This window comes from Vombatus ursinus, unplaced genomic scaffold, assembly GCF_900497805.2.
Source record: "Vombatus ursinus unplaced genomic scaffold, bare-nosed wombat genome assembly UNPS02014181.1, whole genome shotgun sequence".
In the NCBI taxonomy this organism is placed as follows: Eukaryota; Metazoa; Chordata; class Mammalia; order Diprotodontia; family Vombatidae; genus Vombatus; species Vombatus ursinus.
In genome coordinates, this window is record NW_020953959.1 from 112054 (window position 1) to 165275 (window position 53222).

Below are 53222 nucleotides of genomic sequence, written 5' to 3' on the forward strand. Positions count from 1 at the left end.
GGGTACTGTCCAGCTTACTAAAATTTATTTGTAGCTTGCAGTGTTTTTGCAGAGTGATGAAAACTTTGAGTTGTCCAACCTGTTTCCAGCTGAGGTCGAATGAAGTGATGCTCTGCTTTCTTCTTTCAACTCTATAAACAAGTTTCCTTTTCCCACTCTATTTAATGTCATATTGTTCCACATTTTTCCTTGGTGATTTTGTCATTTAAAACAGCCCCCAGATACAGTGCGTTAGTGCTGTCTAGTGTTCCTAAGTGGAAGAAGGCTGGGAAGTACCTTATGCAGAAAGTATGTGTGTTAGACATGGAGTACAGTGCTCTTGGCCCTGAGTTCAGTGTTCCCAATATGGTACAACTAGAAAAAGGAAAAGAAAATTCACCAATGTGTCTGTGAGGCTGCTCTGAAAAGTGCTTCAATAAATGTGACCAGAGGCTCATGGAAACCTAATCCTGTATTTCCCTCAGGAGCAGTGTTTTCATATTTGCTAATTCATTGTTCACCACAACTTTATAGAACATAACTACCATGAGTGACAAAAATCAACTATACTGGGATTTTGATTGTATAATAGAGATGAATAGAACCTGGAAGTGGCAGTGGTGAGCAAGTAGACTTCCAACTCCCCTGCCTTGACCAGTGAGCTGAGGGGAATGAGTGGAGGTGCAGCCAGTACTGGAAAGGGTGGCCCAAGAGTCTGTGTCTTTAGGGAAAGCCAGGTTTCAGTGACAGCTAGAAGGTGGAAGGAGTGGGAGAGGAACCGATTTAGGATGAAGGGAAGTTTATTGCTTATAGAACCAGCATTCCAGAGGGCACAGTGGAAGGTGGGTGGTATTTGATTGGAATTTTTCAGGGAGAGTTGAAGGGGTTGGGAATGAGGAATCAAGTGATGGGGGATGGACAGTGAGATTTGGATGATGACCCTCAGGGTGTTCAGAATGATTGGGATGTGCAGGGTGTGCTGGGTGAGAAAATGTTCATCACTGAATGGAGGCTACCACCTGTTAGGTATGTTACATGGGGAATTACTTCTCAAGTATGGTTTGGATTAGATAGCCTCCAAGGTATTTTCTAAATTTTCTAAATCTCCAAGCAGTCCAGTTGGGGAAGCAAGATAACATGTAACCAATTGCCCGGTTGTGCAGTACAGACTGTAAATGCTTTCAGAAGTTCAAAGCGTCTAGAGGGGTAGGGTTGGGAGGGTTCCTGGTAGCATCAGACCTTGAAGGAGGCTTGTTTGGAGGCAAGTGTGTGGGACGTGGAAGAGAGCCCCGAACTGAGGGCCCTGCTCAAGGCTCAGCTCTGCTACTCGCTATCTTTGTGGCCTCCAGGCTTCCGTTTCCCTGTTTGTAAAAGGATGTGAGGCAGTCAGTAGTTTTCTATTCCCCTTTTTTTAAGTTTCCTTCTCAGACATTAATCCATTTTCAGGAACATTGGAGTCAAGATGCATTGGGACACTTGCAGTCATTAAGCTTTTGAATCATTTAAATTAGGGATCCTATCTGGGAAGTGGACATGTGCCTAGTCAACTGATTCCTCTCTTTATTTCCTTTAGGTTCTGAGGACTTTTGTTGAGTCCTCTCTACAAATTGATGAGCAAGGCAGCTTCCTTCCAGCCATCAGATGTGTACCTGTATGTATCTCTCCACCTGTGCCAGTTCTGACTTTTAGAAGTGCCCATAGATCAGTCATTCAGCAAGCATTTTTATATCCATGTATGTCCTCTAGCTCTCCGTACTGCCACCTTATTACTTGTGATTGTGTAGGCTTTCAAGTTCCAGTTAGCCTTATTTCAGGGTCTGGCTTTACCCCTCGGGAGTTGGACTTCTGTCCCAAAAATCAAGGGGCACTTTGGGAAAAATATACTCTAATTATTAACATTTACCATCTCTGCTGTATTGTTGACTCTGGAACTTTTGAGAGGGAAGCAAAGTCCCCACCCTATAGATATTGTCATTAAGGTATGTCCACACCCACAATTAGCAACCCTGGGGTAACTGGGGGTTAGGGGAAAGAGCAGTGTCTTTAAAGAGAGCTGGCCTGTATTTAAATCCTCACTCCTACCTACTAGCTGCGTGATCAAGGAGGAAGTTACATAGGCTTTCTAAGCTTCAGTTTGCATATCTATAAAATGAGAATTAGACTTGCACTGCCAACCCTGTAAGGTTCTTGTGAGGAAGGCACCTTGTCAACCTCCAAGTGCTCTATAAGAATGAAGTATTAGAACACTAGTTAAGACGCTTCATTGTGTTGGCATAACACAATTAGAAACAGAGACCATGAAAGGAGGAAGGGCCAGACCATTTAAAAAAGGATTCATCTGGAATGATGTGGGATTAATGTTTCTCAGTCTGCCTGGAACGCCTGGGATTGGGATTGTCATCACTGTAGTTTGGGCTCAGTACAGGGCAAAAAAAGACACCGTGGGGCTACTCTGAACTCTGAGCTTGTGGTTTTCTGGTAATTTCATATTGTCTCTGAATCTTTCCTCCTGAGGCCCCAGGAGTTAATCAATTCCAGGGCTTGGAACCCTGATGGCAATGGAGCATTTTAACGAATGAAGCTTCATAGAGGCATCACTGGAGGAAAGTGTGTTTGATCCATCCTGACACTAATGGTCTCTGGTTCCTGCAGATCTCCGCCCTGAAGTACCAGACAGTCCTCCAGGCTCTGACCCAGGAAGGCAGTGGAGTAGAGCCAGCCGGTGAGCCTTCTTGCTAACCCCAGGCACGCTTAGAACTTTGAGTCTCTGTCAGTGTGAGGATGACCTGACTCAGGCCTTAGTCAATCACGCTTCTCTTGTGCTCCCTTCAAAGGATTCTAGAGGCTTAACTGTGTGATCACAGGCACTGGGCTCATACATCAGAAGCCCCAGGCCCTGCTTCCAGCTCTGCTGCTGATTTCTTAGGTTATTTTGAGCAAGTTATTTAGTCTCTGTTTCTATTTTTCAGTCTCTGAAGTTTGAATAATAATATCTACCTTACCTAGCTTGAAGATTGTTGTGTGGAGCAGATAGAATATCCCTGAAAGCACTTTGAAAGAAAGCCAATGTCAATTGTTATTCTCAGTTCTTTTCCTACTTTACTGGGTTGTTTTTTCAGTCATCTTCCCTGGGTCTCTGTTTCCTATGCTGTAAAAAGGGAAGAATATTTACCTTTTGATCTCCTAGAGAGAAAGAGAGGGAGATCAGAAAAAGTAGTTTACGGAGTACTAAGAGAAGAAGAAAGACACCGGTTTGGGCTCATCTCCCCGTGCTTAAAGTGCTCGATTGACATTTCAGGTGGGGTTTTCTTTATTCTGGCCAATCTGCCATGACACCAAGTCAGAATATTCAACAACAGCCCCTCCCCCTTGTCCTGAGATCTTGGAGTGAGGACCCTTTCTCTTCCAAACCTCCAAGATCAACCATGGTCCCAGAGGAGCCTGAATCCTCATGTCTCTCCACACTTTTAAACTGGTGCTCATTCCTACCCCAGAGACCAGTGCAAAAAATTTTGAGAAGCCTGTAAGAACAAAATGTCATGGAATTTGTGGAAAGAATCACAGAATTTCAAAGGCGGAAAAGTCCTCAATGGCCATCTAGTCCAAGCCATACCTGAAAGTGAAGCTTCTCTACAACACATTCAGCTTTTCTTGACGGCCTCCCATTAGAGAGTATCCATAACCTTCCAAGGCAGCCCTTTCCATCTTCTAGAGTGCCAGTTGTTAGGAGGTTTTCTGGACATCAAGCCCACAGTGGCTTCTTTGCAACTTTCATGCATGCTCCTCAGTTCCGCGATCTGGAGAACAAGTTGAATCGTCTTCCATGAGATACTGGAAGACAGTTATCACGTCTCCCTTGCCCTCAGCAGGTCTTCCTTTCTACAGGCTAAACACCTCCAATTTCTTTATCTGGTATAAATTTAAAGTCTTTCTCATTATTATCCTTGGACACCCTTCCCTTATGTCTATCCTTTTTTTGGGGGGGGGAGGGCAGGGAAGAGGGAATTGGGGTTATGTGACTTACGCAGGGTCACACAGCTAGTAAGTGGCTGAAGCCAGATTTGAACTCAGGTCCTTCTGACTCCAGGGCCAGTGCTCTGTCCACTGAACCATCGAGCTGCCCCATCTCTATCCTTAATTCACACCCAGAATAGAACTCTCCACTCCAGAGGCTGCATGGCTGGGCCCAAGAACCACTGTATCATCCCTTTCCTAGCACTGGATATTATGCCTCTTAATAAATAGAGCCCAAGATGGCATTCATTTTCTTGGCTGCTCTGTCACCCTGTTGACTCTAAGGGATCTTGCAGTCCCTGAACGCCCAGATGTCTTGTAGATAGACTGCTGTCTAGTCATTTCTCATCTTTTACTTGTACAGTTGAATTTTCAGATCTGTTCATCCTTACATCTTTTTTGACTAAGCCCAGTGTTCTGACTTATCAAGTTCTTTTTGAATCCTGACATGATCGTCAAATATATTATCTATCCCTCCCAGCTTTGTGTCACCTGCAGCTTTGATAATGGTGCCACTTACTTATTTATTGGACAGACCAATGAAATCACTACAGTGCAGAGCCAATTACAGATCTGTGGGACAGACCACTGAAAACCCGGATTATATTAAACCATTAATGCCTGAGTTCAGCCGTTACACTAGTTCTGAATCTGCCTTACTGTTGTATAGGCAACATCTCTCCATCTTGTTTGTAAGCTTAGCATGAGAGAATTTATCAAGTGCTTTGTTAAGATCTAGGTAAACTGTATAACATGCCCCTGCACCCTCTCTTAGTAATCCTGTCCAAAAGGAAATAAAGTTAGTCTGACATGACCTGTTTTTGATGAAGCCATGATAGCTCTTTGTCATTACTGCTTTCTTTTCAAGATGTTCACTAACCATCCCTTTAATAACATGTTGTAGCATTTTCTCAGAAATTAAAAATAAAGCTCATTGGCCTACAGGCAGACTCCCTTCTCTTTTTTAAAAAATTCGGGCTGTTTACCTTCTCTACTCCTATTTTTTTTCCACAATCTTTCTTTTTTAAAAATATTTTTGGTGCTTTTGCTTCTTTTATCATTTTCTAGTAACCCTATCTCTACCCTGGAGCCTTCCTTTGTGGCAAAGAGAAGCCCCCACGAGGCAGCATTTGCAGCTTTCCGGGTCTGTGGTACAGACTCTGTAAGTGTGTCTCATCAGTCCTCTGGAAGTGAGATTCCCGTTCCCTCTTGCTGCCTTCCTAAGTCTCTTGGTGGTGTTTTTCTTTACATGATTGCTCTGTGGCCCTCCAGAGATGCCCGATAGAGGCTCAGCAGTCACACATGCTAGTTTTTTCAGCCCCCAAGGATATAGTTCTGCTGGGCCAAGTCCCTTGAATTTGTCGGGGGCACCCCGGAGCTCTTTAACTTTCTCCTTATTGAGTTTGGGAATCACTTCTCTGTTAGCTGTGTTTGTCCTGTCCCTCTCCGTCCAAAGAGCGTTCTTGCCAAAAACACAATAAAAATTCAGTCATTGCCTTCTCTCTGTTGTCTTCTCTGATCAGTGATCCTTCTGCTGCTTTGACCCACCTTTATTTCTCAGTATATATTTTTTTCAGAACCACCTTTGAGTTGTCCTTCACTTTTGTGAAGGACTTGTGGGTGTGTCAGGCTTCTTTTTCCTTGATTTGGCCATCCTCTGTGGTGAGGTCTCTTGGCCTTTTTGTGTCATGGGCTTCTCTGAATAACATGGTCTTTTGAAAATTCACCATTGAAGGGAAGGAAATGCTAAGTTTCAGTCAGAGGTTAGTGAAAAACAAGGTTGTAATTTTTTCTCATCATAGGTCACAGACCTCCTGAAAATCCCTGTCCAGACCCTTCTGGGCCGGTTAAAAGCCCTGCTGTGTGTTGCACAGTACACATGTGTACCCAGTTTATCCCTTCCCCTCCTTTTCTCTCTCAAACCCTTTTGACTAGAGGTACAAGACTCCAAGTAAATCCATCCCTGCCAACCTTTCCTGAGGTGCGGTCGCTCTCGGCCCAGAGCTTGTCATTTCTGTATTTTAAGTTGTGGCCTAAAATCCAAGTCCCTCTCTCAGATACCATCTTTTTGACTTCTTCACTTTTCGAATTGTTCTCCTTTTTATTAGGAACTTAACAATCATCAGCAACCATAAACATTTGAATATACACAGAAGAACCCAGAAAGATGGAAGAGATACCTTCTATTCTTCCTTCTCAGAGCTTCTGCTCAGCGAAGGTAATATCTTGCAGGGGAATAGAGTCAGGACCTGAGTTCGAATCCTGAATCTTAGACATCCTACCTGTGTGATCTTGGGCAAATCATAGAACTTCCCTGAACCTCAGTCTCCTCATTGGAGAAAGGAGGTGGTTTGTGCTGGAGTGCCTGAGGTCCTTTCCACTTTGACATCTGTGATCCTACTTCAGTTCAGTTCCCTTTCTGTGTTTGAATCTAGCCCTTAGGGTCTCCACACATGAGCCAGCAGCCTTCCGGACAATTCCAATGCCACACATCCCTTTCCCAGCTCCTCTTGCTTCTTTCCCACCTCTTCTCCTTCCAGAGGAGAAGCACAAGTTTCTGCTCCTTGAGTGTCTTTGGGCTCTCTTTTTGGTTCTAACTTGCTACTGAGTGACCACTCGTGCAAATTGGGAGGGGGCTCAGTTCCTTTCAGCCTCAGCCTCAGCATTTATTCCTGCCTCTCTCTTCTTTCCTTGAAATCAGCCAGCATTTTCCTTTAGCTGTTTCACCTACACACGTCATAAGCCTCAGACGTCAGCATCAGCTACATAAAAACTACACCCAAAACTGGTGATTGGACTTCCTAGGAATTGAATGTTTAGGAATTTCCCACCATATTCCCTTCTGCTCTCTACTGAGCCAGAGCTAATGGGCTGTGACCTCTGACATTTCTCTTTGCTTTTCTCAGTGGGTCAGGATTGGGGCTATTCCTGTCCTCTAATGACTCTGACCACAGTGGAGAAGGGCTGCACACCTCAGGAACTGCTGAGTTCTCCAGTCACTGTAGGCAGGATTGTTTGATTTTATCTCCTGACTTTGAGGAGCAGGGGACCATAATTATTCACTGACAATGGGAAAATACATCCTTTAAAAAAAAAAGTCAGTTATTGTGCAATCCTCTCCTCTGGACGCAGAAGGGAAATAATTGTTTTAGCCTGCATCAGACCATTGTTGTGGGGAGAAAATTCCTGTCAGCATTGAGCTAGATCTTGGCTTTTTGGGGGCTCCCTCCATAGACATGGCTGGGGAAAAGGCAGAACAAATTCCTGTCTAATTCAGGGATAGGGAGAGTCAGCTCAACAAGTTGGACCCCAAACTAGCGGTGTAAATTACTGTTGTTGTTGTTCATCCTTTGTTCTCAAAGAAGACCAGGACATCAGGAAGGTGATGCCATGCCTTGCAAGTGAATTGGATTTACATGAGAGAGGGCTGTGCACATCACCAACCTCACGCTCTCCTCCAGAGCCATCTGGGTCCAGTGGCCAGATTTCGATTGGGATGACCAGAGATGGCCCTGGATGCACTGGGAGGGTCTGAATTAAAGAGGTCCTTGCAGCCCCCCAAGAGCCCTTGCTCCTTTTAAAATACAGCGATGGTGTTGACTTAGTAATTTAGATTTTAAACTATAGGCTTGTTCTAGTATTGATAGGTCTCTTTTTCTCTCGGTTGCAGGTGATAGTCTGGAGGTGCTCAGAGCCCAAGAGGAATGGGAAGCCGTGGAAAATATTCAGCCAGGAGCAGGTAAGTGCAGGAAGTTCGGGCCCTGTGTGCCTTAACTACAGGAAGCAGTGAGATGGGGCCAAGGCTGCTTCCATCTTCTCATCTTTCCTCTACAACTTGACGCCTCAGAGCAGAGGTTCCCAAGCTTTTGGCAAGATATCTGTTCTTCCACATGCCAACGGAGCATTGTGCTTCTGATTTAGTCTATGCCATCTGAGATGCCACACAAAATTGTTCTTCAATTCAGAAAGGTTGGAAGTCACTAAATCAGAAGAGATTCTCTTCCCGAGTCTCAGTCTCCTCACCTGTCCAAAGGGGAGAACGAATACTCTTCAATTCCTGCCTCAGGGTTGTGAGGATGAGCCAGTAAATGAGCAGCTCTGGCATCCTCCTGGCGTGCCTCTGGGGAATAGTTGTAGGCAGCCCTTTGAAGGTCTGGGAGGTGGGAGGGTAAACTGGGGAGCCAGGGCTTTCCTGGGGGGAGAGAACAGCTCCAGCCCTGCCCTGTAGACTCCATCTTGAAAGGGATATAACTTAAGTAAGTCCTCATCAGTTAAGACTTACTTGTCAGCTAACAGCTTGCTTAGCTGAAATGAACAGGATGGGGGGCGGGGGGACAGGACACACCAAAGTCAAATTTCCCCCTTCTTTGACTCCCTCTTCCCTAGCCTAAGGTCTGGGCTGCTGTGGTAAGTCAGACAAGGAAATCAGAAGGGTCCCTACGTCTGGTGAACAGGCTGAGGGAGGCCCAGCAGTGCCTGCATGTTTTCAGTCCTCCGGGGTTTTTCCACATGGGTTGTTAAGCAGAGGTCGGGTGGATAAGACTCTGGGCTGTGAGTCAGGACCACAGGTAGCTATACAAGCGTGCTTTGAGACAGGCTGTGCACCCTGGAGCTGGATCTTCTTTGTGTGCAGGCCGCTGGCAGAGCCCAGACAGACCCGGGCAGCTGATTTCCTTCAACGAGGCCCTCCAGCACTTCCAGGCAGCTGACCTCTCCATTTGCAGGGTACGGCCATGTTGTGGTTTAAGACTAAAGCAAGCCAGCTTCTCTTCAGGCTCCACATTTACATCACAGGACCAAGAGAAAGCAGCCAAGCAGAGGGAAGGGCCTCCTGTGTGTGGTTGCTGCAGAATTGGTCTCTGGGCCCAGAGTGAGCAAGAACTCAGCTGAGTCATTATTATGTAATCTGTGGGGATGGGAAAAGAATCAGAAAGTACCAGCTGAGGCTCCCAGGAGTCTCCTGAGTGGCCAGGGGTCACCTTTAGAGCGATGAGGACTTCAGAAACCCTTGTCTCGTCTAGGACAAAGGGAGTGAAGGGAGTCCTTGAGAACAGGAGTGGGGCTGTGCTGGAGGAGCGCCGGCCGGCCACCGAGAAGAGCCAGCAGCAGCTGTGAAAGGGTGGCATTCTTGGGCAGTGGAAGGCTGTGCCATGGATACACTTGACCCTGGGTTTCTTAGCTTAGGAAGTGCATCATGATGTGGGTCCTGTGGTTGTGTGTGTGTGTGTGTGTATAAAACTATATTTTAGTAAAACCGGTTTCATCTGTAATTCTGTTATGTGTTTCTTGCATTTAAAAACATGATTGTGAGATAGAGGTTTCACCAGACTGCCAAAAGGGACCATGACACAAAAGATTAAGAGGTCCCCGGGCTAGCGTGAGCGTGCTACAGAGCCTGGTCATACTTGTCTATGTGGAAAGGAGAGAAACCCATGGAGCAGACTACCAGGAAAGCATGCACTAACACATACCTGGCCACATGGGGTCTTTCCCACAGATGCTTCTCAACAGCCACAGTACGGTATGAAGAGTCAAGATAGTCGTTACTCCTGTTTCCAGAAAAGTCTAAAAAGAGTACCAAAAGCTGAGCAGTATGTGGTGGGGCCTGAGCTTGAGGGGAATTTTTGGCAGCAAAGTGCTTAGGACTTAGCTGGGTTCATGCCCCAAGATCCAGCAAGGGCCTTCGAAGTCCTTTTCCAGTTCTCTGGCCCAGGATCCAGTCCTTTGCGGGGCTCTCGGGACCCCACTGAGCCCCTGCTTGCTGGTAAATGGATTTGATTCCTTCTTTCCTTTCCTCAGGAGAAGGTCCAGTCAGCAGTTTCCCGGAGAGGGCTCTCTGCTCTCTTTCGCTGCCTCTTTGGGCCCCCCCAGCTGCGCGATGGCCTGCAGGAAGAACGAGATTTAATCCTGGCCATCGCCCAGTGTAAGTGACCGCTCCATAGAGCCAGGACCCAGGGTGGCATAGCTGTCCTCTCCCGGGGGGTGGGAAGGGACCTGTTCTCTACTCCACTTTGTCTGCCCTCAGATGCCTGTAAAGATGTGGTGCAGGTGGGGGGAGAGGTCCACTCGCCTCCTTATCTCCTGTCAGGTATAAGCATGGAGGCCTTTTTGGGTAGTTAGGAAGGTGGGCAGCTGCTAAAGGTTTGGGCAGAAGATGGGCCTTGAGCCTGCCTCTGGCCTGGCCTGGCTTCAGATCGGGGATGTCTCAGCTTACCACCTTGGAGCTCTTCTCCCTCTTGGGGAGCTGGCATGGGGGAAGCATGCAGGAAAGAAAAGGGACTTCTGTGTTTTATGAGCTAGGCGGCCTAGATCACGAAGACCCTGTGCACAGCCGTGTCCTTCAGACCATCTATAAGAAGCTCACGGGTTCCAGATTTGACTGTGCCCTCTATGGAGCCCACTGGGAAGAGCTGGGCTTTCAAGGTAAGAAGAGCAGAGAGTGGAGCTGAAAGGGCCCTTGTCCCCCACTCCACATCCAGCTGGAGGCCTGCAGTGGCAGAGCCCACCCTGAGGCACAGCCAGAGAGGGGTTGCTGGGCCTTGGTGGGGTAGAAGGAGAGATGGGGCTCATCTCTATAAGTGGAGTAGTGAGTGTGGGGCCTGGAGGGCAGCAGTCACGTGACTGTCTGAGCCAAGGGGGAGGGGGAGGCTAATGAAACAATTTGTTTCTTTCTTTTAACTGGTAAATAGAAAGGACTTGTACAGGACTTTGGACCTTTCCTTTGATTCCGAGTAGGAACACACCAAAATTATCTGCCCATTTTGTCTTGGTCTGTAAAAGTAGGGGAGCTGCTCCCAGATCATTGGGGTAACCAGATTTGACCCAGTGTTTGCTGCACCATGCCCATTACCTTCTTAGAACCATGCAAGATAATGGTCAAGGAATGGCACTGGGGAAGAGGGCCCTCCTTTGGGCATTGTCTAGGACCTTGCGGGGAGGGGAGGTATGAGGGATCAGTGAGTTCCTGAGTCTTCTACCCCCAGGTAAGACCCATCCTTCAGCTTCCTACTGCACTGGTCACTCTCCACTTCTCCAAAACTTGTATGTTGCAGGATCAAACCCAGCCACAGACCTTCGAGGGGCAGGCTTCCTGGCCCTCCTGCATCTGCTCTACCTTGTGATGGACTCAAAAACCCTTCTGCTAGCCCATGAAATTTTCCGGCTTTCCCAGCACCACATCCAGGTACGGCTGGCCTGGGTATCTGTGGATGTCCACCCGTGTCCTAACTGGCGCTGCGGCTAGTCCTGGGTCGAGTGAGGGGTTTGGGGGACGTTCACAGCAGGCCACAGGCCTGGGTAGCCTTACTGTAACCCCAGACGGGGGCCTCCTATAAGCCTGAATTAATGTTCCATGGTAGAATTCCTGTCCTTTCCACTTTTCAGTCGTTTGCGTGAATCTTTGTTCTCTGACCCTAAAAGGGGAAAGTGAGCATTTTATATAAAGTAAAAGCATTGCCCGAGGTCACACCCAGGAGCAGCATCTGAGAGCTCTAAGGCCCACTCTCTGCCCAAGCCGTCCCGTCGGGGCGTGTTAATGACAGGGGAAGGTCCCCATTATTCAGTGGGGTAGTCAGGGCCCTCTTTTGCTGTCATAGTCCAGCTTCAGACTTGGTGAGCCCAGATGAGTCACTGCCCCACTCGGGGACCCTAGCGTCTTCAATTCAGCAGGCCTTTATTAAGCACCGACTGCGTACGAGGCACGGTGCTAGTTGTCTTTGTCAAGAGTCGAGTTCTTGTTACCTCCAAGATAAAATAGAGCCCCCTTGTTGGCATTTAAATCCCTTCTCGCTGCCTCCCTTCTTAGAATCCATGGTAGATGTGAAGCCTTCCTGATTTCCTCCTCCTCCACCCTTCGCCCTCCCCACTGCCGGGGGGGGGGGCCCTTCTCCCGTTGTCCTGATCTCTCTCTGGCCACTGGACCCAGATGGCTCCAGAGGAGAAAGCGAGTCTGCTGACTTTGCACAGCCCTGCCTCACTTCAATCCAGTTCACTGGCGTCACCTCCCTGATGCCATGGTCCTCTTCAAGAACAAAGGACACACAACAACAAAGCCGCCTCCCACTTACTTTGCATTCACTCTCGTATTTTTGGGGTTTACATCCTTGTGTGCATGTTCTCTCCCCAACGGACTCCAAATCCTTGAGGTCAGGGAATGTTCTGCCCTTGCCTCTGGATTCCCGGTGCCTAGCACACGGACACAATGCTTCAATGCTCGGTTGATTGGTTCAGAGAGAACATGAAGGTTTATGTGATTTGGAGGAGTGTTTAGAGCCATCTGGAAGGAAGGGACAGAAAAAGAGGGATTACATTTTGTCAGAAACCCAAGGATTTAGCTCAGATCATTTGGTTCCAAAGGCATTCTCTGCTGTAAATAGCAAAGTGCACTTTTATTTCCATGAATAAAATTCTTCCTGCATTACCATTTATTTATTTTAAATAAGGATAATATCATTGGTAGGGTGGTTCACTTCTCCTGGAAATCAAATGGGAAGCCATTCTGAAAGCACATTTCTAGCTCGCTCAGCTTTGGAGACTTTTTTCTCTTATTGTTTTTCTCTGAGGCTTTAGGGGAAACCACATCTAGTTCTCTTGCCTCTGGTGTTTTCATCATGACCTTGGGTCTAGAGGTAGAGGCCTGGAGTTCAAATACTGCTTTTTTTTCCCCTTTTTATGTCATCTTGGATATCATTTTCCCTCTCTGGGCCTCAGCGTCCACAGGTGTAAAACGAAGGGGTTGGATTACATTCTCCTTCAGCCCATGACCCTGTTTCCTGCCGTGTGCATTGTTAGCTCCAGCATCCAGGGCGGAAGTGAAAATGCCTAAGTAGTTCTTACACAACTGTTTGCCCCCAAAACATCGACCTTTGTGGCATTTTTTCTTATTGCAACCCTCTGTTCAGAAAAGGGAAAGACCAGAATGTCTTGTCTTTGTGACTGTGCTGTCCCAGAACAAAGCTCTAAGCTGGTTTCTGAAGAATCGTGGTCTCCTAAGAAAAAAACTCTGACTCCTTGTATGTGGAATCCAGCCTGCTTTGTCTTCAGTGTCGATTATGGCCTGTGAACAAAATGATTCACAGTAGCTAGATGGCCTGTGTTCACTGAGGCTGCCTGTAGGCCCTTCAGGGCAGAGGAGACTGAGAGAGGACCTCACCGCTGCTATCGTGGATTCAGTGATGTTCATTGTCTTCAACAAAGGAGTCTGGGGAATGAGGACCACTTAATTTTCTATATCCAGGTGTCTGAGCCATCTAAATGGATTAGGGATAAATTTGGATAAGTTTGGGGCACCCAGCCTAAGGAATGACCCCAGGATCTCCTCTGGAGTTTGCTAAATGTGTTTGAAAGAGCACCTTCTCCTCAAGGGACTTGGGCCTCACCCCAGGCTCCTTTAGGCCCAGCTCTTTGGAGCAGTGTACCTGATCCAATTGGTCTTGAATAGCAGGCAGCCACTATCACATAATAAAGTTCTTCAGGGCAGAGAGGTTTTGGTTTTTTTTTTGGTTTTTTTTTTTTTTTGGTGAGGCAGTTGGGGTTAAGTGACTTGCCCAGGGTCACACAGCTAGAAAGTGTCAAGTATCTGAGGCCAGATTTGAACTCAGGTCCTCCTGACTCCAGGACCGGTTCTCTATCCACTGTGCCACCTAGCTGCCCCTCAGTTTTGCTTTTAAATTGGTTTTGGTCTTAAATTTTAGAAACTTGCTCCTAAGTTATTTTTTGCTCTTTAAAATGTATCTTATGATAATACCTTAAATTTGAATAGGACCTTACAGTTTTAGAAGTGTCGTCACATACTATCTCATTAGGTACTTACAACAACAACCCTGTGAATGAGATAGGTATGGTAGATATTATCCCCATTTCACAGATGAGGAAACAGGCTTAGAAACTTGACACGACTTGTCCAAGATCACAGAGTTGGTCAGTAATTGATTTTAGGTTAGATCCTAGGCGTCCTGATTCCTAGCCCAGTGTCCCATGGAATCCATTAGGCCACCTTGGTATCTTGCTTAACCCTATGCTTGTGACATATTTGAAAAGGAGTTCAGCCTGTTCTTGGTAGCTGGTAGTAACGGATGGTGCTAACCATAAGGAGAAATGATCCCCCATCTCTGCCCACCTTTGGGTGGAGGGACTACTTCACGGTGAAACAGCCAGAGACCAAGAGTGGAAAGGAGAGACTCTAAGGCCCTGAGCCGCCTCTTCAGAGTCCGTTGCTGAATATTTGGGAATTGACCCTTTCTTATATTGCCCCCTCATCTTTAGGGGCATGGGGTGACACATAGGGAGTGTGGCTGGACGTTGGGTTCAGATTCCACCCTAACGAAGTGGAGCTCATGGAAATGGTGGTGGCATGATGGCCCCAAAGCTGTTCTAGAATGTAGAAATTGGGGGGAAAGGCAGCAGAGAGCTAGTGCTGCCCCTGACTTGATGTCGTTTCTGTTCCAGCACTTTCCCTTCTGCGTGATGTCGGTAAACATCACTCGAATAGTGATCCAGGCCCTCCGGGAAGAGTGCCTCTCCAAGTGAGTCCCCAGGCAGCTCTCATGGAAGATTAGCTGGCTCGAGGAGGCTTGGCACGTTTGAGGACCGGTTGGCAAGACCATCCCTTATCCCCCTCCGGTGCCGTAACTAGCCACTTATGGGCATGGAGTCTGTGGTAAAGTCCATACTTACTGCTCTGCTCAGCACTGCTGCTGAGGGGAGCCTTTCTTTAGCGAGAGTAAGTTCATTTTAGGCACCCTGGGCTTTGCTGGAGAAAGTAAGTGGCATTAGCCCGTGCCACGCACAACCTGGGAACCATCAGAAAATGGCCTCTGTTTGTGGCTGTTTTGACTAACGAACGGGAGGTGAGATGCAGACGTAGGATGGGAAGAATGGCAGCTCTGGAGGTTTTCCCTTGCATTAACAGGTAGTAGAAGAATAACTTGCAGAGCTTTTAAAAGTCAGTGACTCCCATTCTCCTTCACTGTTGTGTAGGGAATGTAATCGGCAGCACACGGTGATCCCTGTAGTGAATAACCTGTATGCAGCCACCTTCCTCCGCCTTGCCTACGTCTGGAGGACACAGCAGAAAACCATTCTAGACTCCAGCTTTGTTCTTAAAGGTATGGACCAGACCAGGCGGGGCTTCCATCTCCCCCCAGGGGAACCTGAGAATCCTCAAGGCCAGTTCTTTCAGCTGTAGGGTCTATAAGATATCTGGTCTTTCTCTGCCTTTACACCAGTTCTATATCAGACTTCCTTTATGACTGGTGTGTCTCTTAGACCTGCTTCTTTTTCTTTTGCCACTGTTTCTGTCTTCTTCACTGTCTATACCCCACTTTTCTAGTTTCTCTTGGTTCCCAACGTGCCCCAGTACTGCTCTCATACCTAGTTCTGAATTTGGTACCTTTGAAAAGACCTTTCTGCTGTCTTCTCTTGAAGCTTCCTCATTTGGAACACCCAGAGCTTCCAGAGTCCAGGAATATTTTCCCAGGCTATTACCTTCAGGGTCCTGGGCTTTCTAGCTGCATGGGCCAGCCTAAAGGCTTATCTCAGATGAAAGAGCTGTCAGATCCTTTTATCTGGATTGGATAAAAGGGTCTCTCCACTGTTATCCATTCCAGACCTGGAAATACTGGCCAAAAAGAATCCAAAACAGCTGCTCCGGAACCTGGACGCCTACTTGACCAAAGGCACCGAAGGGCTGTCTCTGATGGAGTTGTCAGGAGCACAGAATGTCTCTGGGTCAGACGACAACTACCCCAAGAACCTCACCTTCACAGGAGTATGCGACCTACAGCTGGACACAACAGAGAGAGTGCAGGCTGTTTGACTCCAGAGGCCCCACGATTTAGATGCCAGAGCTTGGAGATCCTGAGGAGCCCATGCAGGCCATCACCTCGGAATAGCTTGGTTAGGCCTGCTCAACCCTTTTCTCTATTGGTGAGGTATAGCTTTTAGAGGGAGAATCCTGGCCTGGAGACCCCCCGGCTGTGGGTCAGATCCATGGGATGCACAGGCATCCAAACTTAGAAATGGCCCCACTCCATGGAGTTTATATGCCCAGTCCTGCTTCGAAATTCGGCAGAGACGATGGGTGGATTTAAGCTTTGCTTTGCAGAATATTTGTGTGAAGGATGGGGAGAATTGAGGTAAGAGACATGAACTTATGATCAAGAACAGACCAACAGAAGACTCATTCCCTGGGCATAAGAGCTTTCCAGGCTCTCATTGATTAGGAGCAAAATTAGTTTGAGCCTGAAGAGAAGCTGTCTAGAAGAAAAGAAAAAAGGTAGTAATAGCAGCCACCCCAGGAAACAGCAGCAGTCAGCAGAAGCCTGGCCCAAGGGAGGCTTGCCTGAGGGCACCTTCTGCTATTCTGTCTGTCAGGGCTGAGCGGCTCCTCCAGGCTGACGGCCCCTGCCCCTGTGTACCACCCCACGACTGCCACCTTTGGGGTTCGGTGATAGTGCTACAAATGGTCAGGCGGGGGAAGGACCAGCGTTCGCACGAGCAGTTTTCAAATAAAAAATGATTGTCAAAGTTTTAGGATCTCACAGAATTTTTATTTTCCTTGCATTAATTTTCTAAGTATATTAGAATTAGAAGCAGCAGCAGCAGCAGCACAGAAGGGGGGCTCAGTACTGAGGAAGCCGTCTTGTACATTGCTCTTTGTAGCTATGGTCTGTAAGGGTCTTGGGTAAGGGATGTGTTTGCCTTTTGCCCTGGTCAAACGTGAGTTATTGAGTCACATGGAACCCACACCCTCAAAGGCCCCAGAAACACCCTCGGTTAAAGTAGGGGAACCAGGAACTGTGTAGAGAGAAAATGGAAACCCAGGTTGTCTTGCAGAAGGGGTTCAGAACTACTCCTTCGTGTTGTCCTCTGCCTGACTTTTCCTCCAGTTGCCATTGAGATAACCCTTGATCAGGCATGCAGAGCTCTGGGCTCACAACCAGGTGAGGATTCAGCCCCGCCCTAGGTTGGTCTTAAGATTTCCCCTTCTCCTCTCCACCTCCTTAAACTGCTGTCTGTTACAGCCCAGGCCTCTACTCCTCCAGAACATAAGCCTCCCCCTCAATTCCCACCAATCTGTCTGGGAAAGGAATGTCCAAGCACACAAATTCCAGCCGTTCAAAACTGCCCTAATAAAGACTTTGTCTTTTAAACAGGAACTTGAGTCTACCCTGGAATTTGCTCCAGGCTGATATGAACTGGTTTTAAGGACTAATTTCTTGTTTATCTCCTCTAATTCTCACTATCTAGGGCCTTACCAGACCAGCTAGAACAACAGAGGGTTTACTCAGAAGTGTAGAAATTGGAGAAACTTGGAGAAAAACGGTATTTTGTACTTAATTTTAAGGGCTGTATGTGGTTTTTCCTTTCCCTCTAAAAAGCCACGTGCTGCTCTCGGAGACAGTGATCTATTTCCATGGGGCCCCACTCGCTTTCTGAAATGTTCTGGACCAAAGTGCCTTCCCCGGCCATCCACCCTCCCTCATAGAGGTTAGAGTAGAAGCCTCTGCGTGGCAGGCATGACTCTTTTGTATTTTTATCCTTAGTACTTAGCACAGTGCTTGGCACATTGGGAACACTTAATAAATGCCTTTTTGTTCATTACTTTGGTGACAAGTCAGGAGTAACAGTGAAGAGTACCTGGGATCACCTCATATTTACACCTAGATCAAATAATCAGTAACAGTTCTCAGGTTACAGAAAGTTCCCGTATGAATCTTCCAGATGCTGGACTCCAGATCTACGGCTAAGCCTCCAGCTAAATATATCAGCCCAGAGACGGCAGTTTGGTCTGGAGTAATTCAAGTAAAAAGGTGGCCCTATTGAATGTAGCATTTTTCTGTTTCATGCCTATTTCAGGGGTGCTGTTCTCACCCCCATTTCTCTGTGTCATTGCTGTATAAAATAGATCTTCTATTAACACATGTGAGACATGGAATCCTAAAGCTAGGGGGGACCTTGGAGACCACTTTGTCCATCCCCTTCATTTTAGAGATGAAGGAAATGGAGAGAAGTTGAAACTCGCCCGCCCACTGTTTCTGAGCTAGTTAAAGGCTAGGCCAAAACTGGAACCTGTGTCTTTATGATGTCTCCTTCATCCAGCTTTCTCTTCCCAGAATACTTAGAGGATGTGATTCTTGGGTAAGGAGACTCGGTTCTGTAGGGCATAGTTGAAAACCAGATTATTGGTTTATGATGGAATTGTATGTATGACCAATTATCTACTAAGATATATAAGAATCGGGAGCTTGCCAAAGGATTATCTTACTTGGGAATGTAAAACCAAACTAATTCCAACTCTGAAAATGGAGCCCAAACCTGAGAGACTGCCGAGTCACGTTGGGTTCATTACTGCCATCCCACAGCCATTAACGGTCCCAGGGCAGAGCAGTGACAGAGCCCCCTCCCCAGGCTGCTGTAGGTTGTGCCTGGTCTTGAGGCCAGAGATGGGCCTGAGCCAGAAGCCAGACTCCAGGCCTGGGCATGTTCCGTGCCTCCTTTGCCTAGTTCTCAAGCCCATGTTCCACCCCCGACATACCTAGCAGAGAAGGAAATAAAGCAAGGATCAGCGTCGGGATTGGTCCGGACACCAAGGAACTGGGGGAGAGTGGAACCGGTTCATTTCTTTTAATTAACTCCGAGATGACCAAGCACAAGGGGCTGGAGATGACGCAAGAAGGCACAGTGGCTAAGGGGCACAGGGTAACCATTGGCCAGCCATGGTAGGGCAAAGTAGAAACCGTAGTATAATCTGTGGTTGAAGGGCTAGGGAAACAAGGCAGAAGGGCGGAAAGCGGGAATGCTCATTTCCAGTTCTTGAAAAATTGCTTGAAGATGGGGCTTTCCCGACCCTGTGGCAGAATCTCTACCTGCAAAAACAGTGAAAATGTGTATGTGTGTGTGTGTTCACAGCAGGACTTCTAGTATCTGAAGGTCTTTAAAACCGAACACGCCCTCCTCCCCCCTTCCCAGTCCTACCAGAGACAATCATAAAACCTAGGTACCCGTAGAATCTGTGTTAATAGACTGTCCTGAGGCTGACTTCTGTCCTCTGTGATGAAAGTGTGCTGAGCCGAGAAATACCGTAATAAGCTTGGGGGAGAGGGTCAGTGAGAGAATGTGCTTCTAACAACGTCTTAGTAGTTGGAGATTTGCAAATGAAGCCTTTGGCTCATTAAAGGAGACCTTCCTGTTTTGTTCCTCCCTGCTAGGAATGACTTTGTTAGGATTTTGTGTGCTTAAATAATAAAACTGTGACTTGGGTAAAAATATTCTGTAGTTTAGACTTTTCACCCATTGAGACTGGCCTTCCCACTCAGTTAATCTGCGTTAAGGGAAACGACTGTCCCTAACAGATCCAAGCCTGAAAGGGAGATGCTCCAGGAGGAGTGTCGAGGTGTGAGCCCTAGGGGTGGAGCCATGACCAGAGGGGATGAAGAGGGGGCCTCACCTGGGTATTAGGGGCGTACCGCATCCGGGAAATGAAGTCTTCTGCCACTTTTAGGGCAGCCTGCCGTTCTTTCTCATTGGCTTTTCTCCCTGGATCAGGGAAAAGATTAAAGAAAGGCTCAGGGGATCTGATCCGATCCACGGCCAAGAAATAACCACAGCTGTTACGTTAGTACACCAAAGGCTGTAGTCAACCCCCCCAAACTAGGCCATTCCAGGGCCGCAGGACCCCAGTTGGGATGGACATTCTTCCCCGGGGGTTCTGACCGTGAGCACATTAAGTGGCGTCCAGGATCTTCTGTCTATAATAGGAACACCAAAGGTCTTCACTTGGATTGAATCAATTTAACTAGTTTATTAAGCACCTACTACTATGTAGTATACACTTTGCTAAGTACTAGCAATAGAAAAACAAATCCATTGCAGACAACACAAAAGATAACAAAACAAGATCAAGGAGTGGGAGTGGTGAGTGCTAAGGATGGGGGCACTGCAGGGAGAGCTAGGGAGCCACCTTCCAAGAAGGGAAGAGGAAGAGAGAGAAGCCCACCCATGGGGGAGGGGCAGCCCGGGCTAACTTACAGGAACATCAAGGAAGCCAATTGTCCTGGAACTTGGAATTTGTGAGAGTAGGGGTAGAGCCAGATTGTGAAGGGCTGCCACTACCAGGGCAGCTGATCATTAAACTCTCCCGCTGAGTTCTCATTTCCCTTTCTAGTGTCTCCTTTTCCTCCTCTCGATTGACTTTTCTGGTTTCTGCTTTGTAATCAAATAGGGGCTAGTCTTAACCATCATGCATGTCGTTGTTTCCATGAGAAAAAGTGATCCTTAACACAAGATAGGGCCTGAGCTAAGGGGGCAGAAGGATAGCATGAGAGGGAAGGTCAGATACAAGAAATGCCAAGGAAGAAGTGACAGGTTTTAGTAAAAGCTAGTTAGCATTAACTCATAGGGCTTTAAGGATTGCAAAGTACTTTAGAAACGTTTTATCTGCAAAATAACCCTGGGATACAGTAGGTGCTATTCCTGTTTTACAGCTGAGGAAACTGAGTCAGGCAGAGGTTAAGTGACTTGCCCAGAATCACATAGCCAGGCAGTATCTGAGGGCAGATTTGAATTCAAGTCTTCCTGACTAGACCAAGTGCTCTCTGCACTGTACCAGCTAGTAGTAAGTAGACAGATATTGTTGGGAGTGAAAGGAGTGAAAAATGACTATAAGAGAATGATGTTACTGTCAAAAGGAAAAAGAGATCAGGAGGAGAATGATGTGGCTTTATAGAAAAGATGATATGTTTGGCTTTTGACATGTTGAGTTTAAGGGAAATGTTGCCCATCCAAGTCGAAATGCCCAACAGACAACTGAAAATTCAGGAATACAATCACGTTCTTTTATAGCTACCTTAGAAATCATCTAATCCAAGGGGCAGCTAGGTGGTGCAGTGGATAGTCAGGAGGACCTGAGTTCAAATCCGGCCTCAGACATATAACACTCACCAGCTGTGTGACCCTGGGCAAGTCACTTAACCCCAATTGCCTCACCAAAAAAAAAAAAAAAAAAAGAAATGATCTAATCCAACATAAGGAAGAGCTTCCAAGCATACTCTCCTTGAGTGAAATGGGCAGCCTGGGGATTCCGAATTCCCCCTCGTGTGGGGTCTTCAAGCTAAAGCTGGATGACCATCCGCCAGGTGTACTCTAAGGTGAACTTGGTCAGGCAGAGATTGAGCTTTTCTCTGATTCTTTAACCCCCCCCCCTTGTTTTGCAAACAAAAAACTGGAGCACAGGCAGGTTAAGGGCTTTTCTTTCCCATCACATGATTAGTTGATGGCAGAGTGAGCCAAAACTAAGTCAAGGTCTCCACATCACACCATCTTCCAGTGCAGTACAATGGAAAGATTAAGATAGGACCTGCATAGACAAGGGAGTTGAAGTAGGGGAATATAAGTAGATGGGGCATTTATTAAGCACTTCCACAGTGCCAGGCACTGTCTTGAGAGCTGAGGCTCTAGAGAGAAGCAAGACGGTATCTCCCTTACATACTAAAGGGGAAGAAACAGCTGAAAAGGGGGAATGGTAGTGATGGCTGTGGAAGGTGGCAGGGAGGTCTGGTTCCAGGCAAGACATGATGAAAGTTCACTGAGCCTAGGGGTAGAGTCCACAGTTGTAGTCAGGTGGAGAGGGGGAGAGACGAGGATGAAGACTGGAGGGGAGATGGCTGGAAGAGAGAGGAAGTCCCCAGGGGAGATTATATAGAGGCAGGAGATCAGAAGGCTCATGAACCTTTGGAATTCATCCACAGGTTTGGAGTGTTGGGGAAAGCACTAGCAAAGAAGATGGAAAACACGAGGAACGAGAAAGTGGAGGTATAATATCACCTCTGCCAAAGAGAAGATTTCCAGGTAAGTGAGGTGTTGATGATAGCTGGCAGGTATAGAGCTCTCTACAATCTGCAGAACGTTGTACCTATGGCCTCCATTTGCTCCTCACAACATCCTTGTGAGGAAGACACAACAGCTTTTACCCTCTTACAGATGAAGAAACAGACTCTGACATGCCCCTAGTAACAATGACAGAACTTGAACCCAAATCCTAACTCCAGCATTTTTGTCCCTATGTGCCTTTGCCTGTGCCAAGCGCCATTGACTAAGAAAAGTCTGGTTAGAAGGTCGTGAGTGACTTCACACAATCTCAGAAGAAGGAGGGGGCCAGAAGCCAGATTTCAGGGAACCGCAGGGAGATTGAGTGGTGAAGAAGTCAAGGCAGCAGGTTTTGCCCTCTTGTTCAGGAAATCCAGCAATGAAAGAAAAAAACAGCAAGATGGACAGAAGAGGCAGCTGGTTTGCTGCCGATGCCATCTCGACTTCCCATGGGCCCAGCTCTGTCTTGTGTCTCTGCTCCGTCTGCCTCACGGCAGCATCTCTTCTGAAATAGAGGACCTCGGGACTCTTGCCTGGATATATATCCTGCCTCTGTATTTTACAAGCTGATCCTCCCTCTAACAATGATCCAGAACTTATCTTCTCCTTCAGCATTTTCAAAACATCACACTGAACAGACCATACTTTTAAGACATTCATGTAGTGAATGACTTTTTCATAAGCTCTTTGCAGATTCACCATGTCTCACCTGTGTAAAGGTCTTATTGTCTTAAACTTGTAAGATAATAATCTTGTCTTCTTAGACATTCCTCCCCTCTCTAGACTTGACAATCCACTTACACTGGCCAATTTACTGTTCCATACACACAACGTGTCTCCCATTTTAGTGATCCTATCTATACTGGCTGTCCCATGCCTAGAATGCCCTCCCTCCTTACTTCAACCTCCTGGCTTTTCCTTCAAGAGACAACTCAAAGCCCACCTTCTGCAAAAGGCCTTTGTCAAACCCACTATTGCCTTCCATTTACATTGTCCATCTCCTGGGTGTCCCTAGGTATTTTCATGTTGTCTCCCCTGTTAGACTGTGAGCTCTGTGAGGGCAAGAACTATTTTTTGCCTTCTTTGTATCCCCAGTCCTGGGCATAGTGCCTGGCACATAGCAGGCACTTAATAAATGCTTGTCAACTTGATTTGAAGTGTATTGTCAAGTTTTTCAAGCAACATTTGATATAACAAAACTTAGGACGCAGATGTGAAGGCCTTTCCAGGTTATCATGGTCCCATGCTACCCTGTGCCTTCCTAAAATTTTTCTATGATGTAGTGAAGGGCACTAAATTCTATGACTGTTTTGCTGTTTGATGTAAATATTCTTTTCTAAAAATTCTAGATTTTTTCCCATCTATTAAAAAAATGTTCGCTGCCTTCCATGGGGACTTTGTCTGGTGTATGCTGCAAAAGAGACTTATGGCTCATACTTCTGGACATGTGGCACACACAGGGGCTAATGGGTTCCAGTACCAACTCCAAAGTCTCCAGTCTTCCCAATCCCAAGTCACTAATAAATAAATAAAATATAATAATAAATAAAAGAGAAGAAAAATGGCTTTTAAAACACACAAGAAAATAAAAAATTAACCAATATTATAAATGATCAAAGCACAGCATTGATAGATTAAAAAAAATACCAATTGCAATAAATTAATAATAAAAGCTACATCTTACAAAGCATCCCAAGGTTTACAGATCTCTTCCTGGCACCACTTAAACCTTCTAACAGCTCCAGGAAGTTGGCGCTCTAGGTCATATTCTCCCCAACTTGGCTTAGAGAGGGTAAGGAGATAGTTCATAATCGTACAGCCAGTGAGTGCCAAAGGTAGGATTCAAACCCAGGTCTCTGTCAACACCAGGTCCAGTTCTTTCTCTTCCCCTCCATGCTTCCTTTTTGGGCTAAAGTATTAGAAGCAATGCCCCTGGAAAAAGAAGCCCCACAGAATAGCCCTAACATACACAATGAACACGTGCAGACATTAAGCAAGACAGAATGCTAGCATGAAAATCACAAAACCCAATAAAGGAAAAGCCTGAAGTATGTCAGTCACAGGACGAAATTAAGCTAGATCCAAAGACGCCAAAAAAGACTAGTAAGAAATAAAGAAGAGTGACCAATATGCAAACAAACATGCTGTCTAAGAAAACTCCAAAAATCCTTAGAAATAACCAGCAGACATCACAGCAGAAAGCTGAATCGTATACAAGGCACAGCCCCTGAAAAGAGAGGCCCTGTATATCCCTCTTCAATTCCCATTCAAGCTCTAGCTACGTACCCTTCCAGACATAGATCTTGCCGCAGAGGCCGTTGTCCAACACAAAGCAATCGTCATCAATCAACAGCTCGACTGCAAATGGGCTAGAGTCTGCCATCTTTGACAGGTGCATCTGGCCAGTGGCATCAGAAACCTAGGAGTTGGACAAAGGCCAAGGGTAAGAGGAGGCCCCTGGGATCCTGGCTCCTCTATTTGCCACTCACCCTGCCCCCAACACCACTTTCCCTAATTCTCAACCCAAAGACTGTTCACTCTCTAGCCCACTCGTGGTCTATAATAATAATAATGAGCCACAATAGAGGAATTTAAGAATTGTGCAATGCATTATATACATGATCTAATTTTCCTTTTTCTTCTCCATTCCCCCCCTCCCCACCCTGTTCCTCCACTCTGAAGCAGATTGTCTGAGGCACTCATCTTGGGGTATCATCTAGGCCAGGGGTTCTTAATCCTTTCTGAATCATGGTCTGGTAACATTTCTCAAAACATTTTTAAATGCATAAAATAAAAGGCGTTGGATTACGAAGGAAGCCAAAAGTTAGTGAAAATAAATATGTATTTTTTTGTTACCATCAAAATTCATGGATCACCTGAAATCTCTCCACAGACCACTGAAGGGTCTGTGGATCACACATTAAGAACCTCCGATCCAGGGAGTAGGTGTGAGATGAGGACACCTAGTGGTGGGAATGGAAGCGATAATCTCCAAGATCTCCCAACTTCATTCCCAAAGCACTGAACAGTCTACTCCCAACTCGGTAGGAATACAGACAGTAGAGAAAATAATTTATTTTTGCAATAATATGTGGGCTGATAGAATTTTGCAACGAAGTAATTTTGCAATAAATAATTTTGCAATAATAAGTGGACTAAGGACACCACTTCTCCAAGAAACTGTAGGTGGAAATAGGGTGAGAGATCAACCCTCTTCCCTTCAGGAGGGCCTAAAACTAGCCCCCTTCTTTTTTTAATCTTTTCTCTCCAAGCACTGGAATAAATCACTCAGTTCTGGCTTCTCCAGATAAAACCACACATCCTACTTTCTTTTTCCCTCTAATCTAAGCACATCTAGTAGGGAGAATATTTTTTTACCCCTGACCACAGCTTGATGTATTACAGTGAGTCTCTGTGTGTGTGTCTGCACTCCTGTGCCTCTGTCTCTTTATATGTGAAAAACCTAATGAACAAACATCATTCTCAGTCCCTCTGACCACCACCCTCTTTCCCTTGTCCCCCATCGGTCTTCTTGTCCCTCTCCCTACTGCCTGATTCTAGGCACAATTTCCCAGACAGACAATCCCAATACCCACCACTCCCAAACCCTTGGGCCTCACCTTATATAGGGCGGCAGCCTGGGCATTAGTTTGATCAGCCCTGAGGTCTTCTTCTGGATTACCCTCCTTCAGGGTTGGCTTTGACCCCAAGACCTGCAAAGATCAAGACCATCTCCACAGGACTTCATGTACTCCTAATGCCTCCCCAACCTATCATACTCTAGATACCACACTGGTTCCCCTAACCTGTATCGTTCTTTTTCTTTCCGTGGTCCAATCCACCTGAGTGTCCCCCTTTGCTTATTCCTTCCCAAACCTAACCTCCCTCCCCACCCTGCCCTTCTCTTCCAGCTTTCCCACCGAACCTGGATCATCTCTGATGGCTCCTCCCCATCGGCGACAATCTCCACTTGGGCTTTTCCCTGCCGTTCACTGTCCCTGATGGCCAGAGCCAGATCCTGAGCTTTGTTTCGTTCCAGAATGTTGGATTTGCTCCCACACCAGACAAAGATGGTCTGAGAGAAGGAGGGTGAGGTAGAGTTAGGAGTGAATGCCTCTCCTGCCCCCAACCCTCACCTCCTCCTTCCACCCTCCTGATAATAGACATGACCTCGCCCACCACCTTCTGCCAGCTAGACAAGTCAGCCAAGGGGAGAAGATCTCTGCCAGGTCAAACACCATACCAGATTGGTGAGCGGATCTAGAAACCATGCCACAGAAAGGCCCACTCAAGGAACTGGGGATGTTTGGCCAGAAAGTTAATCTTAGAACAGTCGATCATGATGTGATAACTGCCTTCAAAATCAGAAAGGCAGTCATGTGAAAGAGACTAAGTGACTTGTTGAACCAGAGGACAGAACCAGTAAGAGAGAGCTTTCAGCCCAACAAAAGGGAATAACATTCATAACAGTGGCAGCTGCCTCCAAAAGGCACAGGCTGCCGCCCAAGGTACCAAGCTCCCTCTCACCACCCTGGACACACCTCTCTGGTCACACTAGCTTATTAATAATACCTCTTTGAAAAAGTGGTGCTCAGAAACGTTCCCTAGCACTCCAGAGATGGTCTGACAACAGGACATTGAGGGGTCATAGGAAAAGCTCTGACTCTAGGGGTTATGTTCCTACTTGTGACCCTAGACAAACTCCTCACCTCCCTGTGCTTCAGTTTATCTCACCTGTAAAAAGTGAGATCATGACTGACATTTTAATATATTTTACAAATGTTGTTATTCAGCCTCAACAGCAATCCTTTGGGATACAAAGTGGTTTGGGGTCTTTCTTCCTTTCTTCCTTCCTTCCTTCCTTTCTCTGTTTCTCTCTGTCTTTCTCTCATCCTTCCTTCCTTCCTTTCTTTCTCTTCTTGTCTCTTTCTTTCTTTCTTTTTCATTCTTCCTTCCTTCCTCTCTTTCTCTGTTTCTTTTTCTTTCTTTCTTTCTTCCTTTCTTTCCTGAACACATCATTCCATTGGTTTAGGGAACATCAAGTGAGGAAACCTCTCATCCTCTACCAATATATATGAGCAACTGCTCTGCTTGTAGAGAGCTGCCTGGGACTGAAAGGCCCGGGATCTCACAGCCAGTACCATGCTGCGTGTCAGAGGCAAAACTAGAACCCAGGTATTCTTGACTCTGAGGTCAGTTCACTAACCACTAAACCACACTGCCTCTCACTCAGGTATTTTTTTTGTTTTGTTTTGTTTTTTAGTTGGGCAAAGGGGGTTAAGTGAATCACTCAGGTATTATTATTCCCATTTTACAGATGCAGAAACTAAGACTCAAAGACAGTAAGCAATTTGCTCATGGTCGCACAGCTTTGACTCTGACAAAGATGAGGGTTGTGACTCCAAGAGCAGTCGTTTGCTGTGAGAGAGGCGGACTTGAATTGGGATGTGCCAAATCAGGCCTTCCTCTGACACCTCCTGGCTGGGTGACCCTTGGCCAGTCACCTCACCTCCCACGGCCTTGGCAATTGTATATGGACCAAGCAGGTGCAGAGCTGCATTGGTGAGGCGTTTCCTCATCGAGAATTCCCTATCCTAGTGAAATCACAAATCCAGTTCCATCCCAAGCTGCTAAGTGAATGTCAGCCACTAGTGTGATCCCTGTGACCTACACACTCCATTCACTTCTCTTAACATGCCAAAGACTCAATTTATTTCTTTTAATAGCCATAGCTGGAGGGCTCACATTGAGCTGGTGGTCAAAGATCACCCCAGGTCTTTTTTTGGGGGGGCAGCTAGGTGCCACATCAGGAAGACCTAAGTTCAAATCCAGCCTCAGACACTTACTTAGCTGTATGACCGTGGATGTCATGTAACCTCTTTTAGCCTCAGTTTCCCCATCTGTAAAATGGGAGTGATAATAGCACTTACCTCCGGGGTTGTTGTGAGGATCAAATAAGGTAACAGATGCAAAGCGCTTTACCAGCCTCAAAGCGCTACACAGACTCTAGGATTATTGTTAGACCCCAGGCTTCCTTCACCCTGTACTTGTGTGCCTGGTGTCTTTTAACCTACAGGTAAGCCATTACATTCATCTATGGGCCATTTTAGGGGAAAAATATGCTACTGATGGAGGTGCAGCGGCTCCCCCAAAATACGTACAAAGTAACACAAACTAAGTTCAAGAGGGAGGGTGAATCAACACTAGGGGAGTAGGGGTAATCTTCAGAAAAGGTCTTGTGAAGGAGATGGCCCCCAATCTGTGCTTTGAAGGAAACTAGATATTCTAGTTGGAGATGAGGAAAGGTTCCTATGAGGCTGTTAGCATTGACCCTGGGGAGCTCTGAGCTGGCTACGGACTAGGCAAGTGCCTGCCTTTCCCTATAGTGGATACTTTTCCAGTGGATAATAATAATAATGATGGTGGTGATGATGATGATGATAGTAAAATTGATATTATATTATTGAGTGTGTATTAATATTATTAGTAATGATAATAACGACCCGCATTTAAATAGCACTTTAAAGTAAGCATTCATGCCCTGAGGCTTTGTTCTTGAAATACAACCATCTCTAATCAATAATGATTTAGAGCATTTTTTTCATATGACTATGGCTAAAATGATTATAGGGGAAAGTGACAAATGTTGGAGGGGATGTGGAATAATTGGGACACTAATTCATTGTTGGTGGAATTGTAAAATGATCCAACCATTTTGGAGAGCAATCAGGAACTATGCCTAAAGAGCTATTAAACTGCCTATATCCTTTGACCCAGCAATACCCCTATTTCGTCTATTGCCAAAGATAATTAGGGAAAAAGGAGAAGAACCTATATGTTCTAAAATGTTTATAGCAGCCCTTTTTGTAGGGGCAAAGGACTGGAAATTGAGGGGATGACCATAAATTGGGGAATGGCTGAACAAGTTGTGGTATATGATTGTGATGGAATCCTTCTGTGCTATAATGATGTTACAAAAACATGGATAGACTTGCACAAAAAAATGAAGAGCGAAATGAGCAGAACCAAGAGAGCATTGTATACAGCAACAACAATGTTGTTTTAAGAACAACTCTGAGTGACTAAGTCATTTTGACTACTACAAATATCCAAATTAACTACCAAGGACGTACAAAGAAAGACACTTTGTGTATCCAGAGAAAGAACTGATAAATAGAAGTATGTTTAGAAAGTATGTATGTATTGTATACATATTTGTATCTAATGGTAACCATCTCTAGGGCAGGAGGGGGGACAGGAGAAAAAAAGGGAAAAAAAGAAAATTCCATGACAACTTCATTATGTATTTAAAAAGAATAGCAAGCTGTACATAATTTGTAGTTTACTGTACAATCATCTTTTTTTCTATTTTACTGTTATGGAAATGCTTGTTTTATTTCTTAAGTTCACAATAAAATCAATAAAATTTAAAAAAAGAAAAAAAAAAAGAAAGAAAGAAAACCATCTCTCCGGTGAAGGAAAAAGAAAGGTGGTACAGGAAATGGCTGAGGCCTTTGCAGTGACCCACTATTTAAAACAAGGAGCTCTTCCTGCCACCAATATCAATTAAAGAGAATTTGTCAGCAATCCCCCCTGCAGAGGGCTAGCCTTCAAAAACCCTTCCCCACCCCGGTTGTTCAGTTATATTTGTGGTGGGATCTGTTTCAGTCACTCAAGATCAAGAAACTTTTCTGAATTAAAATCTGACTCAGGACTGGCCAAAACAACATTTTAGCTCAGTTACTAATAGCTATCAGTACAAGGAAATAAGATTATCTTTGTTGACTTATCAGGTCCCTGCCAATTTCCCCTTCTCTGGTTTGTTTCCTTCAGGTAGAATGCATTTTGAAAAGAATGTGCTGCTGTCCAAATTGTTTTAAAATTAGACTGCTTTTTTTTTTCTTTGTGAGGCAATCGGGGTTAAGTGACTTGCCCAGGGTCACGCAGCTAGTATCTGAGTGTGTGAGGCCAGATTTGAATTCAGGTCTTCCTGACTCCAGGCCAGTGCTCCTAAAAAAATTAGACTGCTTCTTAATCAGGTAGACGTGAGTGTGGATGTTGGGGGTGGGGGGGTAGAAATGTTAAGGCCTTTTGTTCCCTGTGGCAAATAAATTCATAAGTGATAAATGATACTTCCTCAAGTTTTCCACTGATGTGAAGTCACAAGAGTGAAAGATTCTATTTTGCGACAATTTATAGACTTTTTATTTTTAAGTGAATATTTCTAGTTGAGGCTTCTGTGTTCCAGTTAATTCAAGGAAGCACTCCAGACATGATGGCTGTGAAGAAATACCAAGTGCATCGTTAGACCTGTCAGATCCACATGTAGAGAAAAGCTGATTGGATTCGATGTCCGTGCCTCAGTTGGGTTTCCTTGTACCTGTGAGGTCACATACAGGCTGTCTGTCTACCAGGCTAACGCTGTCTTACATGGCTAGTTCTGGCTCTTCTCACAACCAACTCTAAATCCTATATTCCTTTTATCACGACTATATTCTTCCCCAAATTTTCACCTTTCCCCCATAGCTATTCAATTTCCTAAATTCCTATTTAGCTCCTGAAACTTGCACTCATTTCTCAAAAGAAAAAATTCACCTGGTAAATAACTCCATGGCTTGTTGGAAAACTAGGTTCCTATATGTTATTAATAGGAATTCATAACCTGCTTTAGAGATGTCGAACCCCACTAAAAATGTACTTCCGGTTTAACAATCCCAATGGATTGTGACACCTGTATAGGGTGTTAATAGAAGCCTAATATCTTTAAAGACTGTTGTTGTTTGATCTTGTCCAACGCTTTGTGACCCCATTTGGAGTTTTCTTGGCAAATATACTGGAGTGGTTTGCCATTTCCTTCTCCAGCTCATTTTACAGATGGGGAAACTGAGGCAAACAAGGTGAAGTGACTTGCTTAGGGTCCCATAGTTAGTAAGTGCCTGAGGCCAGATTTGAACTCAGGAAGAGGAATCTTCCTGGCACTCTATGCCCTGCACCACCTAGCTGCCCAGAAAGCTCAGTGCCCTGGCCCAAAACACCACTCATCCTTCTAGTGAGGACCTTGGATATGCACCTGGAAATCCAAACCCAGTCATGCCCACTGGAACCGTTAAGTTGGTCTGTCGAAAATACAGACTTGCCACCGAAGGCTTTTTAGATTGAGGTATCTAGAGCCTTGGGCTGGGCTCGCTAAAAGAGCGTCAACCACTCTGGCTGGCGTCCAGCAGCGGCACTTCAGTAGACAAACAGGAGAGGGCAGAAGCAGCTCATGGCTGCTGAGTTCAAGCCTGACTTTTGAGTGGCTCTATTTATACGAAGAAGGAGCTCATCCAGGCCTGCGTGACATTGGGGTTAGAGTCAATAAACTTTGTTCCCATCGTGCCCCTGGTGGCTGACACCAAGGCCTCGGAAATGATGCTGGAGTCTTCCCTAGCAACAGTGGAGGGGTAGGATGGTTCTGCTTGGGTCTGCCTCCCTTAAACAAATCATCAGTTAATTGAGGGTGAGCACTCAGCCCCCAGTGTAGCCCTCACCCCACCTCCATCATGAACACAGCTCTAGAAGCTTTGCAAAAATCAATCCTGTATCATGCAGCCCTCGCCAACTCACACGGCCCAAGTCCAGAATGAAGCAGTCTCCGGTGTTGAAGCTGCCCCAGCTCAGGGCCCGCTCTGTGGCACGGATATTCTTTTTCCCTTTGACCTGGTAGAGTCTCTGGATGGGGCCTGAGGGAGCTCCAGATGAGGCCCGGTGAAATGCTGACTCCACGCCTCCCTCCTAGAACACAGAACGCATCTTGGGGACTGAGGCTCGCCGAAGACTCCTCCTCGGGGAGGGACAGGCACTCACCCACTCTGCTTCCCTGCGGTTTAAGGAGGACGAGCACCCAGAGAGAAAGTGCCCCAAGACCCCGGTGAGCCAGGGCAGAGAGCTTGGAGGGTGAAATGAAAATGAAATAAAGCCCCCCAAAGCCCATTCAGGATGATGTTCAGGAGGGATGGGAGGTCAGGTCTCCTAGGCCTGAACAGTCAAGTTTAAATAAATGGACACACAGGCAGTCAGTGTGAATGGGATTCCCAGAGATGGCCCCTGGGCCACAGGTCCGCCACTCACTGGTGAGTTACCCACAGACCAAAGCCCCTGAGAGTCCTGGCAGGCAGACTGGGTTCTGACCTGGTACTGGAGGCCTCGAGGGAAGTAACTCATGAAGCGGTCCGACTCGTTGCCCTGGACCTCCCGGTGCTGCACTGCCCTCTCCCCCAGCGAGGAGTTGAGGTGCACAGATAACACTGCGCAGGCTCCTTGCTCATCTCGGGATGACTGCTGACCTGGGAGGGGAGAGGAGAGGGGAGAGGAGGGGGGCAGGGGAGGAAAACAGAGAGGGGGGGCAGGGGAGGGGACGGGAGGAGAGAGGAAAGGAGAGGAGAGGGGAGGAGCAAGAGCCAAGGATGAAGACTTTGAGATCTCTGGTTGGCATCCGTTGATACTTCTCTCACCACCCTCAAAGCCTGCCCTTCCCTAGCTCCATCTCTTACCTCCAGATTCCCCCCACCCAGACCCATCCTCTTAGCCTCAGCCTGTGCCCATTCTTCAGACTTCATTTCTACTGACCGATCCAGAGGTGCAGGTGGGACTGCTCCTCAGGGCCATTGTGCAGGACAAGGTAGGAGTCTCCGGAGAAGAAGATCCCGCGGTTCTCAGGGGGCACGGGCACAGGCTTCAACTTTTCCACCCTCCACACATGAAGGCCTGCTTCCTGCACTGTAGATTCAAACGGGGAGGCACTGCCAGGAGGGAATGGGGAACAAGAGACTCAGTGGAGAGGCAGAGGAACACGGGAAGGGATGGAGCTTGGGGTGAGACTGGGAAGGCATCAAGAATGGAGCAGGGATGGGGGAACAACGGGGGAGGAATACGATGGTCGTTGCCCAGACATAACTTGTGTGGAGCATTCAGGGCTTTGACCCAGGTTCCGGCATCCCCACAGGAGCTCTGACCCTCCAGAGGATTGGGGAGGTAGGAGTGGGGAGACAGGAAAGGGCTGGGGTCAAAGGCCAGATGAGGACGGGTCAGAGGATCCAAGATTTAGAACTGGAAGGGACAATAAATGGCATCAGGGCCAGCTCCCTCCTTTTACAGATAGGGAAACTGAGGCACAGAGCAATTAAAGGACTTTTACCCAGTGTCTGTGACAAGATGGGAACCCAAGTCTCTCCTAAACTCTCTTTCCCTGAGTCCACAGACAGTGCACCAATTATTGTTTCCCTCTCACCGACGGAGTCTGCTCTAGGGGTCAGGAGTCTTGGTTAAGACATAGTTAATGGTTAAACTTAAGTTAGTGTTAAGAATAGTTAAGACTCTGGAGCAGGACATTAGAGCAGGAAGGAAGGAGGAGCAAGCCTGGGGCAGGCACAGTACCTCTTCGGGATTGACCCATACATGATTGCTTGGGTATCTAGAAAGACAAGAGAAAAGGGGTCATTAGAGCTGTCTCTCACGGTGGATTCCCTGGCAGTTCCTTTTGCTCTTCTCTCTGATCTCCCAGTTTTTCTCCCTTCTCTACGACTTCATCTACTCCCTCGACTTCTATTTTCACCTCTCTGCAAGAGACCCCAAATTCCTTCCGTCCAGTTCTGCCTCAGTTGCCAAGCAGAGAACCTTGGATTTTTTCCCAAAAGCAATGGAAAACCATAGGAATTTTGTGAACAGTGAGAATTGGTGAAACTTGAGCGCTCCCTCCTCTCTCCAGGCTAACCTCTCTGCCTGCCTTCCAGGGCCTTCATACCCATGAGAGCCTGAGTTCTCAGAGCCTAGAATCTTAGGAGTGTGGAAATCAAACATTGATCCTGTATTTTATATTGGATTCCATTCTGTGATTGGTTCTATTCTGTATCAAACCTTTCTTTGTCTCTGAGTAAAATGCTCATGAGTTACAAAGTTCAGTTTTCTCTCATAGTCAGATGCCAAAAGCGTAATTTCCCTATCCATCACTTTTAATTAAAGAAAAACTCTGAGCTAAGTTTAGAGGTTCAATACTCTCATAAAACTGTTTAATTCTCAGAGAAATGTTATCTCAGCACCACCTGCAAATCGCTTTGTGCCAAGAAAATTTGTTGTCTCTCGTAACTTCACCTCCTGAGAACACTCCGTGCATTATCTTTGAGGGCCTACAAGCTGACTCGGTCCCATCTTAGCCCATCCTTGCCCAATTAAAAGCGATCTTATCTCATTCCCAGGAGTCAGTGAGTCCCTGGTCCACTGTCCATAACCTCGGGGTGCAGATAGGTCCTATAAATCAATAAAGCAGTCCTCTAAGAGAGAGAGGGGTGGTCCTGGCCCCATGGGTGTGTAAGCCCCTTTTCCTGATGTAACCAGTCATGTCATCCTCACCCCCATGATGCTGCCAACCCTGTAACCAAGTGTACTCTTTCCTTATCTACCTTGTTCTGTTCTTTGTTCTAATCTTATAAAAAGGAGTTGCTTCTCCTCTTTGGGGTCTTTTGGCTAAATGAGGCAGTCATTAGACCCACTTTATTACTAGGTCTGTGCCCTGGTGATAAGCTGTTATGTTGCTTGGGAATATGTGCCTCAGTCTACCTTTGTTGACTTTCACTCATGAGGGTAAGAGCCTTCTAATCCTGCCTTAGCTGCTAACTAGTGGTCATTGGGGAAGCAAAAAGCTGGTTAAGAATGTGGCTTTGATTCAGATTTGGATTTGGATTTCTGGACCACAGCTTAAAATACAGGAATGCCAGTCTCCTAAGCAGGGCTGGTAAGAATAATAATGACAATTTCACTCTTCAAAAGGTAGAACCAACAAAGGGCAATAACTTTCTGGATCTGAGTCACACCAACAGGAACTGGGAAATGACGGAGACTGGGAAGCGTTCAGAGGAGAACACTGGACTCAGTCTGATGTGCATCTTAGATTTGGGGAGAACAGATTTCAAAGTATTCAGAGAAAGGATAAGTAGACTGAAATTCTACAGTGGGAATCAGTCCAGACAGGATGGGAAACTCACAAACGAAATTCTTTAGACAAAAAGGGAAGCAATTTCAATAAAGAGGAAAAGGAGAGATTTTCCCCATGGGGGTACCCAAGCAACTCATCAACCAGTTTAAAGTTTAGAAAGATATATGCAATAATAAGAGACCAAAATTTGACTTACGTCAAATACAGCAATCAATATTGGTATTTGACTATCAGAGTTAAAAGACACATCCTCCTTTTCTGTTAACAATCTATAAACTACCGAAGTGGGAAGTGATGTCTCATTGGCAAATACAAGATTGGGCAGGTTTCCTTAACTATTTTCAGGCAATATGCTTTATGTATGAGTGTGCATGCTTGGTTTTTTTTGGGGGGGGTGTCAATTTGGAAAGTGGATTGTGTCAAAACAAAATATATCGATAAAAAAGAAATTATAGAAAGCACCAACAGGTAACAGGGGGTGAATACAAAAACTTACCCTGATCCTATGCCAGAGGTCTCTAAATGAGCTGAGGCTGCAAAGCTCACTTAAAGAAAATTAAATGGACTCAAACTTGATTGGGGAAAGGAGGAAATTCTAAAAGGGAAATAGAATGATGATCAAGGACCATTTCAATATAGCAATAAAGCTTATTTTGCTTTGGTCGGCTCTGCCAATGAGAATTATCTTTGACATCATAAAGACAGAACAGAAGTGAGTGAGGGCAAATTGATTCCCAAGAGAGCAATGAGGTGGTCCATGGAGTAAGGAAGACCTAAGTTCAAAAGCAGTCTCAAGATCCATATGTCCAAAGGTATTTATAACAGCTTGAAGACTTGGAACTGAAAGAATCCTCAGCAACTGGGGAATGGCTGAGCAAGTTATGGTAGATGAATATGATGGAATATTGCTGCGCTGTAAGATACAATGAAAGGGATAGTTCCAGATAAACCTGGGAAGACTTGTATGTACTGATGCAGTGAAGTGAGGCAAACCAGGAGAACAAGTTATACAATAACAACAATATAGTAAAGACAAAAAACTACGAAAGACTTGGGAACTCTGATCAATACAATACACTTCCAGAGGACTCATAATGAAAAATGCTACCCACTTCTAGAGAGAGATAATGGACTCAGAGTGTATATTGAAGCTTTATTTTTCTCTTTTTCTTTCTTTCTTTCTTTTTTTAGATATGGTTAATGTGGGAATTTGTTTTGAATGTTTATACACATTTGTAACGGGTTTTGTTTTTCTTGTCTTCAAATGCATGAAGGGAGAGGAGAACTTGGAAATGAAAAGAAAATAAAATTGAATTTTTAAAAATGTAACCTCAAACATTTACTAGCTATGTGGCCCTGGGCAAGTTACATAACCTCTGTAAACCTTATTTCCTCATCTGTAAAATGGAGATAATTATACCCCTACCTCCCAGGGCTGTTGTGAGGATAAAACGAGATAATATCTGTAAAGTGATTTGAAAACCTTAAAGTGTTCTATAACTGCTAGCTATTATTATTTTATCACAGTAGGAGTCTACTCAGCTGCCTTTGATGAATTCAAAGCACCTGGCACTACCTTAGGTACTGGAAGAATCAGCAGGTATAACTGTTGAGCCGCTTGTCAGGGTTATTCAAAAGACCACGTAAAGAACACAATTACAAAATGTTCTTCACACAAATACAGATCTAAATAATTGGAGAAATACTAATTGTTCATGGGTAGGCCAAGGCAATTTAATAATGTAATAAATGTAATAATGTAAAAAATGTAATAAATAAACAATATAATAAAAATGACAACACTACCTAAATTAATTTACTTATTCAGTGCTGTACTAATTATCAAACTACCAAAGAATTACTTTATAAAGCTAGGAAAAAAATTAACAAAGTTCATTTGGAAGAACAAAAGGTCAAGAATCTCAAGGAAATTAATTTTTTTTTTAAGTGGGAAGCAAGGGGGCCTAGCAGTACCAGATCTCAAACTATATTACAAAGCCATAATCATCAATATAATTGGTACTGGGTAAGAAATAGAGGTTGGTCAGTAGACCAGATTAGATATATAATACACGAAGTTTATGAGCATAGTAGCCTGTCTGATAAACCCAAAGCTCTCAGCTATTGGGGAAAGAACTAACTCTTCAACGAAAACTACTGGGAAACTGTGTGATCCTGGGCAAGTCACTTAACCCCACTGCCTAGCCAAAAAAAAAAAAAAAAAGCCATTGGGAAGCTGGAAAGCAGTCTGGCAACAACTAGATATACAGCAACATCTCACACTATATACCAAGATATTGTTGTTTGTTCTTCATTCTCGAAGAGGACCATGACATCGAGGAGATGATGTCATGGCTTGCACTGAATTGGATTTAAGTGAGGCAGGGTTGTGCAAAGTTGCCAGCCTCACTAACTCCTCCAGAGCCATCTGGATCCATTGGCAAGATATAGATCAGGACAACTAGAGAAGGCCCTGGATGCAGTGGGATAAGTCCTCAATTGGCATGTGATTTAGGTGTAAAAGATGATATCATAAACAAATTAAAAGAGCAAGGAAGAAATTAACTGTCAGATTAATAGATAGGGAAAGAGCTCATTTCCCAAACAAGAAATAGGATGACAGAAGGCAAAATGGACAATTTTGACTACATAAAATTTTGAGGTTCTGCACAAACAAAAGGAATGCAGCTAAAATTAGAAAAAAAAAGCAAGTAAATGGTAAAAAAAAAAATCTTAGCAGCATTTCCCTGATAAAAGTCTCATTTTTAAGATTTACAGAACTGTTTCAAATTTATAAGGATAAAAACCACTCCTCAGTTGATAAATGGTCAAAGGATATGAACAGGCAGTTTTCAATTAGCAATAACCATACTAAAAAATGCTCTCTAAATCACTGATAATTACAGAAATGACAATTAAGACAACTCTGAGGTTTCACACCCATCAGATTATCAAAGTTAACAAAAGAGGGAAATGAAGAAAGATGGATTGTAGGAAAACAGGGACACTAATGCATTGTTGGTGGAGCTGTGAACTGGTCTAGTCATTCTGGAAAGCAATATGGAACTATGTCCAAATACCTATTAAACTGTGCACATCCAGTGATACCACTACTAGGTCTACACCCTAAAGAGATCAAAGAAAAAGGAAAGAGACCCGTATGTACAAAAATAATTACAGCTTGGAAACTGAAAGGCTATCCATCAGTTGGGGAATGGCTGAGCAAGTTATGGTATGTGAATGTGATGGAATACTATTGTGCTGTAAGAAATGAAGGGGATCATTTCAGAGAAACCTGGGAAGATCTGTATGAACAGATACAAAACGAAGGGAGAAATTTATACCGTAACTGCAAAGACAAACAACTCTGAGAGACTCAGGAATTCTGATAAACACAATAACTAACCACAGCGCCAGAGGATTCATGATAAAACATGCTGTCCACCTCCAGACAGACAGCGATGGATTCAGAATGAGACATGTTTGTTATGGCATGGACAATTCAGAGTTTTGCTTGACTATATATGTTTGTTTTGCTTTCAGGTGAGGGGAGGAGAGAAAAGGTTGATTTTTGTTTGAAAAAAATTTAATTAAAAAAGCAGGACAATGGAGAATGGGAGAAACTGCCACAAGAATGGAGAATAGATGTCCTCATTCAGAAAAAAATTAATAAGAAAATGGAATTTACAAGCTATAGGACAGCGAGCCTCTCCTCCTCAATGTGTCACAAAACTAAACTACAGAGTGATTTATTAAGGGGCCAGTTAAATGAACATCTTAAGAAGGAATGAGGGTGGGAGAGACATAGAATTGGGGCAGCTCTATGTAAGACAAGTCATGCTAGACTAACCTCATTTCCTTTTTTGACACGGTTAAATAGACCAGGGGAATGCTGTGAGTTTTAGCAGCTGCAGAAACTTTAGCAAAGCATTGACAAAGTCTCCCATGCTATTCTTGTGAAGGAGAGGGGACAGTGGGGTTGGCATATGATTTAGACGTAAAAGGTGATATCATAAACAAATTAAAAGAGCAAGGAAGAAATTAACTGTCAGATTGATAGATAGGGAAAGAGCTCATTTCCCAAACAAGAAATAGGATGACAGAAGGCAAAATGGACAATTTTGACTACATAAAATTTTGAGGTTTTGCACAAACAAAAGGAATGCAGCTAAAATTAGGGGGGGGGAAAGCAAGTAAATGGTTAAAAAAAAATCTTAGTAGCATTTCTCTGTACAGTTGGGTGGCCCAGGTCCTGGTTGGAGGATTGGGAATTCTTGCTCCAGATGACAGCATTGCTTTCCTCTGTCTCCTCTCTTCAGGCAGCAAAACCAGGAGCCTTTGCTAGGGGGCTGCAGTTTTACACTAGCAAGAAAGTCGGCTCAAAGGTGACGATCCTATGGAGCAGTTTATGACCGGCCTTCCCCACCATCCTCACAGCTGGGAGTTCTACATTCATTCTCATTTGGGGAGATGGATGGGTTTCCTTTAAGGGGCTTCAGCCTGCCTCCCCACTCCCCCCACATTCCCTCCTTCCTCCTAAGTCAGCCCTCCACCTACCCCCCCCAAACAGGTTAGCTGAGTTCCCTCCTCCCCCTGCCCCACCCAATCTTTTCAGACCCAATCTCCACTCTGACCACCCAGCAAAATGTGCCTCCCCTCGCTTCTGTTTCTGCTTGGTTTCTTCACCTTCCTCCAGCTCTACCCGCCCCATTTCTCCCAAGCTCATCCCACCCCAGTTTCTGACTCCTCCCCCTGCTGCCCCCCTAGATTTCTCCCAGGATGTCGGGGGCCCTGAGATTACCAGCTGCTACATATGGCCTACATCTCTAGGGAGAGGGAAAGGTGCCTAGAGGAAACACTGGGTTAGCTATTTCGTGACTTCCGATAGTTTGAACGGAACAAAACAATCAAAGTTGCTTGGAGCTCTTGGGGGGCAGGTAGGGTGAGGGGCAAGGAAAGCCAGGTTGGAGGCAGGATGATGCAGGCATAGGATTTAGGGCAAAAGACTTAGAGTCCAGAAGACCTGGGTTCAGCTCCCATCTTGGACACTCACTAGCTGTGTGACCCTGGGCAAGTCCCTTACTTGCCTCAGTTTCCTCATCTGTAAAATGAAGGAGATGGCTCCTTAAAGTGATTTAGGGCCAGAAGAGACATCAGGTCATCTACTGGGACCTGCTCATTTTACAGAGCAAGCTGGGGCCTAAGAAAGAAAAGTAACTCCCCCAGTGAATGTAGAGTCAGGAATGATGTCATTTTTGTCTTTGTAGGCCCAGAGACTGGCACAGTGCTGGGCAAAGGCTCTCAGATGGTCTAAAGTCAAGCAGCAGAGCCAGAATCTGAACCCAGGACCTCTGACTCTATGCCTGGTGGTGAAGGAGGCCAGAGGAGCTGGTCCTTTCGACCTGGGCTGAGAAGCTGAGCAGTCTGGTGAGAACCTCAGCTCTGATCTCATCTCTGTCTCTTTGTGATTGACGTCCCTAAACTTCAGGCTGCTCTGGAAAGCCGAAATAATACAGACTGCAGAATGTATCTCACCAAATGGCTGAGACCGAGATGAGGACAGGATGTTCATGTCAAGGAGACCACAAGAACTAGCATATCTACAGTGAACATGGGAAGGTTTGTCAAGTGCTTTACAAGTGGGATCTTATCTGATCATCACAACCATCCTGGCATTATTACCTGCTCTCATTATCCCCATTTTACAGAGGAGTAAAGTGAGGCCGAGAAGGGTTAAGTGACTTGCCCAGGGTCGCACAGCTATTCAGCATCTGGGCAGGATTTAATCTCAGGTCTTATTGTTTCAGTCACCTCCGATCCTTTGTGACCCCATTTGGGGTTTTCTTGGCAGATACTGGAGCGGTTTGCCATTTCCTTCTCCAGCTCATTTTACAGATGAAGAAACTGAGGCGAACAAGATTGAGACTTGCCCAGGGTCACACAGCTAGTGTCTGAGGCCAGATCTGAACTCACAAAGATGCGTCTTCATGACCCCAAAGCCCAGCACTCTATCCCTTACACCAGAGTTACCACTATTATCAGTTATTATTTGAGTGATGATTGATGAGAACCCAACCCACTGTCAGGCCCTGCATGTTGCCCAGAGGCATCGGGAAGGGGGCCGTGAAGGAAGAGAAGTGAGGAGTCCAGCCCTGGCTGCCCAGGCAGGACCGGTCAACCCAGCCCAGGAAGTCTGAGGGCTGAGCCCGGGGCCAGAGAGTCCAGACACAAGAAGCCACCCGCTAGAGGCCTCTGGGCCCGGCCACCTCCAGCTCCCCAGACTATTGGAAGCTGCCTGACAGGCTCCCTGAGACTCCAGGGATTAGTCACACACCCTGGGTGGGGCTGCTTCTTCCTTCCCATCTTCCTCTTCCTCCTTCCCTCCCCCTCCCCCATTCCTTCAGGCCACATCCTCATTTCTCCCCTACGTGAATGCACAGAAAGGCGTGGCCAGGTGAGGTGACTCATCCATGTGGGACCCTGCACCCGGGGCCAGCCCTGTCAATGTCTCTCACTTTCCCCAGGAGGCCCCTTTCACCTTTCTTAAAGCGCCCCTTCCTGAGTGAGACCCAGGCTAGGAGTTTGGGGGTCTTTGTAAGCTAATGAGGAAACAAGTCTGATTCAACCAGACACACCTCCCTCCCTCAACTGCCAAGGCTGCCCTTGTTCTGCGGCTCAGTTGGTTTTTGGTTGGTTTTGATAAACTGCCTCTCTCTCTCAGCAGAGAGTGTCTGTCTCTCCGTCTCTCTGTCTCTCTCTCTGTCTTTCTCTCTCTCTGTCTCTCTCTCTGTCTCTCCCTCTCTCTTTCTGTCTCTATCTGTCTCTGTCTGTCTGTCTCTGTCTCTCTGCCTCTGTCTGTGTCTCTGTCTCTATCTCTCTGTCTCTTTCTCTTTGTCTCTCTCTGTCTCTGTCTGTCTCTCATTCTCAGCAGAGAGTGTCTGTCTCTCTGTCTCTTTCTCTCTCTCTGTCTTTCTCTGTCTCTGTCTTTCTCCTTCTCTTTCTCTCTCTGTCTTTGTCCCTCTTTCTCTCTCTGTCTCTCTTTCTCTCTCTCTGTGTCTCTTTCTCTCTGTCTCCCCCTCTCTCTCTCTGTCTCTGTCTGTCTGTCTCTGTCTCTCTGCCTCTCTCTGTCTCTCTCTCTCTGTGTCTGTCTCTCTCTTTCTGTCTGTTTCTCTGTCTGCCTCTGTCTCTGTCTCTCTCTCTTTGTCTCTCTCTGTCTCTGTCTCTCTGTCTCTGTCTGTCTGTCTGTCTCTCTCTCTCAGCAGAGCTTAGGGGATAGAATCCTGCCTCTGCCCCATCCTGGCCATGGGACCTTGGCTCAGTCCCTTAATTTCTCAGTCCTCTAGTTAACTCTCTAAGACTAAGTTGCCCCCTCCCTCCAAAAAAAATTGCTGACCAGTTTCCTGACCTGGGGATCCCTGATATTGGTGAAATCACCGATGCCGGCCCTATCCTTCTTCCTCTTTTATTCTTCTTTAGAAGCTCAGTGAGAGGAGAAATTGAGAAATGCTGAGACAAAAACCAAAGATAATTGTAAAAGTAAGAAACAAAAAAATAGAAACAACCCTCTCCCAACAATGTGTTTCCCAGATTTTAGAGCACCTAACGACAATTTCAGGACCAGGAACCAAATGGAATCAAGAAATTCACTTCTCTGGACCTCAGTTTCCCCCTCTTTAAAAATGAGGCAGTTGGATTAGATGAGTGGTTCCCAACTTGTGGGTCTCAGACTCCTGGGAGTCCTTAAAGAAATTACAAAGGATCCGTCTCATCAAATGACTCAGTAAAATAAATAAGCAAACATACATTCCATAGACTAAATAAATACTATGTCACATATACATATGTATGTATGTATGACTGTTTTACAAATGCAGGTAGATGCTGCCGTGATTAATAAAATATAAATTCATTTAAAAGCAATAACTTTTGCCTTTTAAAAAAGTTTTCTGTCTATTTTGCTTGACTTCACATGTATCATGGAATATCGTACTACTTGCCTTCTCAATGGAGGGGAGGGGCAGGTGACGGAGAGAATTTAGAATTCAAAACAAAAACAAGAATGTTAAAAAAAGAAGATTTAAAAAAAGATTTCCCTCTTGAAATCACTTCGTATCACTTCTGTCCATATTCATCTGTGTGCCTCGTTGTATCAGAGCCCCAGCCCCCCACTGGAATGCAAGCTTCTTAAGGGTAGGAATTGTTTCCTTTTTTATTTTTGAATCCCCAGCACATTACACGTTGGCTTTCACTTACAACCCGTGTGACTTTGGTTGAGTCATTCAACTCTCTGGGAGCCTCAGTTTCCCCATCTGTAAAATGAAGAGGGGTTGAGCTCGATGGTGCTTACAGGCTCTTATAGTCACAGAGCTCTCATGCTAAGATACATGGCAAGTACCTATGTTTGGGGGACTGAGTTGAAGGGAGTTGACCCAGCCATCACTGCTGGTTAGTGCCCCATGACTCCATCTCTTCCAGCGTACTTTCTACTACTCCCCACTGCTTCCTTCTACTGCACTTGACCTCGTGGAGTTTGCAGACAGAAGCTTATTTGGGAAGAGAAGTAGGTGACATAAGGGGTCTTTACTATGTGGGTCATAAAGGTTCCTAATGCCAATTTTTGGAGAAGAGAACCAAGTACAGCAGGGAGAAATCAGCCAGGACTCCTCCTGTCTGACTTGCTCACAGAGCGGTAACAAGTATTTTGGTCCCAGGGCCAGGAGTGAATAGCTATAAAACCGCCCTCAAATCATCTTTGTAATTTGTTGTGTAAAAGCCATGAAAGCAATTTAGAACAATTTAATTGAGCAGGGAGGGAAATTAGTAATTAGATGCTTAAGGCATACATTAATTAAAGTTTTTGCCTTTCGAGCCACTCGTAGGGAACTGAGACTTAATCTGTTGCTATGAAGCAAACTTTGTAAAGGTGGGTGAATATTATTATTTCCTTTTGTCTATATATGTTGTTGTTCAGTCGTGTCCAACTTTTAGTGACCCCATTTGAGATTTTCTTGGCAAAGATACTGGAGTGGTTTGCCATCTCCTCCAGTTCATTTGACAGATGAGGAGACTGAGGCAAAGAAGGTGAAGTGACTTGCCCAGGGTCACACAACTAATACGTGTCTGAGGCCAAATTTGAACTCAGATCTTCTTGACCCAGGCCTGGCATTCTATCCTTTGCACCACCGAGATGAGATGCCCTTTGTTTACACATACTTCCTCCCTCAAAAAACATGACTTCTAAATTTCAGGGCTCTGGAGCATAGCTCCTGTTGCCCCAATCTAATTACAGTCTTACCTGCTCTCCATAACCCACCCCACCCATAAACTCTGAATAGTACAACTACTACTATGGGGCAGCCTCTGACTTTTTTTTTTTTAATGTTAATGGTTGGGAAGTACTGAACTAAAAGATTTTCCAACTCTAAATCCCATGGCAACCTCCTATGACTGCACCATATATGTTCGCTGAACCCATAATGGAAATCAATCAATCTTGCTGTACCACACCAGTGTGTAAGCCAAACAACCACCACATACTCGGGAAGCCACTTTGAAATGGAGCTAAGCCTCCTCTTTTTAGAATGGTCTGTTAAAGTAGAACCCGAGCAGAATGGGTTTTTGGCTTGACAGTGCAGGTCTGTTGGACCACAGAGCTGGGCATCTGGGAGGATGGCCCTCCTCCAGAGGCTCAGGGTGATGCCCTGGTCACTCCTGCCAATTCCACGTCCTTCTTCATTCTCAAATGAGCCATCATGGAGCGGCTCCTGGGTGCCTAGCACTGTGCCAGGCACTGTGATGAAGAGAAGGGGCACTGTCTCTGCCCATAACTAACTTACAGTCTCACTGGGGAGGCCAGTTTTAACTGGTAACAGTTAAATGCCAGGGCTTTTCCTCATTAACTCAGATTCCTGTGATTCAGAATTTGTCATATCACATTTCTTGGCCTGAATTTGTCTTTTCCCTGGAAACTAAAGGGGATGAAGTGGAAATCAGCAGAAAGCTGAGGAATTCCAAGTGGGATGGGCTTGGGATTTCAACAACAAATGTGTTTCCTACGGATATTCTTAGTCTATTCGTTAATGCCTTTATAGTGTTCTCTCAAACTTTATCCTCCTCTTTCCCCTGGGTCTCCCTCCATGTTCTAGATGGGGGATTTCTTTCCAGACTTGCCCTGGCTAAGTCAAATTGAAGAAATCCCATTCCCCACCTTCCCCTTAGGGGAAAATAACTACATTTAGATCGCAGCACACACCCATGGGGCTGAGCACTCTCCTCCCCACCCTGGTAGTATGGACAAAGGCGAGCAGAGCTTTCCTGCTGCAGGATGCCAGTTTGATAGGAGGGCAGCCCTGCTCTCGGTCCTCACCGTCCACCTCCAGGGTTCCTCCTGTTTCTTCACCATCCACCCTTTATTCCCGGTGGGCTCTCTCCCCTCCCCAGTGGCCCCCCAACTCTCTACTTGCCTGAGAGCCTCCTGCTGCTTGTAGCTGGCTCGGTCTTGCAGTACCTAACTGGCCAGACAACTTTTGGGTAAAGTTGGTTTCGTGTGAGTCAGAGGGGAGGGGCCTTGGTGTGGTTGAGGGGGCGGGGGGACTGGAGCTCTCGTGGCACCGAAGAGAAAGGGCGCTGGCCCCGGGTCCTAGCTCTCCCCCTTCTGGCCCTGAGTGACCCGGGACCTCCTAGAATCCTGAGCATCCCCCGAAGGTCCTGCCTCAAGGACCAGAAGCCTTGCCTACATCCAGGGGTTTGTTAGCACTGTCCTTCCACAATTCAGACTACAAATGTTGCATCTCCCCAGTACAGTGTAAGATCCTGGGGAGCAGAGACTGTTTATCATGTTGTCTTTGTCCCCAACACAGTGCCTCGAACACAGTAGGCAATTAATAAATGCTCAACCAATTGAAGTGGGCTTGAATACCCTCATCTGTAACTGCCTCACAGGGTTGTTGCCAAAATTAGATTAATTGGGAAGAACACTATAGAAACTAAGGAGGTGTGATTACTATGCCAACCTTCACCCCGATTGTCTCCTGACCTCATTACTTCTCTTCCCCTGTTCATGGGGGTGGGGGTGGGGAGTAAAGCCATTATTTTATAATCATGAGATTTAGAGCTGGAAAAAACCCTTAAGAGATCATACTTAGCACAGTGCCTGGCACATAGTCAGTGCTTAATAAAGACGTGTCAATTGACTAATGCAGCCCCCTCATTTTACAGAGGGTATCATGGTCCTGATGACCCTGTGTTCCTTTCCAGGTAAGGAATTCAGATATCATGGCCCATCAGAGAGAGTGATGGAATAGTCAGCAAGGTCTGGGTTCAAATCTTCCATCTCATACTTAGTTGTATGACACTGGGCAAGTCACTTACTCTCCAACAACTCCTTTGGACTCATTTACTAAGCCCTAGGGCTGTGTTGAGATCTGCCTTGGTGAAAAGAAGTCCCTCCTTCCTGCATCTGCATTCAGGGGCAAAGAGTGGCATTTTGACCTCCAGTCTAAAGGTTCTAGGTCCCCATTTCCCCCGGGGTAGTGATTGTTCTGACTGCTGAGACTCAGCCCCGGTCCTCTCCTCCACTCCTACTTAAGGTCTGGCAACCATCACTAGGTTGTTGGCACAGATTTGAGGGGCTTTGTAGGACTCATTCAAGTGTACGTATATATGTCATTACAATGACTGAAGTGAATTGCAGGTGAAGGAAAATCAGAAGGTTCTTTCACAGATGTGAAAAAAATCCAGATTCTACTGGCATACATGGCAATCACTTTGCCTTCTCCTTGGTTACTACTAGTTTCTTTGCATTTTGTGCATTCATTTATTCATTCTTTCTTTCTTTCACATATTCATTCAATATTTATCAAACACTGGCGCTTAGAGCTATAACTAGCAATTTTCATGCCACTTAAACTTCACAAAACAGATCCTCCAATTAGCTTCTCAAGACAAATTCCATTGGTGGGGGAGGGGAAAACAACAGAGTAAGGCTGGAGCTGAAGGAGTTAACCTAGAGTGTGGGCAGCGTGGGCAGCTGGGGAAGGAAGAAAGCCATCTGCTAACTTCCTACTTTAACTAATGTTGCTTGCTTCCTAGAAAAGCGTCTGGGGGTAGAGGGAGAGAGCTAGTGAGGTTCTAAGCTCAATTGTTCTCTTCTCCTAAAGGGCTGGCCATTAGGACTCTCTAAATGTTGATGCCGTGGTCCCCATGCTCTAGTTATAGCTCTTTGGGGAAGATATTGGGGGTACAGTGGAAAGAGAACTGGAGTTGGAGACAAAACTTGGGTTCAATATTCAACGTACTTAGCTAGCTTTATGACTATAGGCCAAGTCACATCACCCTTGGAGCCTCTCCAATAAGCAAATACTCAAATTGATTTGCCATCTTATCAATGTGGATGTCTCCTCTGCTGACCAAGATGGCAACCTATCTGTGCTGGCTGGGTCTGTGTGATTCTTGTCTGTATCCTCCCATATGTTCCTCACAGGGGGTTTACCCAACTTGCCAGGGATCCTTCCTTAATTTCTCTGAAAATTGAAAAGATGCCAGCAAAGCACATGGTTTGTCCACTGGTCTCAACACATGACTAGCCCGTCCTTTTTGATTCTACATTTCTCTGATGACTTTCTTTATTTCAGTTCTTTTTCTTGGCTCCTTATTTGTTACATACCACAACCTGCAACCTGGGTATTAAAAAGATGTGCCTTTGTTTCCAAGAGTTCTGTAATTTTCCAACAGCAATCCAGGCAGCTCTTGTCTTCTTGTTTGATTTTGGATCCAATTCGTCAATCACAATAAATATTAGGCGCCTACTATGTGCCAAGCATTGTTGTTCATTTGAATTGTCTGTTCAAGGAGATAATGATGGATGAGGTCTACGGGTCATCCATCTAACTCATGCCACAATCAGGACAATGGCAGGCATTTTTCATCCACTTAGCTTTTCCTGTGACTGGTCAGGCCAAACTCTGTTGAGACATTACAGATCTTTTCCAAGAATCTCCACAGGGGTTCAAGATTTGATGCAACCAGCCAGTTATTACCTGGTACATTTCACCATCGAAAGGAAATGCCTCTTCACCATGGACTCTAGTCTACATTTGATGCATCATCTGACAATTATCATCCCATGGTCATCAAACAAGGTGCTTTCTATTATATTTTTCAAAGAATCTTGAATAATTTTGTATTAATATGGCCTTAGGCTTTTTCCAGGCCTTTAAAATCTTCCTGTTTTTTAGATATGTGTCTTGTGAATCAACCCCTCGATATACTCAGAATCAACCAATCAACAAGCAGTTATTAAGTGAGTGTGAGGCTCTGGGTATACAAAGACAAAAATGAAAATGGCCCTGCCCTCAAGGAGCTTATATTTGCCACTCACCTCCTGACAGAGGTGATAAGATTCAAGATGTCAAAGGAGACATACACTTTTTTGATGTGGACAACAGAGGAATTCATTTTGATTGGCTGCATATGATGAGTGGTAAAGATAGTGAGAAGGGAAGAAGAGAAACCTTTTGGTGAATGGTGGTGAACGGTACGTTTTTTTTGGTATAACGTAAGGCAAGGACTCAGCTGACAGGGTGCTGGAAGGCGCTTGAGAAGAGGTTTCCAATTGTTGTGGTGAATGAGACCCAATTTGCTAGGGAAAAGTAGAAGAATTGCCTTATAGTGGTGAGGGTCCAGTTGAAATTAGAAAACAAATTTGTGGTGGACAGTCAGCACAATGTCATTACTTCCTCCAGCTCTGTTCAGCAACATGTGAGTAGGATAGAAAAAGTAAGATGGGGGGAGGTTGGGTAAGAGTAAGGGTGGGTCTTAGCAAGGGGCAGTCAGTGGTAGGATAAGAAGGGAAGGGATTTTAGGAGAGGATAGTGTAGAGTTGAGCTGGTTCACCAAGAGGCTGAGGTTGGGAAGAGAGGAGAGAAGAGCCATAGGAGGGGAGTGATGGCCTGAGAAAGTACTAAAGGGTGAAGAGATTGGCGCTCATGATGATGACAAAGAACAGGATTAGGGACAGTAGGGTACAGTAAGGCATCAAGTTGAAATTACAATAGATTTTGATTAATTTCAGAGTTCTTGAACATGGAAGTGGAACATTTGTGAGTAATTCTAAGATGAATGGTATGACCATCTTTGTGAAGTGGGATTTGAGTAGATTGAAGAACTGAGTAGTTCGGGTATTTGAGGTCTCTTGAGGGTATCTTGAGGTCCCCTAGAATGAGAGCAGGAGTTGCATTTGAGAGGAAGACTATGATCCAGGCACTAAAGTTATTGAGGAAGTAGAGAAAACTGAGGAAGTAGAGGGTCAGTAGATAATGACCTCCAGAATCTGGACAGGGAATTAAATTGGGACCAAAACTCATAAACTTTAAAGGACAGAGTGGTGGCAGTAGAGGGTGAGTCTGAAGTGGCAATGGGGAGCAAGGAGCATCTTGACCCTCCCATCACACCAAGTGACTTGAAGGGTATGAGACAAAGAGCAGCCAATCCTGGAAAAGGTGGCCAGGGATGCCGAGTCATCTGGAGGGAACCAGGTCTCAGTGAAGGCCAGAAGAGGGAATTCTGCTGACTCCAACATGGATCATGTCCACGTAAACTTCACCTGGCACACTTGCTTTTCCCACCTTTGTTCTCTTTAGTGACATCTTTATCTCTTCTATAGGTACATCAGGATTGTAAAGTTAGCATTCAAGCATGAATTCACAGCTCAATTGTCTTTAATAGGGTAAAAAAAAATTCATCAAAATCTTTGCAGATCTTTTCCATTTTCCTTCCACTTACTGTCCTTCCATTTTCATCCTTAGATGTTCTCAGGTTGACTTTGCTCAGTTGGGTCTCTAATTAAGTTCGCTTTAAACCAGTTTTATTTTCCATTGCTTAGTTCCATTTTATGAAGTGATACGGTTCATAATCATCAATCATGCTTTCCTATAAGATTTTGCAAGTGAGATTATATTCTAAACCAGTATGGCCCTTGGCTGCCATGTCTCAAAGTCCAAGTGATCATGTCACACCCTGACTCCTTACACTCCAGTGACTCCCTATTACCTGTAAGATCAAATATAAATCCTGAGTTTGACACTTAAAGCTCATTACAATCTGGCCCCTTCCTGCCTTTCCAGTCATTTTATACATTATTCCACTCCACGCACTGTTGAAACCCAGTCAAACTGGCCTACTCATTTCACACCCACAAGGCTCTATCTCTCATCCCTTCTCCTGGCTATCCTTATGGCATTCCCTCTTCATCTCTATCTCTTGGAATCCCTAGTTTCCTTCAAGACTTTGGGCATGTTCTATCTTCTCTCCAGAAAGCCCTCCTGATTCCCCACCTCCAACTCTAGTACTCTCTAGCACCAAACTGTCATGTATTCATTTTATATGTATATATGTATATGTATGTATGTATGCATGTATGTATGTGGAACCGAGCAATGGAAGACCTATCCTCTCATCACGTTCAGCTTGCTCTCGCCACTGACAGCCCATGTCGAAGAGGCTAGGGAGCATGTCTCTAAATGGAATGGCCTCCCCCCAATTTAAACCATTCCAACTTGTTTCAGGCCTCATTACCAAGTGAAGGGGGGACCTTTGATCAGCTGGTGAAATGAAAATGAGGATGCTTAGAAAAGAAAATAAATGAATGACTCAGTCCCTTTCTCCTTCCTTGGTGGCGAGCAAAGAAGATGAGGTGTTTTGGGTTTCCCCTTCCTATATGTGGGTATATGCATATGTTCAGAGACATACACAAATATATGTATATTTACATGCGCATGTACATATACTTTTGTGTGTATACATATAATTTATAAAATATATAAAAATTGCATTAAAAAGTTTAACTGATGTAAACTAATTACCAGAGCAAGGAGACCGAAAGGGCTTTAAAAACCATAGTCAATCAATCGACAAGCAGAGATGCCCATATGGATGTCTCTCCTCCAGCTAGCTTGGAAGCTCCTTGTAGGAAGGGACTCTTTCACCTTGGTCTTTGTATCCCAGCACTCAGCACACAGTAAGGTCTGTGACTTTAAATTTTTGTAATCATTGCTTATGTCCTTCTTCCACCCATGCCCCCTTTTTCATCATTAATAACTTTTTAAAATAAATAAGGGGTGGAGGGAATGAGCATTTATTAAGTGACTGCTATGTTGCCAGGCACTCTGCTAAGCACTTAACAAAAATTATCTCATTTGATAATTTGATAGGTCCGGATGTAGTGGTTAGAATCACATGGCCTATCTTTTTCTCATTTTTATTTTCCTAGCTTTGTCATATCTGGTTCTCTGCCCTAAGTACATGGTATGACTGTACACAGATGGCTGATTCATAGAAAACTCCCGCATCTACAACAAGTTGTTTCCTGTCTGTTAAAATATAAGCAATTTCATCTTGATGTGGTTAGTCAGGGCTGGGTATACCCAGTATATGCCAATTTTTTTTTTTCTGAAGAAGATACTCATGATCTAGAAGCAGGAGGCTTCTGTGGAGGCCACCAGTCTTTGGCCTCTCTCATTCCTTTCTTCTGATCTATATTTTCCAAAATGTTTCTAAATCCATCGTTCCCTGTTTCCACCTCTGCACCGATGTCGTTGAATAGCAAAGCACATGAGGTTCAACGTGGATGCCATAGAAAATTCCTCACTGAATTTCTCAATTTCATTTCCTACCAACAGTGTTTGTTTGCACACAAGCTACATTTGTTCACAGAAGTGTTTCTGCCAATACTTATCACAAATCCTGCAATATGGGATGACCAAATGTCCTATGAAGTGACTTTAGAAATATATAGTATAAATAGTAGAACAAAATATATAGTAGCACATATTGTACAGTATATATAATATAAACATTAACATAAATAATAGAACAAAAAAGAATGTCATACATTCAGCTGTGAATCTCTATTAAATATAATTATGGACTTAATGCTATTATGATTCTATTTTAAATATACAATAAATTCAACATGTAGCTTTCAAAGCTGTCCTACAAGAAGAATTTATGACCAAACAAGAGATAGAGAATATTATGAAATACAAAATGGATAATTTTGATTACATTAAATTGAAAAGGTTTTGCACAAACAAAGCCAATGCAACCAAGTTTAGATGGGAAGCAGAAAGCTGGGAAATAATTTTTAGAGTCAGTGTTTCTGATAAAGGCCTCATTTCTAAAATATATAGAGAACTGAGTCAAACTTACAAGAATACAAGTCATTCCCCAATTGATAAATGGTGAAAGGATATGAACAGGAAGTTTTCAGATGAAGAAATTAAAGCTATCTATAGTCAGATGATAAAATGCTCCAGATCACTATTGATTAGAGAAATGCATTAGAGAAATTAGAGAGAGATTAGATAAATCTGAGGTACCACCTCACACCTATCAGATTGGCTAATATGACAAAAAAGAAAAATAATAAATGTTGAAGAAGAGGAGGGAAAATTGAAACACTAATGTATTGTTGGTAGTTTTGTGAACTGATCCAACCATTCTGGAGAGCAATTTGAAAGTATGCCCAAAGGCCTATAAAACTGTGCATATGCTTTGATCCAGCAATACCACTACTGTATCCCAAAGACAGCATAAAAAGGAGAAAGGATCTACATATACAAAAATATTTATAGCAGCTCTTTTTGTGGTGGCAAAGAATTGGAAATTGAGAGGATGCCCATCAATTGGGGAATGACCGAACAAGTTGTGGTTTATGAATGTAATAGAATACTATTGTGCTATAAGAAATGATGAACAGGCAGATTTCAGAAAAACCTGGAAAGACTTGTATGGACTGATGCTGAGTGAAGTGAGTAGAACCAAGAGAACATTGTACACAGTAACAGCCATATTGTGCAATGACTGACTTTGATAGACTTAGCTCTTCTCAGCAATGCAAGAATCGAAGACAGCTCCAAAAGACTCATGATAGAAAATGCTATCCACATCCAGAAAAAGAACTATGGAGTCCAGAAAAAGAACTATGGAGTCTGAATACAGATCGAAGCATACTATTTTCTCTCCCTTTTTTTCTTTCTTGTGGTTTTTCCCTTTCGTTCTGATTGTTCTTTCACAACATGACTAATGTGGAAATATGTTTAATATGATTGTACATGTACAGCTTACATCAGATTGCATGCCATTTTGGGGAGGGGGGGAGGGAAGGGAGGGAGAAAATAATTTGGAACTCAAAATCTTATAAAAGTGAATGTTGAAAACTAAAAATAAATAAATGAATAATTAAAAAAATTAAGCTGTTCTACTTGTGTCTGAGATTCTTTCTAGCCTTCCTCTTCCTCCCTTTTGTACATTTTTTAAAAATGCTTCAATGACACTTTTTTCTTTTTAAATTTTTCTTTTTTGACTATCCTATCCCTAACATCCCTCTTCCTTCAAC

At 44.9% G+C, this 53222-nt stretch overlaps 2 protein-coding genes across 3 annotated transcripts; one reads left to right on the forward strand and one right to left on the reverse strand.

The window, feature by feature from the left end:
- The first annotated feature begins 1531 nt into the window (after positions 1 to 1531).
- Positions 1532 to 16524, forward strand: ELMOD3 (ELMO domain containing 3). The gene is made up of 11 exons (XM_027860431.1): positions 1532 to 1630; positions 2632 to 2701; positions 6102 to 6211; positions 7664 to 7732; positions 8627 to 8718; positions 9793 to 9916; positions 10294 to 10416; positions 11046 to 11176; positions 14440 to 14516; positions 14971 to 15098; positions 15600 to 16524. Exons 1-11 carry the CDS (start codon positions 1621 to 1623, stop codon positions 15806 to 15808), a joined length of 1143 nt encoding a protein of 380 aa, XP_027716232.1. The 5' UTR covers positions 1532 to 1620; the 3' UTR covers positions 15809 to 16524.
- Positions 16525 to 18603: 2079 nt separating this feature from the next.
- Positions 18604 to 45366, reverse strand: CAPG (capping actin protein, gelsolin like). 2 transcript variants are annotated; one of them, XM_027860432.1, is made up of 10 exons: positions 45292 to 45366; positions 33274 to 33310; positions 32467 to 32639; positions 32029 to 32183; positions 31465 to 31632; positions 25784 to 25933; positions 25479 to 25571; positions 24145 to 24277; positions 19442 to 19530; positions 18604 to 18860 (listed from the first exon to the last, which is right to left on the reverse strand). In XM_027860432.1, exons 2-10 carry the CDS (start codon positions 33294 to 33296, stop codon positions 18795 to 18797), a joined length of 1050 nt encoding a protein of 349 aa, XP_027716233.1. In that variant the 5' UTR covers positions 33297 to 33310; positions 45292 to 45366; the 3' UTR covers positions 18604 to 18794. The 2 variants fall into 2 exon arrangements, with proteins under 2 accessions (XP_027716233.1, XP_027716234.1); XM_027860433.1 differs by lacking the exon at positions 45292 to 45366 and adding an exon at positions 42234 to 42334.
- Positions 45367 to 53222: the final 7856 nt, after the last annotated feature.

Bases quoted from the DNA above. Each gene is read 5' to 3' on its own strand.
- CAPG (XM_027860432.1), bottom strand. From the start codon at position 33,296: ATGTATGGGTCAATCCCGAAGAG. The intron at 32,184-32,466 runs GTCAGTAGAAAT...CTCCCCTCCCAG, and splicing joins CCACCTGCACCTCTGGATCG to GTCAGCAGTCATCCCGAGAT. The intron at 18,861-19,441 runs GTGAGGCCCCCT...CTGTTTTTGCAG, and splicing joins GGTACGCCCCTAATACCCAG to GTAGAGATTCTGCCACAGGG.
- ELMOD3 (XM_027860431.1), top strand. The intron at 9,917-10,293 runs GTAAGTGACCGC...TTTATGAGCTAG, and splicing joins AATCCTGGCCATCGCCCAGT to GCGGCCTAGATCACGAAGAC. The intron at 14,517-14,970 runs GTGAGTCCCCAG...ACTGTTGTGTAG, and splicing joins CGGGAAGAGTGCCTCTCCAA to GGAATGTAATCGGCAGCACA.